Below are 58,027 nucleotides of genomic sequence, written 5' to 3'. Positions count from 1 at the left end.
CCATACCCAGCACCATGCACCCTGGCGTGGCTGTTCAGCAAATAATGAGGAAGGGGCGTCTTTTTTTGATTTGTGCCAAGGTTCTCTATGGGCTAAAGCTGGCCCTGAGCTGGTATAAAGATTTAATGAGATATAGCAAGAATGTCACTCACCCTTGTTCATAATAGGAGGAAGCTTTAAAAATATATCCCAAATCTGATGACTTTTTCTCACTACTTGGGAGCTCTAGAAGCCTCTCTGTTGGTCTCCTGCCAGTGCTGTGCTGGAGCTCATACTGACTCACAAGAGTCGACTGCGAGCAACCCAAGTGCCCATCAACAGAGGAATGGAGAAAGAAGATGTGGTACATATACACAATGGAGTACTACTCAGCCATTAAAAAGAATGAAAAGAATGCCATTTGCAGGAACATGGAGGGACCTAGAGATGATCCTACTAAGCGAAGTAAGTCAGAGAGAGAAAGACAAATATTATATGATATCACTTATATGTGGAATCTCAAAAACAGCACAAATGAACTTATTTACAAAACAGAAACAGATTCACAGACATAGAAAACAACCTTAGGGTTACCAGAGCTTCTAGCACTTTCTCTCCCACTCTCTGCCCTCTCCCCACTTCTTCCTCTCACTCCCTAGTCATCTTGCCTCTGCTTCTGGGGATCACCCACCGATGACCCCCCCGTGTTTGCCGAGACTCTTGCCTCTCACGAGGTGTTTCCGGTTCGCCTGACGAACCCTAACGGAGCCCCGTGTAGCAGGCCAAGCAATCAGCATCACGCATATCCCCAACACGAGGACCTGCTCCTGAAATTCTTACTTGAGCCGGCTGCAGGTCCCGCCGCTCGTTAATGGTGCCACCACGACTAGGACCCAGGCCTTTGGCCTCCAAATGGGGGCAAACCTCATGAAAAAGGCCTTCCGATTTGCGTTTGCATGAGGACAGCTTTATCGTGCCGTCTGGGATGCCTTCCCCAAATTTCCAGTCATCTCCTTGATCAAACTAAGCATTTTTCACAGCATCAGTTAACTCTGACAAACGATTGCTATGAGCCGGACACTGTAGGGGTTTTACATACATTATTATCCTCTTCATCCTCACCATTCTCTGAAGCTCAGAGAGGTTAACGAACTTCTCCAAGTTCACCAAGTAGACAAATGGCGGAGTTGGAATTCCAACCCAGGTTTTGAACAACACACATTGCAACCCTCTTCCTGAAGGAGATCCACCATAAGGAAAAGCAAAACAATCAAAGAGAAGGGCAGTCAGAGCTCTTCTCCATCCAATGTCTTCACTGATCAACTCTGAATGGTCCTCACCCCTCTCCTTCCTGGAACAGGGACCCTAGGGGCTCTAGGGCCGGGATCCTGAGTCCTGGGTTCTCCGTACTCACCGCCAGGCTCCTTCTTTGACTCCTCCTCCTCGAGCTCTCTTCTGGCTCCTGGGCCACGCTTTAGCCTCCTCTCTGCCCACTCAGCCCCAGACCAGCCCCCTCTTCACGTTCACGTCCTCACTCTGAAGCAGAAGCAGCCTACAGCCCTCCCTCCCGCAAGCAGACCGACAATAGCTCGTGGCTGGATAAAAGCTCTGAGTCCTGAGCCACAAGCATGATTTCGCTTTAACTTGTCATGTCCTTTCTTTCAAATGACCCCCATCCATCAATCTCTGCAGCCTACCTCTCAGCCCTCATGCACACGGCTCACCAGCTCTCTTTGGATGACATTTTCTTGGGTATCATCAGAGAGGGACTTGCTTCCCAAGCCGCTCTCAGAGCCCCCTCCCAGCCAGCCCCCAGCCTTCAGATCACAGAGTTCATTACCGAGCCCAGCTCTCAAAAACTGGACACTTAATGGAGATGGATCTGTCCCCCGGGCTGGCTCTGAAAGCAGCACACTCACTAAAGAGTTTCCTCTTGCTGTTTTTTCCAAGGTAGGGCTTGAACTGATAGAAAGGGAGAAGAAATAATCTTCTTATTATGTCTTAAAAAAATTAATACTTGCTCTAATAAAATCACCAGCTCTGAAATATGCTAGGCAGGGAGATGGAATATCTTCCATTCCTAATTAAGTTCCCATCATGAGGAGGGGGCAGAGCAGGACAGGGGATTGGAAAGGCATCAGGGCCCTAACACTTGGAAGAAACACTGTCTTACTTCATTACAAGACGTTTCCATGAGCCGTCTCTCTCTTCTCTGTTCAAGTGATTTGCATACTCCCTTGCACAAGCGTCTGAATTAATCTGGACCTTTCTCCTAGGCCAAATGGCATTTAATGCTCCTTTCGATGACCTAGGTTGCCTTATTTATTCTTCTAAATTATCTTGTCCAACTTAACCCACCCCTCTGCTACTTATCACTCCTGAGTCAGCTCCTATTAGCCCTCCATGAGGGGAATTAGTGTGTGTGAGTTTAAGGATTGGGGGAGGGGGGCAAGTAATCGGAAAAGAAGCAGCAAAGGAAGATGAGGAAGACCAGGGACTCTGCTACTATCAGATCAGACAGGAAGCAGCACCTCCTGGCAGAAAGCCGCTCTGTCCTAAGTGTGCCGGGGCTAATGCACTATTTTCTTTTGACGTGTGTTTTGCTGCTGCTAATGGACTGTTTCTTACTGAATCTTGTTTCCTGATACATTTAAAGAAACCATGAAGGAGGAGTGCTCTCACAACCCACAATTCACGTTTCCTTCCTGGAGTGTTTGTTGTCTTCTGAGGCACTCTTTCCAAGGCTCAAAAGCCCACATTCAGCCCTCACATGTACGAGGTACTGCTCTCAGCGCTAGAGAGGCACTGATCTAATTTAACTTTCGAAACTGTATAATCCTTATAGTCAGATGGTTGGGGAAAGACTGACCAGGTGTGCAGTGAACCATTTCCTTTTCATCCTGGGCACGCAGCTGGACTACATTTCCCAGCTTCCCTTGCAACTAAGTGGATGCAGCACCATGTGACCACATTCTGCCCAGTGGAATGTGGGCAGAAGGGATGTGGGTCCCTTCCTGGGCTGGCTCATAAAACTATGCAAACCTGAACACTCTCTCTCCTTTCCCCATCTTTTGACCAGATAAGGAGGATGCCGAGGACTGCAGGGTGGAGGGGGTTGAGAGAGACATAAGTTGGAGGGATTCTGAGTCCCTGAGTCACAAAGTGGAGCAGAGCTAAGCAGAACACCTGCTTTGCTGTCGTATGAATAAGACATAAACTTTTATAGTGTTAATCTAACTAAAATGTTGGATACAGCAGTTAGCCTACCCTGGCTAATACATCCCCCATTCTATAGACTGTGGAATTGATTTATGACTGAATTTCTGTGACTTCCTCAAGTTCTAATGCTATTCAGTGGCAGAGCTGGGATTCACAGGCAGATTTTCTGACTAGAACCAGTGCTTCTGCTGCTGTCCCACAGCTGCTTCATCATCGCTTCTGCCACTACTTTCAGAGAAGCAGCAAATCTGCTGAGAGAGGCGATCATCTCGTACAGATGCACTTACAGCTCATTGATGCTGTCCTAATTAGGACCTTAATGAAGATGACTCTGGGGGAAAAAGAGACGGAAAGCAGGGAAGTAATCAGAGCCACGTCCTGGGCATAATATGTGGAGAGATTCTGCAAAGTCACCTTTGAGGACCTCAAAGCAGCCTTAGCAACAGCAGGCACCAGGGTTAGCCCAGGGAGGTTGGCCACAAGGGTATTAAATGGCTGCACTGTGCTCATTTGAGAAAAAGGTAGACCATGTGTGTTCCCTGGGAGGAAGGAAGCCCCAAGCACACAAGGAAGAATCCCTGAAATGTCACCATGCATGGCCGGCACATCAACACCATCGCTCCTCTGTCTGAAATCCTTCAGTGGCTTACTTGTGGCTACAACATAGAGTCCAGCACCTTAACTGCACCCAGGGTCCACCATGACCTGCCCATTCTTACCCATCCAGCCTCAACTCCCTTCCTTAAGGACAGCACAGGTAGAGTGTGGGCAAGCACCTTATGCTCCAGCAATTTAGACTATTCTTAACTCCCACGCCTTCCAGGTCTTTGCAAACGCTCTTCCCTCTGCATGGTCCCCCGGTCCCAGCCCCAGCCCCCTTAAAGCTCAGGCCGGGTGTCCTCTCTTTCTCCAGCCTGGGGTGATGCCCCTGCTCTGTACCCCACAGCCCCCCTTTGCACACCCACATTACAGGGCTTGTCAGATTGCTGGGCAGTTGCTCACTCTTGTCTCCTACCAGACTCTGCGTGGTGCACCCCTGATCTCCCAGCTCCCTGCAGAGCACATGGAACACAGTGAGAGCTCCACAAATGCGAGGTGAGTGCAGGGGTGGATGGCTGAATAAACAGGATCCTGAAATAAATTTACTTGGCCCCATAGTAGATAGAAAAATGGCCCCTGCAAAGGTGTCCACATCCTAATCCCTGTAACCTGTAACGATGATATGTTACACGGCAAAATGGAATTAAGTGTGCTGATCAACTGACTTCAAGAAAGATGATTCTGGAGTATCCAGAGGGGCCCAATGTCATCACAAGGTCCTTTAAAGATGGCAGAACCGTCAGTGGTGCAGTGACGCAATGTGAGAAAGATTTGATCAGCCACCACTGACTTTGAAGGTGGGAGAAGCCACAGGCCCAGGAGTGCAGGCAGCCTCTAGAAGATGGAAAAGACAAAAACAAAACCAGAAAACAAAACAAACAAACAGAAAAGAAGGGATGTCCCCCTAGGACTTCCAGAGAGGAGCACAGCCTTGCTAACACCTTGATTTTAGCCCAGTGAGACCCATTTCAGACTTCCGACCTCCAGAACTGTGAGATAATATATTTATGTTGTTTTTGGCCACGTTTGTGCTAATTTGTTGCGCAAACTAGAGAAAACAAACACAGACACTTTTAAACTGCATGCAAAGTTCCAAGAGAGAAAACAGCTATTCATCCGTCCACGTTATTTGATCATCTGCTATGCACAAGGCACATGTGCTAAGATCTAGAGGGGTGCAGAGCTGAACTGAAACAAATCCTACCCGTTCGGGGAATGTGGGTGTGGGGAGGAGTGGAGTGGGTCTTGACCTGCCACTGAAAGACACCTGAAAGCATGGAAAGAGGAAGGGAGCTGAAAGTGGAAAGGAAATATCCCAGACCTGGAGCTGAGACCAGATCTCTCCTTGCCCAACACAAGCAAATGTGCAGACCGGGTCACTGCAAGATAAGGGGCTTTGCAGGCAACCGTGTAATGGGAGCTCTGCAGCACGCTGTCTGGGAACACATATGCAACTCACATGTAGTTTCCTACTTATGGGAAAGAGCTGTCCTTGGTGACAACCCTGTGGAAGATAAGGGAATGAAAATCAAGGAATGCCGAAGCCACAAGTCACTCTTGTCCAGTTCCTTCATTTAACGGGTGAAATAACAAAGGCTCAAAGGGGGAAACACCACCTTCATTCTGAAGCCTTCCTTGACTCTGGCCAAACAGGTTTAACCCTCCTCTCGTGGATGTTTCCTCAGCCCTGGGTTCAGACCTCTATGGCAGTAATCATTACAGGTGTTATAGTGTGTATGTGACTGCCACATCCCATTGTCCTGTCCATTTCTTGAAGGCAGGGTCTAAATCATATGCATTATTTTATTCCCCTTATCAGTGACTAAACATAGTAATTGAAAAATAAATGTTTGTTGAATGACTTAATGTAAGATCCCAACAGGGAAAATCAGATAAGCAGAGACTTCCCAAATCAAGTGACCAGAGATAGAAAGACATTGGTAGCAATGTTCTTCAATAAATACGTATCACTTTTGAGTCTAAAGGAAAGTTGTATTTTAACAAAAGTGATTCAAATTCATGTTTTCTGTTTGTTTCAAAGCCTATATTTTTCTATCCTGCTACCCTCTTGGAAATGCAAGCTGTAGTCCTCAGTCACTCACCGGTTGTGTGACCATGAACTGGTAAATTAATCTCTGAGAGCCTTAGTTTCTGCCTTTGTGAAGTGTGGATAATGATGCTTATTTGTTCAAGTTGTTTGGAGGATGACGAATGGCATTTGCACAGCCCCCAACGCCCAGCGCCTAGTAGATGCTCAATAAATGTCAGCTATAAAGAGCATCCTCCAAGGTGGGGAATCCCTTTGTACTCAGCTGGGAGGCGCTGACCCCATCATTACAGACCAGACCCAGCCCTGCGGGCTCTCTCCCACCACACCTGGGAGAAGAGAGCTCTTTTTTCTAACACACCTCCCTCTGCCTTCTTCCTTCTTCCTTCTCGGAGCAGCAGCCCTTATGGTGGGCTGGGCAGCTGAGGAAGTGCTCTGTTCCACCTCAAACTTGTGCCCAAAAGAGACTCACCCACACCATCGTTCCAGAGTCATCTTCTAAAGCCTGTGCTAGAAACTTCTGTCTTTCAACAGATAACTCCTCTATATCCAGATATAATGAAAAATGCTGGATTTTTTTGATAAAATATTAAATTAAAAATATCAAGCTACAACTGCATATAAAATAAGGTCCTAATTTTATAAAATGTATAAATATATTCAGACACATAGATTCAAAGAAAAAAGATGAGAAGGAAACAAGGAGAAATCTATAATTATTACTTCAAAGTGGTAAGCTGATGCAGGCCTTTGTATTTGTTTGTTTGTTTGGCTTTGCCTTTATGTGTTTTGGAAATTTTTACAATGAAAAATAGAACTTGAGTATTATTTATTCATTTGTTTCTCTATGCATTCCTGAGGGAGAAGGCAAGATAAAGGACGTTTCTGTTGGCTGCTGTGTTCCTCGCAGGCCTACACTGTCTCTCCCCCAGGGCGTGCCCCCATCTCTCCTTTGCCCTTTCATGCCGTCCAGGCAAATTCATTTTTGGCATTTTTGCTCCCGGTTCCACGTCTCTGTTCATTTGTCATCACATCCCTGGGACCATGTCAGGCTCTGGAGCAGGAAGAGTCCCCCTCTCCTCACTCGCCTCCTCCAATCCCACCTTCCTCGGGAGGCCTCCTGAGCCTGAGGCAGACCTGAGAGCCTCCTCCACCACCACCACCCCCGCCCCCTCCCCAATCCAGGTGGGCCTGCTTCCCTTTCTGCTCCAATCAAATTGATTTAACCAAGTGTCAGAGATGTAGAAGTAAAAGTTAGGACAGAAGGTGGGAAGGGTGGGGGAAATGGATGAAAACCATAAAATCCTAAAAAAACATGATTAAGTTTGCATAACCCTGGTGAATCTAGGCCACACAACTGGCAGCTACAGAGTCTCAAAAAGACACAACCAAAAGGGATTCAAATGGTCCTTTTTCTCTGACCCCTAGTAGGAGACAGGAGAACGTGTATCCAAAACAGAGGAAACAGGTGTCCCTTCCGTGAGGACACATGCTCTCCAAAGAAAAGCATTGCATTACAAGGTCCCTTCCAGACCAGAGAAAAGAAACACCCAATCTCAGGGTAAGCAGAGCCCTGTCCCAGAGCCATCCCTGCAGGGATCTTATTTACCTTGGCTTTTCTGTTCTCTAACTCACAGACTTACTTAATTAAGCACTCTCTCTCTTTGGCTATGTGTCTTTTTGTTATTATTCAATGTATTTAACTAAAATAAAACAAAAACTGTTCATCCATTTCTCCCACCCCCCCCCAACCCCTGCTTCTGACAACCACCAATTTGTACCTATGAGCCTAATTTTATATGTATTTATATATGTATGTTATATAAGTACATATAATATCATATATATATGAATTCTACATATAAGAGAGATCATACAGTATTTGCCTTTCTCTGTCTGACTTATTTCTCATAGCATAATGCCCTCAAAGTCCATCCATGTTGTCACAAATGGCAGGATTTTATTCTTTTTTATGACTGAATAATATTCAACCACATGCATGCACACACACACACACCTTATATATATATATATATATATATATATATATATATATATATATATATATATATATATATATGTACATATACGGAATTTATCCATTTCTTCTAGGTTGTCCAATTTGTCAGCATATAATTTTTCATAGTAGCCTCTTATGAACCTTTGCATTTCTGTGGTATCAGTTATAACATCTCTTTTTTCATCTCTGATTTTATTTATTTGAGTCTTCTCTCTTTCTTTTCTTGGTGAGTCTAGCTAAAGGTTTGTCAATTTTGTTTATCTTTTCAAAGAAGCAGCTCTTAGTTTCTTTGATCTTTTCTATTATCTTTTTAGTCTCTTTAGTTTCTTTGATCTTTTCTATTATCTTTTTAGTCTCTAATTCATTTATTTCTGCCCTAATCTTTGTTATTTCCTGCCTTCTACTAATTTTGGGCTTTGTTTGTTCTTCTTTTTCTAGTTCCTTGAGGTGTAAAGTTAGGTTGTTTGAGACATTTCTTGTTTCTTAAGGTAGATGTTTATCACTATGAGCTTCCCTCTTAGAACTGCTTTTGCTGCATCCCATAAATTTTGGTATGTTATATTTCCATTTTCATTTGTCTCAAGGTATTTTTTTATTTCTCTTTTGATTTCTCCTTTGAACCATTGCTTGTTCAGTAGCATGTTGTTTAATCTCCACACGTTTGTGAATTTTCCAGTTGACTTTGTGTGATTAATTTCTAGTTTCATACTGTTGTCAGAAAAAATGTTTGATGTGATTTTAATCCTCTTAAGTTGATTAAGACTTGTTTTGTGACCTAATATATGATCTATCTCAGAAAATGTTCTGTCACATGAGAAGAATATGCATTCTGTTGCTTTTGGATGGAATATTCTGTAAATATCTGTTAAGTCCATCTGGTCTGATGTGTCCTTTAAGGCTGATGTTTCCTTATCAATTTTCTGTTTTGGTGATCTATCAATTGATGTAAGTGGGGTATTAAGATCCCCTACTATTATTGTATTGCTGTCTATTTCTCCCTTTATATCTGATATTTGCTTTTTATATTTAGGTGCCTCTATGTTGGGTGCATAAATATTTACAAATATTATATCTTCTTGTTGGATTGACCCTTTTGTTATTATGTAATGCCCTTTCTTTGTCTCTTATTATAGTCTTTGTTTTAAAGTCTATTTTGTCTGATGTAAGTATAGCTACTCCAGCTTTCTTTTGGTTTCCATCTGATGTTGTTCCATAAGTCCCTTAAGCTGTTTTCTCTTTTTTTCATTCTTTTTTTCTTTTTGCTGCTCTGATTGGGTGAGTTCCGCTATCTTGTCTTCAGGTCCACCGATCCTTTCTTCTGCTTCATCTAGTCTGCTTTTGCACCCCTATAGAGTATTTATTCAGTTTAGTTATTGAGCTCTTCAACTCTGTGACTTCTATTTGGTACCTTTGTATATCTTCCATCTCTTTGCTGAAGTTCTCACTGTGTTCATCCATTCTTCTCCCCAGTTTAGTGAGAATATTCATGACCATTACTTTGAACTCTTTATCAGATAAATTACTTATTTCCATTTCATTAAGGTTTCTTTTCCCCCTGAGGTTCTATCTTGTCCTTTCATTTGGAACATATTCCTCTGTTTCTTCGTTTTGCTTCTTCTGTGTTGGTTTCTATACGGTAGATGAAACAACCACCCCTTCCAGTCTTGAAGGTGTGGTCTCATGTAAGAGATGAACATTTTCTTTCAGCCCTGCCTCAACTCCTGGTTGTCTTTTAAGCCTCTGTGCTTGTCCAAGCAGCCTATTATATTTTTAATGGCTCCCAGTAGTTGAGGGTGTGCCAAGACCTGTCAGTGTCCCAAAGGGGAGGATCTCAGTCACCACCTAGATCCAGGCTAACCGGAAGCCAGACTCTCAGGCATCAGCTTTTAAACATATGCAAATACATACCGTCTTCTGGGACCACAAGCATAAGCCCCACTGTCCAACAGGTCCAGGTGATCTGGAGGTGTCCCCTAAGCGGCAGTCACAGATATCAGGGCTCAAGATGAGTGTACAAACTCTCTTCTGGGTGATATCTGTGAGCTGCAGCAAAGCAGAGGAAGAAAGCCAAGACGGCACCCACAGCCCACATTCCTTGAGAGCAGCTCCATAGGCCTCTAAATGTGTGTCAAACCTGAAAACTGCCTTTCAGGCCAAAGGACAAGCAAATAGTCCTTCTTCATAGAAAGACTGGGGGGTGTGCCTCAGTCCACAGCCTGAGTACCCTGGGGGTGGTAACCTGCCAAGAATCATCTCTTCAATCACCACAGTCCCATGGGACTCAGGAACACAAGCCCCCTGGCCACCAGAGCCAGGCAGTCTAGGGGCGTACCCTGGGTGGCAGCTGCAAAATCCGAGATTCCAGGCACAGAAACCAGGGCACTAGATGCATGCAAAGCTCCCGTCCAGGAGACACTGGCCTCCGGAGCACAGCCGAGGGTGAGTGCAAAGATAACGTCACCCTTCGCAGTCTCAGGAAAGGTTTACAGTCAGCCCTTAGCTGTGTGTTTAATCAGAAAGCTGCCCCTCTGCCTGCAGTTATAATAATCAGCTAATAGGCCTCCAAGCTCCAGGGGGTCTGTTGCCTCTTGCTGTGCTCTGGGGGTGGCAGCTGTTTAAGAACTCTTTCTCTGTCGGTCACAGACCTGGGGGACCCAAGCGTGTAAGCCCCACTAGCCGCCAGAGCCAGGTGATGTGGAGGAGTCCCCTGGCAGCAGTCGCAAAAATCAAGGTGCCGGCCTGGGTTGTGAGCTCCTTTCTGGTGACACCGATTATTACAGTCCCTTGGCCTCCAGGGCCGGGTGATCAGGAGGTGTGCCCCAGGCAGCAGCCACAAAAATCGGGGCATGGACGTGTGCAAAAGCGTCCATCCTGGAGACACTGATGTTCGCGGATCACAGCAAAGGGAGAGCGGAAGACCGCACCCACCCATCTGCATCTTGGAGAGCGTTCCAGCAGACTCCTAGATGCGATGCTAAATTAGATGCTGGCCCCTCCAGCCAATGCTTTAATATAAGCAGGTGAGTGTTCTTCCTTTAAGTCTGGAGGCAATGGGTTGCTCTGAGCTGGGCCATGGGATGGGCAAGTCTAAGTGTGGGAGCCCTTTAAGAGCCATCTCACAGATTGCTAGTCTTGTGGGTCTCAGGACCCAAGACCCGTGGGTTTTGAAAGCCAGAGGTTTTGGGGGGCTCATGTGTCCCACATATCAGGATGCCTGATGTGGGGTCAAAACACCTCATTCCTCAGCGAGAAACTCTGGGTTCCGAGTTCCCTCCCGGCTGTGAGATGCGCACCAGGGGTGGGGTTTGCGTGAGGTTGTGTCCCAGCCTCTCCTACCTGCCTCGATATGGTTTTCTTGTTTGCCCAACGTGACGTTATCACTCAGCCAGCCTTTAGGATTTTTAAGAGGAAATGGTTCCATGTGTACCTGTAGACTCAGTGTATTCATGGAGGAGGGGAGTTCAGCGTCTTCCGGCATTGCCATCTTGAACCAGTCATGCAAGGACTTTTAATACACTGGTTTCTTTTATTCCAGTTGTAGCTTCAGAGCTGACTTGCATCTCCAGTCTAGAGGCCATTTATAAGCACAAATATCAGGAGTGAGGACAAAGTTGAAGGTATTACTTATTAGAATACGAGTACAAGAGAATCCCTGATTCAGTCTAAAGTTTTCTCTCTTTAAACTTGGGATGTTTGTCTCTCTTCTTGCTGCTATTTCAGGGGAGAGCACTGCCAAATCGAGTTTTTCCATATTTGACTCAAAGGGACTGAGGGTAGAAGTTGATCCTTGTTATAACACTGGTGCCAACAGTTGGCCTAGTAGAAGTGTTCACAGCCAGATTTTCAAATTCCAGTAACCAAGAGCCCATAATGAAAAGACTCTTACAAATCTCTCTCTCTGAGGCCTCTGGCCAAGCAAAGCAGGAACCTTTGATATCCTCTGGAGCCAAAAGGATCTAAGGATGGAGTGGAGACAGACAAGAGACCTGGCAAAGAACTCAACTGGGTACACTTATTCAAAGCATGTCTGAGGTGAAGTCTCTCCACTGCTGGGTTTGTCAGACAGCTCCAGCCTAGGGCCAGGGCAAGCTGGATTTCAGAACAGTTGCCTGTTTATTCTACCACATTGCACTCTGTTAGTGACCGGCCAGCTAGTCTATTTGCCCAAAGAGGCCCAACCCAGCCACAGCCAGCACCACCGCTCCCCCAGGGGCCTTGCCTGTTCCATTAAGAACCTCCCTTCCTTGCCTTCTGGGTGCAACTGGTCCTGGACTGCTTTTATTTTTTCAAACCTCTCTGTACATAAGCAGGATGTTTAGAAACACTCAAGACGGCCAGGGGACTGCTGTGCTGGCCATTGATTCTCACTTGGAGAGTAGTTCTGTTCAATATCAGTGAAACTGCTTCTGCCGTGGCTCTGGATATAGCCCAGGACAGCTGAAACCTCCCTCTCTCTCTCTCCCTAAGAGAACTTGGCTACAGGGAGTTCACACTGGTAGGGGTGAGGTAAAAGAGATGCCTTCACTTTTTAAGGGTGTCTCTTATTACAGTCTTAAGAAATCTTCCCTGATCCCAGAGGGTTCAAGGGAGAAGGGTGAGTCTCATAGGTGGGGACATTATTCCCTTTGGAGGGCTCTTCTCAGCCTCCTAAGGGCTGGGGTAGGATCCAAAGAAGAATCCTCTATGGAAAACAGCCTGTCCGTGATTAAAGGTCTGTTGGGCAAAGTGTTCATGAGTAAAGACCCCCTATTGGGGCTTCCCTGGTGGCGCAGTGGTTGAGAATCTGCCTGCCAATGCAGGGGACATGGGTTCGAGCCCTGGTCTGGGAAGATCCCACATGCCGCAGAGCAACTAGGCCCGTGAGCCACAATTACTGAGCCTGCGCGTCTGGAGCCAGTGCTCCGCAACAAGAGAGGCCGCGATAGTGAGAGGCCCGCGCACCGCGATGAAGAGTAGCCCCCGCTCGCCGCAACTAGAGAAAGCCCTCGCACAGAAACGAAGACCCAACACAGCCATAAATAAGTAAATAAATAAAATTTTAAAAAATACAAGGTGCTATAGAAGCACTTTAAAAAAAAAAAAAAAAAGACCCCCTATTGTTCCCTCTAGACTGAACAGAAAGATGTACAAGAGCAGGGTTGTCGTTGATCAATAGAGCCAGTGCCTGCTCCCCTGGAGCTGAGTTCATCCCAGATGCAAAGGTCCTAACATCTGAGCATGGAGATTGGAAAACCTCAGGCACATTGAGAAAGCCAGAGTCCTCCTGCAGGGAAGGGCCTAAGAGCAGAGGCGGCCACACTTAAAGGCCCCTTCTCCTGGCTCTTTCACACATTCCTGCTTGGCCAATCCCCAGGCTCAGCTATCAACATTTCACTACCTGCCATTGCCAGAGCTCCCTGAGGGCTACCCAGCACCACGGGGGCCTCCTGCAGCCGCTACTGCAGGCAAGACTAGCCCCTGCCCACCCCGCCACTTCCATCACCCTGCAAGATCTGCTGCCCTGTTAACCCTGTCCTAGGGCATGCAAGTACCACTGCTGGTACTGCTGGTACCCACACAGCCACACCCGTCCCGCAGGGTCCTCCATCACCCAAATTGGCCGTGCAGTGGCCACCCCTTTTGCCCCCCGAGTCAATTCCTTTCTGCCCCTTCAGTCTATCTTCCCTGTGCCCTAAGCCATGATGGGCAACTCCGGGAGTGCACTGTTCTAGCCCAGTGGAGCAAAGCAAGGCTCGGCAGGTAGCCAGTTCCCAGAGCAGTAGCCCTCCCAGGACCAGCGTCTGGCTCCAACTGGGGAAGGGAAGCCCTCATGAGAGTGGCAGGACCCATGGCTTAGAAAGCAGAGCATCTGTCCTAGCGCCTCTTCACAGAATCTGTGGCACCTCTGCTGCACCCGCTACAAATCTGTTCAGAAAGACTCCAGCAGGTGGTGAAGGGGTTCCATGATGGGGCTTGGGGTGGGACTTTTGGAAGAAAGGGGTTCCCCAGATTATGATGCTGGAGCTTTGTGCTACTTACAGATTCCTCTTCTTGCCACTGTCGTCGTAACCCATGGTCCTAGATCTTGACCTTTCCCCCACTGATCAGAGGAAAGTGGGGAAGTACACTTTACTCCACCTTCAGCAGAACTCTCCTGCCCTTGAGAGAAGCTCTTGATTAAAAAGTCACTGGGAACAAATTGTTGAAGATACTTATAATCGTGAGAACCACTGTGCCCCAGCAGGAGCCCTCCAAACGCTGCGTCCGGGCTGCTGTTCACGCAGCCATAGCTCTCCCGGCCAACCAACCACAGCCCAGGCACACACAGACTTGAGAAGAAAAGACCACTGGGAAACTCGTTTGTCAAAGGCAATTTTAAAAGCTTGGCAAATGTGTGACAACATGGATAGACCCGGAGGACATTATGCTAAGTGAGATAAGCCAGACACAGAAGGACAAACACCATATGATCTCATTTACATGTGGAATCTAAAAATAGTCAAATGCATAGAGGCAGAGAATAGAACGGCAGTTGCCAGGGGTCGGAGAAGGAGGAAATAGGGAAATAATGGTCAGAGGGTATAAAGTTTTAATTATGCAAGATGAATAAGTTCTGGGGATCTACTATACAGTCTAGTGCCTATAGCTTACAATTCTGTATCTTATACTTAAAATTTTCCTAAGAGGGAAAATCTTATGGTGAGTGTGCTAGTAATAATAATAATATTAATAATAATAATGGCAAAAGAAAACCTTGGGAGGTAATGGATGTCTGTAGCCTTGAAGGTAGTGATGGTTTCCCGGGTTATACTTACCCCAAACTCGTTAAATTGTGTGCATTAATTGTGTACATGTCATTCATACCTCAATGAACTGGCTTTAAAAATTTTGGCAAAAAAGAAAAAAAGAAAAAGGACCAAGTTTTTATAAGTAAATCCTGAAAGAAACTTGTTTGATTGATTGCTTAATGGAAAACCCAGGGCAATACATTGGGGGAGACCACCCTGTAGGTTCCAGCAATGTTAAGGTAGTATTCCCAGTAGTTTACCAACAGATACTATCTTTGGGATTCAGGAACAAAAACTAAAACTCTTGAGAATGTTCAGGAATTCCCCAAATCATAAGTTATTCTTTAAGTGTTTCTAAAATTAATTATACTCTTTACTCATGGATATATAAAAAGTTGTATAATAAAGAAGAAATATTAAGCTTAGTCATATTTATGAAAACTATAGTCTATAGCAAATATTCAAACACTAGCAAACATTACTGTGTATTATTTAAATAATGTAACATTCAGATCTCCTAGTGAGAGGTTAACTAGTTGACAGCACTAGTCAGAATCATACGTTGAAATTGCTCAAGACTTATTTTGCTCCCAAAATTTATTATTTCTTGGAACACCATTCCAAGATTTGTATAAAGTACACAGTGCATAAAAATGTATCAGAAATTAGTAAAATTCATTAATTATTATTTGCAACAATTACTCACCATTAGAGACAGGCAGGTCACAGACACAACATGGCTATAGCTTATGGATGACAAACTGGTTAGATCATCACTGCTTTTCTTCTCAGTGATCCTGTCCTGGTCTCAGAAACTATCACCCTTAACCTTGGACTCTATGTGCCAGTGGTTCCTGCACTCATGTTCCATTGCACTTCAATGGATTCCTTCAAATCAGTAACATCTCTATGTCACTTATAAAGCTTTAATTCTTGCAGGAGGATTATAGAGTTTTTTCTTGTTTTCCTAACTTTTCAACCGTTTTTTTTCTTGAAATTTGAAATTTGGAAAAACACAGAAATTTCCCAAGCAATGCTGGGAAAGAATTCTCACATGGAAACACTAGTCAAAATGAGCTGAAAGCCTGGTGAGGAAGGCCCACCAGCAGGGCCCCTGGAGAGGAAGTAGAGAGCTTGATGGGGGTTGCGGGGAGAAGCTGGGACTTGGGGGTTACAGCCAGCCTCAGGACAAAGCACCTGCAAAAACAAGAAAACATAAGCCCGTTTTCTGCAATTTAGCCTTGGCTAGAAACTATATTGGAAACAGAAACCACCAGCCTCATTTAGTAGTTAATGAAGAACCTTTAAAGAATGAAGAACATTGACAAGTTACTTGGAAAAGACAAGTCCTGACCTTACCGTAATGACTTGTCAGAGAACGAAGGAAAATATTGGGAATATTGACACAACCTCTTACATCAATTAAAGTGAAAACCACACCTATTTCTTATCTTGTTGTCATAAAGTTGGGTTTCTGCCTAGGGCTTTTTGTTAAGAAGGCCAAACAAAGTAACTGACAAAGGATTAAGCTCCAAGATTTATAAGCAGCTCATGCAGCTCAATAACAAAAAAACAAACAACCCAATCCAAAAATGGGCAGAAGACCTAAATAGACATTTCTCCAAAGAAGATATACAGATTGCCAACAGACACATGAAAGAATGGTCAACATCATTAATCATTAGAGAAATGCAAATCAAAACTACAATGATCTATCATCTCACACCGGTCAGAATGGCCATCATCCAAAAATCTAGAAACAATAAATGCTGGAGAGGGTGTGGAGAAAAGGGAACACTCCTGCACTGTTGGTGGGAATGTAAATTGATACAGCCACTATGGAGAACAGTATGGAGGTTCCTTAAAAAACTAAAAATAGAACTACCATACGACTCAGCAATCCCACTACTGGGCATATACACGGAGAAAACCATAATTCAAAAAGAGTCATGTACCAAAATGTTCATAGCAGCTCTATTTACAATAGCCAGGACATGGAAGCAACCTAAGTGTCCAACGACAGATGAATGGATAAAGAAGATGTGGCACATATATACAATGGAATATTACTCAGCCATAAAAAGAAACGAAATGGAGGTATCTGTAGTGAGGTGGATGGAGTTAGAGTCTGTCATACAGAGTGAAGTTAAGTCAGAAAGAGAAAAACAAATACAGTATGCTAACACATATATATGGAATCTAAGAGAAAAAAAAAAAAGGTCATGAAGAACCTAGTGGTGAGACGGGAATAAAGACACAGACCTACTAGAGAATGGACTTGAGGATATGGGGAGGGGGAGGGGTAAGATGTGACAGGGTGAGAGAGTGGCATGGACATATATACACTACCAAACGTAAAATAGATAGCTACTGGGAAGCAGCAGCATAGCACAGGGAGATCAGCTCGGTGCTTTGTGACCACCTAGAGGGGTGGGATAGGGAGGGTGGGAAGGAGGGAGACGCAAGAGGGAAGAGATATGGGAACATGTGTATATGTATAATTGATTCACTTTGTTATAAAGCAGAAACTAACACACCATTGTAAAGCAATTATACTCCAATAAAGATGTTTAAAAAAAAAAAAAGAAGAAGAAGGCCAAACACCTTTCTGGTAATATTGAGAGATTTGATTTTTATAGTTCCATGGACAGTAGACTTGAAATCTTGAGACAGGTTTGTTCCTTGAAACTACACTTATCAAAATGTTTGCAGGGAAAAAACCTGTGTTTGTTAAAATTATAACAACTTAAAGTCATGAGAAGTTGATTTATTCACCAATCCTAGTGATAATTTTCACCAGGACATTACTGGCCTAACTCTATTTCACTTAATCTCTATAAAAGGACTTTACAAGTTTCCTTAAAATTAGGAGTTAACTAAAAGCACATTTCCTATTGTAAAAATGGATTACAAGGAAAATAAAAGGACTCTATAAGAGATTAAATTTAGAACTGTTAGAATCTCAATTTGTTATGACCCAGCCCTCAGCCCTTTCTCTCTTAGGTTTTGCACAAATGAGGAAGGTGCTTGTCCTAAACAACATTGGGATGTTCGAGGCTGGTGTGGAATGTGCTTGGGGCCTGGAGAAAAGGGACCACCAGGCCCAGGATACATGACCACAGCCTCAGGCCCATCTCTCTTGAAAAAAGTGCCAGAATTCAAGAGAAGCAGCAGCTGCAATTAAGAGAGGTAAATCAGGACACCTGTCCTGTCTCTTTTTTATCTTTTATTTTTTAAAGGAACCATTTTGAGATATGTCAGAGCACACGGTTCTTTTTTTTTTTTTAATTTTATTTATTTATGGCTGTGTTGGGTCTTCGTTTCTGTGCGAGGGCTTTCTCTAGTTGCGGCGAGCGGGGGCCACTCTTCATTGCGGTGCGCGGGCCTCTCACTATCGCGGCCTCTCTTGTTGCGGAGCACAGGCTCCAGACGCGCAGGCTCAGTAGTTGTGGCTCACGGGCCTAGTTGCTCCGTGGCATGTGGGATCTTCCCAGACCAGGGCTCGAACCCGTGTCCCCTGCATTGGCAGGCTTCTCAACCACTGCGCCACCAGGGAAGCCCTGTCCTGTCTCTTTAATCTCCTTTACTCTGGGGCAGTTCCTCAGTCTGTCTTTTTTTTTTTTTTTTTTAATGACTGACGTTTATGAAGCATGAAGACCATTTATTTTGAAGAATGTCCCTCAGTTTGGGTTTAACTGATATTTCCTCAAGATTATAGATTCAGGTTCCGTATTTGGGGCAGGAATACCACAGAAGTGATGTATTCTTCTGGGATCATCATATCAGGAGGCACATGATATCCATTTTTGCTGTAACTGGTGATGTTAACACTGATCATCTTGTTAAGATGGTGTCCGCCCGGTTTCTCCACCACGAAATTATTATTTTCCCTTTGTAGTTAATGAATATCTTTGGGGGAGTTACTTTGATACTCTGTATGTCTCCTGTTTCTCATCACCCACTAGTTTTAACATCCATTGATAATTCTTGCCTGAAACCATTTTAATTATGGGGGTTGCCAAATAAATTTCTAATTCCATAATTTCTCCTACATTTATTAGTTGGCTTTCTACTATCAGAAAGAGCTTTACCTTTTTCCCCATTCATTCATTTATTCGTCCATCTATCCATCCATCCATTTGTCCAATCACTCATCGGTATGGACTCATGGATTCTTATTTTATTCTATGGCTTATAGTCTATATAATAAAATCATTGTTTAGTTTAATGCTCAAGTTGTCTTAGATTTGGCCAGTGGGAGCCCCTGGAACCTGGCTGCTGTAGTCTGTGACTTGTTCCCATCATTCTTTGAGAAGTTCCTTATTTCCCAACATGGGAAAATGTCCCAGTCCCCAAGCCCTAAAATCAGCTATTTCTCCAGGGAGCTCTAATTCCTTTTACTGGAAAATATTAAGAAACCAAGATCTGGATGCTAGATGCTAAGTGTTCTCAGAGGGTATGTGCATTCAGTTAAAATATCAAAATATAGTTAAGTTCACTTGTTTTTATTTGTGCTCCATTTTGGGTTTCCTCTAACCTTACTGGTTTTCCCGTATTTGTGTTTTGAGCATATGAAATATAACGTGGTTCTAAAAGTCTACAATTATAATTGTAGTTTGAAAAGTGTCACTCCCCTGCCACACCCCTTCTATCCTGTTCCTATACCCAGTCCTTTCCACCCTATTCCCAGCCCCCACCACCCATTAGTCACCAGTCTCATTAGTTTCTGGTTAATCATGCAGATTAACCAGAAATGAACAGATACATGTATCTTTCCCCCTCATTTCTTACCTAAAAGACCCATACTCTAGACTGTTTTTCTTCTTTCGCACTGGACATCACTCCATATCCATTCAAAACATGGTCCTCGTTCTTTTTTACAGCTGCACCCCATTGGGTGGACCACTCCCTGATGTTTGAGCATACGGTTTGTTTCCAACATTTTACAATCACAATCAATACTGCAAAGAATTATTATGTACGTAAGTATTTTCTTGTTTTTGGAGCTGTAAGTACCTAGAGGCGGAATTAGTGGCACAAATAGAAAATGCACATATAGTATCTTTAGATATTGCCAAATATCCCTCCCAAAAGGACTGTACCGGTTTGAATCCCTACCATCAAAGTATGAGATTGCCTGTTTCCCACAGCCCTGCCAACCAGAATGTGCCATCATATTTTTTAATTTTCACCAAGTTAAGTGAAAAATGATCTCAGCACAGTTTAAATTTGCATTACTCTATGAATGAGGTTAAACATTTTTTCTTTTGCTTAAAGATATTGTGTCTTTTGCTCATTTTTCTGTTGGGCACATGCTTTTCTTAAAACTTGGCTATGAATTGCATCTTCCCTTTAACATGCTGGGCAGAAGCTAGAAGTTCTACATTTGCTCAACATTTATCCTCTTCCTTAATTTTTGCACCATAAAATCTTAAATTGTGGTAACGTTTTAGTCCTTGATATGCGCGTGGTCACTGCGAAAATTTTATCAAGCTGTATATTTATGACTTGTACATTTCTTATTTGAAAAACTCTTAGCTGATTTAATTCTGCACTAAATTATCAGTGTCTTGTCTGCCTAATGCTTAAAGGAAGCCTGATGATTCCCAGAATCATACCCAAGTAACCCTGACGTGAAACGAAGAGGAAAAGGTGACCCTCTGGAGAAAGGACATACTTGAAAGGTGGACCCAACAACACAGCACACACAGCGCCATCCTACTTCCTCTCCCACCGTGATGCTCGCTCCCACCAGCCCCTAACACCTTGCCAAAGCCGGCACCCCTAGACAGATCCTCCTAACTCACCACTTACAAGAAAGGATTTATCCAGTGGGCAGCAGTAAGGACCCCTGGTCTTTAGTATTTACCTACAATACCTTCTTTGTTTCCCAACAAGTGATGCCTGTCTGTTTCAAGCCTCATTTTCTCCATAACTTTCAGGGATGGTAGAAGGAAACAGGTAATCAAGCCTATTAAATGTTATAAGCTCCTTAGAGAAAGACTTGGAAGGACTTGGATTTTTCCACCATTCTCAGGTACTAGGCAGAGTGGGATTGGTTCATTAGGTGTGTTCTCTCCTATCCTCAGCCCCTGGAGTCTCTGTTGTGGGAGAGATGGGGTAATCCAAAGAAAGCTGCTGTGAGGGGATGGATGGAGGAATTTTTTTTAAAGATTACGGGTCGATTTGCTGCACCTTTCAGGACAGTGCTGGCTGAAGTCACAGTAAACACACACACACACACCTTCTTTCTCTCCCTCTCCTCCACTTTGAGCAGAACCCATTCCTGTGGCAAGAACCCAGGCTCTCTGAGGATCACTGGGCATTGATTTGACCCCCCAGTTTCTGACAGTGTACTGGAGTGTCCACACTTGTGTGGTGCAGGTCTGGAGAACAAACATGTAGCCACCTGAAGTGTCCCTCTTTGTCTCCACACATCGTTTGGTGGTTCTGTTTAGGACGGCTCTTCCCTGGATGGAAGGAGAAAAAGTGAAGGTATTGAAGTGCCCTGGTAGAGCATCATCTCCCTGCTGTGCTCAGAGAAAAGCCCAAGGGCTCCCTCAATCCTCTGCGAGTCATCCAGTGGAGAAACGAAGCCGAGTGCTGAGTTAGATCACCCGGTGCTTTCTCTCCTAGTCCCGCCGCAAACTAACCCCAGACCCGGGAGTAAGAAGTGCTGTGCTGGGTTCCTATGTTCTCATCCGTATCTCCTGAGCTGGAAGCATCAGGTCAGCATGGCTGGCAAGACAGGATGCAGCTTGAAGAGCCGTGGCCCTTCTCCACTTGACCTCCTTTCTACGTCTTCATCCCCGAGCCAGTGAAACCCATCAGAACTCTCCCCCCTCCCACCCCCACCTCCTCAGCAAGGGATTCCGGTGGTGGGACTGAAGTGGAAGCTCTGTTCAGGACTCTCAGCCTATTTTCTCCACCTGTTTTCTCTGGGGAGGGAGGCAGTTCCTGCCTCCCCTGTTGTGGGAGCTTCACCAAGGTTTACTGCTGGAAACATTAAGGGCTTTAAACCCAAAGAGTCTGGGTTGGATCTCTGCTCCACTGTGAAGAGAGAGATGTGGGCAAATTACCTAACCTAAGTCTCAATTTCCTCATCTCTAAAATTGGTCTAGAGTTGATGTTGGGGTTAATATTTATTGAGCTCTGTGCCTGACACGGAAGATGTGCAATAGATATTAGTTCATCTCCATCCCTCCCCATCCTAACGGGGAACAGGGGAGGGAGGGCGTCCTTCTCTGTGCTCCCTTGTGCCACGTCCAACGCCCCTGACCTCTTTGCTCCTTATCTGCTCACCTTGACACTGACGGTCATGCCATGTGTCCTGTTCTGTTCTCCTAACTCTTCCCTCCCCATGCCCCTCTCCAGCCCTCTGCAGGAATCTACCTTAGTGTCTGGGTGAAGTGGTTCCCTTTGCCCTCAGAGTTCACAGCATACATGTGGACGTCTGGTGAGAAGCCCGGATCTCACTGCGCCACCTCGATGACCTGTCCCCACCTCGTGTTTGCTTAACACCAAGCAGGGCTGCAGCTCTACATCCAAATCTCTGCTCCCTCTCTGACCCCGCCTCCCTTCCTCTCATCTCTTCCAATCGCCAACGGCCTCCACCAACCCTGCTCCCCCAATCTCACCTGCCCCCGTCCCTGGCCACCCTGGACTCCCTCTGGCCACCACCTCCCACCTCCCTGGGTGCATCCATCCAGCATCCATCATTCAGGGCTGCCCTCCTATTCTTTTCTATTTTTTTTTTAACATCTTTATTGGAGTATAATTGCTCTATAACGGTGTGTTAGTTTCTGCTTTATAACAAAGTGAATCAGCTATATGTATACATTTATCCCCGGATCTCCTCCCTCTTGCATCTCCCTCCCACCCTCCCTATCCCACCCCTCTAGGTGGTCACAAAGCACTGAACTGATCTCCCTGTGCTATGCGGCTGCTTCCTACTAGCTATCTATTTTACATTTAGTAGTGTATATGTGTCCATGTCACTCTCTCACTTCGTCCCAGCTTACCCTTCCCCCTCCCCGTGTCCTCAAGTCCATTCTCTACATCTGCGTCTTTATTCCTGTCCTGCCTCTAGGTTCTTCAGAACCTTTTTTTTTTTTTAATTCCATATATATGTGTTAGCATACGGTATTTGTTTTTCTCTTTCTGACTTACTTCACTCTGCATGACAGACTCTAGGTCCATCCACCTCACTACAAATAACTCAATTTCGTTTCTTTTTATGGCTGAGTAATATTCCATTGTATATATGTGCCACATCTTCTTTATCCGTTCATCTGTCAATGGACATTTAGGTTGTTTCCATGTCCTGGCTATTGTAAATAGAGCTGCAATGAACATTGTGGTACATGACTCTTTTGGAATTATGCCCTCCTATTCTTGAACTGCCCGCATCACTCCCACCGCTCCTTTCTCTGGGCCCCATTCCCAGACCACAGAGCGCTCCTGGAGAGGGTCCACCAACTGAGTAGGCCTGGCCCCTAAAAAGTGTTTAGAGCAGTCTGGCCTCAGAACTTGGCTTACTCCTTAGGGTTACTCTTCCAAGCCTCCTTAGCACGCTTTTTCCTTCTGCCCCAGCCCTTGACCCTCACTTTCACTAAATGCCTTTGTTTTTCCCTTTGTCAAGAAGACCTTGCTTCCAGCCAATCTAGTCCCTCCCAAATGCCATGAGCAATCTCGGGGTGCTGATCAGGGGTGGTCTCAAAGGAGCTGCCCTGCCTCTGTCTCTACTATCAGCCCCCTGTGCTTGGACCCCAGCCATCCTCGATGCCAGAGAAACAAACACCCTTCCTGTCTAACATCCTTCTCTTATTTCTCCCTCTTGGCAGATTCCTTTTCTATGACTTTAAATATATCCAAATGTCCCAATATTCGAGGGGAAAAAATGTTCCTTAACTCTATCATCTTTTTCAACCAGCATTCAGTGTTTTTCTCCCTTTCAGAATCAAACTTCCCAAGCAGTGTGGCAAAAACAGTAGATAAGATTCTGTGTTTGAACCCTGGATATTTACTATGCTATGTGACCTTGGAATATTATTTGACTTCTCTGTGTTTTAGTTACTTCATAGGTAAAGTAGAGCTAATGGTAATACTTCTCATAAGATTTGAGTAAGGACTAAATTAGGTAATGTTTAACCCAATGTCTGGTACATAATATGTACTCAATAAATATTGGCAATTACAATTTATTGTGACCTTGCAGATAAAATCAATGGTCTTTTTTTTTTTTCTATTTTCTCTCCACTTCCATGTGACATGTACTTTGGCAATATTCCTTACATGTCTTCAGACTCTTCCCCTCTGGTTTCTCTTACATGTGTTCATCTGGATCTTATACATTTTTGGTTTGGTTTGTATTTAAGAGGTATGGCCTGCCACTTTTTAAAAGATTTTTTGATTCTTTTTCACTTGTACAAAAAGAATATGTGCTCATTTTTTTAGCTTAAGATAACATTGTCTATATGGCTTTTATACCCTGTTTTTGAAATTTAACATTGTATCATGTGCATTTTCCAGTGTCATTAACATTTTAGAAAACACACTTTTTGAGAATATAATTTGAATGACTATATAATATTCAGTTCAAGGGATGAACAAAAATCTCCCCTACTGTTGGACATTTAATCTTTCCTAATATTTTGCTATAACTATTAACATATTTTCTATATTAATCTTGATCTACATTCTATATTATTCCTTAAATTAAAATATTGTCTTAAAAGAGAATTAGTGCCTTAAAAGGGGGCCTAATCAATTTGGGGATTCTGGTTAGTGTCAGACCTTTCTGGAGCTGTGCCCTCCAGCACGCGTGAGTGCCCTCCCTCAGGGATCTCTTCCTGTTCACTTCTCAAACCCAACTACAAGCGGCCTCCTCCTTCTCACTACCTCTCCCAGAGATCCTCTGCTGTCACTCTATCCAAAAGACTTCTGAACAATGACTGTCACTCAAATTCTCCATTATATCAGCTTTGTCTCTCCTCTCCCCTCCGTGCTCCTCATGTGAAAGTCCAGATACCTGAAACTGGCCTTCTCTCTCCAAACAAGTCCCTTCTCAGTCACTGGCACCATCGCTCCTGTGGTTTTCAGAGGTCTGAACCTCTTCTGGTTGACTCAAAACATTAATCATGGAATTGGAAGACAACAAAGGAATTATCGAGTTTTCCCTCCCTCTCAGTTCTGGGAAACATCTTTGGTAACTTTTTAGTAGAATGATTGTGCGATTTGTGTCTACAAAGAAAGTAGAGCACAAAAGGGACCCAAGAGTCCATCAAACGTCATTTTCACATCTGAAAGAGCTGTGGTCCTAAGAGATAAGGTGGGTATGAAGAGATTAGATGGAATGAAGGGACTTCAACCTGACTTGAAGTCAGGTAATGCACCAGGAGCGACATGAGTGTCTCCCTCTTTAACTTTTGGAATTCTTGACATAGTGATGGTACAAAGGGACCCAGCCTGGACATCAGAGTGGTGGGCTGAATTCCCCTGCATGTCCTGAAGCTCCAGATCTCATACCAGCCACGACCTCCATTCTATCAGCAACTTCAACCCGCTAAGAAAGTAAGTGATCTTCCAAAATTCTCTTGGAAAGACAACCTTCAAAATATTTGGGATGTCGTCATTGTTTCTTTAGCATAAATACTATCTGGAGATTTAAGATAAAGTTGAGATGTGAAAGGAATCAAACACATAATAATTGCTAAAGATTCTGTGTACATTTACTATTTTTAAGTACTTACTATGTTTAAGAAAAACTGTCTTACAGATTAACCTTGTGATACCAATTTTAAAATGTGTAAGTAAATAAATCTGTGATTTTTATGTTGAAATTTTACTGGATTGCAAACACTTTGGAAACATTTAACAGAACTTAAGAAATCATTCAGTTTAAAGTCAAGATAATTGAAGTTCTTAAAAAAGAAAATTTAATGTATTAAATTTATAAATACAGTCTGTAATGTTTAAGGGAATTTATTAAATTGAAAAACCCCTTTAAAGTTCTCATCACAAGAGAAAAACTGTAACTGTGTGTGATGAAGAACGTTAACTAGACTTACTGTGGTGCTTATTTTGCAATATACATATAAATCATGTTATTATGCTGTGCACCTGAAGTTAATATAATGTTATATGTCCATTATATCTAAATAAAAATAAGTAAATAAGTAAATAAATCAAATACTACAGATAACTTCATACTCATAAATTTGAAGAAGTGGAACAGTTCCTCAGAAACCATAAACCACCAAACTCAATCAAGACGAAATAATCTGAATAGCCCTATATCATTTTTTTAAAATTCAACTCGTAATTTAAAAGGTTCTGAAAAAAAAAATCCAGGTCCATATGGTTTCCCTAAAGAATTCTGGCAAAAATTTAAAGATAGACTAACACCAATTAAAGACAATCTCTTCCAGAAAATCTCTTCCAGACAATGCCTCTTCCAGAAATTGGCCTCTTCTGTAATATTTGTCAACATGACTAATTTTATCAACAGAAAGAAGGAACACTTCCCAACGCACTTTATGAGACCAGTATCAACCTGATACTAAAAACGAAGACAGTATCAAAACAAAAACAAAAGAACCGCAGACCGTCATCTCTAATGAACTTAGACAAAAAAAAAAAAAAAAAACACTTCAACAAAACATTAGCACAATTGTTCACATAGGTGCCTATATATGTTTTCCTGGAGACGGTCCATAGCATTCCTCAAGGGGTTATTAGCTTTAAGTGAGCAATTACTGTTAGACTGTCCATGTCTCTTACAATGTGAACCTAAGCTAACACAGCACCAAGATGCTCAGAGATATATTCACAGACAAAGTATTACCCCCCTCTCTCCCTCAAGACATCTCATTACTGCCAACGTGGCTTAGGAATGCAGCTCCAACACATAGTTAATTCACATGTAGACGTGGTCAGCCATGTCCCTCATGCCACTGTCATGTGACTTCCGCCAGATTCCCTCCACCCTGTTCTTAGTCAGTTGATGATGATGTTAAATCAGGGCTTTTACATCAGTGCCTGTCGAATTTCATCCTAGTGCTCCAGACTCTCTGATTATCATTAATAATAAGGCTAATCACAACAGCTAATAGTATTGAATGCTTTCTATGTGCCGGGCGCCATGCTAAATACTTTACATATATTATCCCATTTAATCATCTCCACAGGCTCGTAAAGTAGAAATTATCATCTCCATTTTAGAGGTGAAGATACTAAGTCTCAGAGAGGATGAGAAAATAAAGACACAGACCTACTAGAGAGTGGACTTGAGGATATGGGGAGGGGGAAGTGTAAGCCAGGACGAAGCGAGAGAGTGGCATGGACATATATACACTACCAAACGTAAAATAGATAGCTAGTGGGAAGCAGCTGCATAGCACAGGGAGATCAGCTCGGTGCTTTGTGACCACCTAGAGGGGTGGGATAGGGAAGTTGGGAGGGAGGGAGACGCAAGAGGGAAGAGATATGGGAACATATGTATATGTATAACTGATTCACTTTGTTATAAAGCAGAAACTAACACACCATTGTAAAGCAATTATACTCCAATAAAGATGTTAAAAAAAAAAAATAGATAGCTAGTGGGAAGCAGCCACATAGCACAGGGAGATCAGCTCGGTGCTTTGTGAACTCCTAGAGGGGTGGGATGGGGAGGGTGGGAGGGAGATGCAAGAGGGCGGAGATATGGGGATGTATGTATACGTATAGCTGATTGGCTTTGTTGTACAGCAGAAACTAGCACAACATTGTAAAGCAATTATACTCCAATAAAGATGTTTAAAAAAAGAAAAAGAAAAAGGAAATAGCTAAAAGTGACTGAACTAGGATTTGAAGGCAAACTCTTAACTGTTAAGTTACAACACATTCCAATATCTTTTCCCCGCCACCCCGCCTTAGTCGACAGACTCAGTATTTCATGCCCAGACTAGAAAAATTTCTAGTCTTTTCCCTATACACTGCTACAAAATTAATCTTTCTAAAACACTACTAGATCAAATCTGAACCTCTCAGACTATATTTTAATATATCTATCTTTAAAAAAAACAACACTTGACTCACCAGTTTAAAATCCCAGTGTATGTGCAGTCTATTTTTGACTGCCTTGGAACATGGCTCTAAAGTAGGTTTCTCCCCTTTGCCAGGGTGTGTCAGACAGCAGTCATCAATGTCTGTCTCAGCAATCAGTGGTCCCACATAGACTTCCCCAGTTAGGTGGTAGTAGACATTCTGCAAGAGGACAAGGGGATTTGCCATGGAGACTCAGTGGGGATGCCCTTGACATTACAGAGGGCATAAAGACTGCTCTTGGTTCCCCTAGACACCCGGTCACCACGGGGGGACCACTGCACTTTCGTGGGTAACAAAGAGTCACCTCTACACCCTTCTCTGACCCCCCCTCATCCCCAGATGATTCTAGAAAGAAGACCGGGCATGAGGGAGGGACACTAGCCTGCTTCCTTCCATACAAAGGCTCCAATAGAATCAATTCCTGCATAGATGAAGGAGCTTATCTTTGAAAACAAAAACAACAACACAACTGAACTACAGAAGCTGTCATTATAAGTCCCAGCTAAGGGCTTGTTGTCAGGAAACCTTTCAAATTCTCAGTCTCTCACTGCCTTGCTCGGTGAGCTTGGACAAATAGGTTGTTTCTGTATCTCCATTTTTTTCTTTTCTCAAATGGAAGCTCAATCTGTCCTGCAGACCTTAAAAAGTTCCTGTGAGGGCAACATGCAAAGTAACATGATAGGCGGAAAAAGTCCCCTGGGGGCACCCTCCACGTGGTGCCAGACCTCTCCTACCCCATGGAGGGGCTTCCATTCAGCCTGTCTCTTCTCTAGCCCTCTGTTTCCTTCTCTACGGAAGGAGCCACAGGTAACATCACCTGTCCACCTTCCAGGGCATACAAGGGGCAGCGGGCGGATAGAAGGGGCGGTGGGAGGAGGGGAAAAGGAAGAGATCGGAGGTTTTTTTCAATGAAGATATGGCCTCGGAGAATGAACGTGCCAGAGTACAGCCTTTCTGCCTAGTCTCCCTGTACCTGAAACGCAATGACTGCTCACAAGAACTTGGAAGTGCTTAGGTACAAGCACGGGTTCAGGCTTCATCCTTACCCATTACCCAGGATGCTCAGCACCTGCTTCCCCATCATCTAACACCAAGTCCAAGTCCAAATCTGGCAAAGGCTAGCAGGGGGTGAGCCACAACAGACTCACTCCGCCGGGGCAGGGAAGATACCTGGGAACTGTACTGATGGCAGTAATACATGATCGGCTGTTGCCTGGAATAGCACCCTGGTCCAGGCAGACACTTTCATCCAATGGGTTTTTCATCTGAAGGAGCAAAACGCAAGGCAACACTGTTGGAAAGAGACAGAGAAGGAGGGTCCCCAAGCCTCCCCAGGCCCTGCATTTTGCCCAGTACTCTAAGGATGCCAAAGGGAGTGGGAATTTGGGATCCTGGCAGCTACTTTCTAAGCTGAAGTGAGGCTCTGCTGTGATGCCCACTTCCTGGGAACACACACCCTGTCAGAGCATCAGAGCATATATAAAGAAGGGGCTCCTACGCCTGCCGTCAGGTGGGTGAGGCCACACGCCCTGACTGGCTGAGAAACTGTGAGGGTCACAGCAAGGGCTGTGGTTTGCAAAGTAAGGAACCAGAGGCGGAGAGAAGGAGTAGATGGGGACTGGGGAGCAAGAGAGGAAGGGAAACTGAGAGGGTTCAAGTGCAAAAAGTTGAGAGAGGAGTTGGGGGTAGGTAGGGAATCGGGGAGGATGGCTTTTGGAAACCCTTGTCCAGGCAGTCATGCGATGATTCAGGTCTCATGGTCTTTTATATCCAAACATTTCAAATCTGAAATGCAATTTCATGAAACCTACTCTTCCGTAGACCGCAGTGCTGTGGATTGGTTTCAGGACTGGATAAACATTTTTCAGATACCAGTCAAAAGTTTTGCATTTCAGTTTCTTCTGGAGTGCTATTCTGGAAGAAACGTCTCCAAAATCGATTCCGGAGTTCTGCAAATAAAACACGGAACATGTATGCACCTTGCAACACCCTTGACTCCACCAAAGGGTACGGGTAATGCATGAGGGAACTGAGTGTTTCCCTGATTCCCTGTAAGATATCCTTAATCATTTATAGTTTTCCAGGGAAAGTGGAAGAGGCTTGACCCCTAGGAATATCTGCTAGTTTCAAAGGCACTTGCAAGGCCTGCGTAGTGGGGTTTACGTCTCATCGTTAGCAAGCTGATGCAGACTGCTCCTGTTTGAGAAAATATTCACACCAATCAGGCACAAAATATTCCTCATGATGTCCAGAAAAGGCTTCCAAAAGGAATATTCTGGCAGCAAGATTTGGAGGTTAAAGGAGATTTTCTAGAAGTGGTATCTGTGGCCAATCAAAGTGGAAGAATGCTTCAGCCCAGAGCCACAGCTCGGGAACAGAGACGGCATGTCATGCCGGCCTCGGGGACTAGGGCAAATGATGTGGCCTTAGCCAAGAAGGTCATCTTCGTTCACGTGCATCCAACAGGATTCCGGTGCCGGCTCCCACCATCCCACACCCCAACCGTTATGTTTATGTCCTCTTTAGACAGTGGAACCATGCCCAACCCTGCCCCACAAGGAATCCCCCAGTATAGATGATGGATGAAGGACATGGAATCTAGAAGTTTCCTTGGTTTGAATCCTATCTCTGCTCTAACGACCTTATTACCTTAAGCAACTTCCTTTCCACTCTGTGCTTCAGTTTCTTTATCTGAAAACTTAAAATAATAAAAATAAGCCTTACACCAGTGGTACGTTGTGATGAGTCATGAGTGCCTGGAACTTAGTCCTGGGACATAAATGCTAATATCATTATCCTCACCCTATCGGGACTTGACTTTAATTCTTTAGGGCTGGGATGGCACTTCTGCTTTATCCCTTCCCATTTCCCGCCGTGACCACCACCTCTTTCTCCTTCATCCACCTCTGCTTCTGTTCAAGTCCAGGACGAACCTGGAGAGGTGTGTTCCAGGCCATGTAGACCATGTCTTTGTACTCATCCATCCAGATTTCAGCCACTCTCAGGGCATTTTGCTTCAAGGGAATACTCAGGTCCAAGGAGTAGGGCTTGTGGTGTCTCTCCAGGTGGGCAACCCGGGAGCAGGGCAAGACCTTGGCTCTCCCACTGCATTGCCACACCTGCAAGAGAAGAAAAAAGCAAAATCGCCTGGGCAGGCTGGACCCGTGGCCGGAAAGTGCACAGCCTGTTGACTCAGAGACCACACTCTGGAACCACTTTTTAAAGAGTGTACATTCAGTCTTCCTACTCCCATCTCTACGCACCCCCAAACTGTTCATATAAAACCATCTTCCTTAGACGTCTACCAAACTGCTTCTCTCCTGTCACTCAGACAGCGCCAGAAATCCTACCTCCTTCAGGAAGTCCTCCTGAAGGGACCAGAGGAGGGTCCCTGCTCCTTTTTTTTTTTTTTTGGCTGCGTTGGGTCTTCGTTGCTGTGTGCGGGCTTTCTCTGGTTGCAGCGAGTGGGGGCTACTCTTCGTTGCGGTGTGCGGGCTTCTCATTGTGGTGGCTTCTCTTGTTGTGGAGCACGGGCTCTAGGCGTGTGGGCTTCAGTAGTTGTGGCACGCAGGCTCAGTAGTTGTGGCTCACGGGCTCTAGAGCGCAGGCTCAGTAGTTGTGGCGCATGGGCTTAGTTTCTCCGTGGCATGTGGGATCTTCCCGGACCAGGGCTCGAACCCTTGTCCCCTGCATTGGCAGGCGGATTCTTAACCACTGCGCCACCAGGGAAGCCCAAGGGCCCCTGCTCCTTTATCCCCAGGGAAAATGCAGAAGTCCTGAGGGACGCCATGGCCTGGGCCGGTCTCGCTGGACTTAGCTTCCCATGACTGCCCTCTGTCCTGGTGCTGGACGTAAGGCAATGTGGTGGACAGACTCTCAGGGGCCCCCATGAGGCCTGACTCCTGCCATTCACATGTCTCCCTAATCCCCTCCCCTGAGGGTGGGCTTGAAACCTCCTTCTAACCAATAGGCTGTGACAAAGAGGACAGCATGTGCACGACTACACGTGTGTCATTACGTTACATAAGCAGGTAGTGTCCGTCTTGCTGGGAGATGCACTGTCTCTCTGGCTTTGAAGAATCAGGCCACCAGAGGGAGAGGTCACACGGCAAGACACTGAGGGCAGCTCCCAACTGAGAGCCAGAAAAAGCTGAGTGCTTCCTCCGTCTGGAAGACTTGACGGAACTGAGTGCCATTAGCAACCGCACGAGCTTGGAAGCAGACCTGTCCCCGGCCAACCCTAGAGGAGAGCCCAGCCCTGGCCAACACCCTGACGGCAGCCTTACAGAAGACCCGGCTGAGCCAGGCATGGGCTCCCGACCCACAGGAACTGTGAGATGATAGATGGATCTTGCTTTGAGCCACAAAGTTTGTGACGATTTTATTACACAGCAATTGGTAACTAATCCGGGTAATTCTTGACCAAGAGATACCATGACTTATGATCTAATTATAAATATGTTTGTCATCCTGATGGATACAAACATGGTTGTCAGCCCACACAGTCTAACATGTGGCTTAAAATGTATTCTTTATGCCAGTAGATGATTGACCTGTCTAGTGATATTAGATGGATACAATCGCTCCTGTGTGTTCTCTTCATGGTTGCCCAAGTGAGTTGCATTTTCTGGGAGCTATTAGCCCATCCAGCAGCGGTTAGCAACCTACCGCACTCATGTCTGTGGGACCCCCAGAGCAACTCAGGTCCTGCTGGTTCAGTTAAACACCCAGGGGGGAGGGGGGGATGGTCAGTCCCCTTATCTGACTTTCAAATTTTTTTCACCCCTTCCTCTACTTCTGAACCCACAGCTTCCCCTCCCTCACCATCTCTACAATCCAGAATAGCAAAGTGAAAAATAGCCAGGCTTTGAAATCAAAATGACCTGTGATCAAATCCATCACTGCACACCCAGCAGCGAGGGGGGGAAACCTGCCCCCTCCCTGAGCCTCAAGGGGCTCAGCCCCAAAAGGGTTGCCAGGAGGACTAAATGGCACCATCTTCTAAGATGATAAACTTGAAGCACATCTTTTCTTCACCCTCCTCCTCCATTTCACCTCATTGGTTCCCAGCCTCATGTAGACGTTCCATCTAGCTTGTTTTCAGACTTTATTTTCTGTAGCTAAACATTTGAAAATCCCGATACAACTTTCCTTCCGTTTTCCTGAAAGAGTTTTCCAATCCACAGGCATTTAAGGGAGAAAAATGAACAGTGGGCACAAGAAACCTTAAATTCAAGTGAAAAGACAAAAGTCAGAATTGTCATTGATGAAGCAATTTTAACTCTTCTCCTAAAACAATAGGTTTCAGATTTTTCTCTCTCAATTTATTCCCACTTGCCAATTGCCCCTTCCTCTTTCTCTCTGTCTGTCTCTCTCTCGCTCTCAAACACACAGAGACACGAAGCTTCTGTTTATAGTTACAATGGCTTACTTTGTATCACAAACTATCCTGATGTTTCAGCAATTTAACCTTCACCATGTAAGTATTATGATTACCCCCATTAAAATAATGTGCCCACGTTTACCAGCTAAGAAATGACAAAGCCTGATTCTGATCTCAGACAGTGTCAAGCTCTGGTACAGTGCCAGGAATACACAGGGTGCTGGACCAGTGCTGAGGGCATCAGACTGACACTCCATCTCTATTTATACGCATTCATGCGCACCATCGCTGCGTGGCCTCTAGATGTCAGAATAAAACACCCCGTGCAGCTCTGATGTTCTCCAAGGTCTGCTACTGTTAGGAGAAATACATATCCTAACAAGTGCTTAGAGGTTTGAAAAGGCAAATGGCCACACACACAAACAAAGGAAGCTGGATATGGGTAAACCGTTTTACCAAGAAAAGGCAAAAAAATGACCCTTCCCTGACACTCCCTTTGTTTCCAGCAAAATCTATTTTTCTGAATCACAAAGTATTAAAAGAATTAGGATTTCTTGCGGAAGATGAAATGAGATGCGGAAGGGAGAGCAGAGAAAAGCGTGATGAACTCAGAAATGGTAAGAAGGGCTTTGGGTGCTAAGTTGGAGAATTGAGGTTCCAGGCAAATTCATGGGTTGCTCTGGTGGGTAGGAAAACCCAGCCACAAGGAACTTGGGTCATCCTCAGGACTTTGCTAAGTACCGTGCATAAAATAATGATTTCTGCATTTACGTTTTTTGTGCTAGAGACTAATTCTACTCCCGATGTCTACTCCCCGCCCCCTACATTTATAGTTATAGAAGGAATAACTGGGCACGTAGCCAACTAGCTGAAATCTACATTTCCCAGACTCTTTTGCACACAAGCATGTCCGTGTGACCTGTCGTGGCCAATGGGATGTAGGAGAAATACACCTTTCAGGGAGTGACCTTAAAAACAAACAGCGTGCTCTCTCTTTCCCCTCTTTTCTCTTCGTACTGATGAGAATACAGATGTGGTGCTGAGGGTAGCAGAGTCATGTGATGGAAGAGGCTTGGTTCCCATCACCCTGGAGCTGCCCTCTCAGTCCTGAACTGCTCGTGTTCAAACTGTTATAGGAAATCAATTTCTATCTTGTTCAAACCTTTGTTATTTTGGCCTCTGTCACAGAAACCAAACGAGGATTCTAATTAATATGCTTATAAATCATTTTGAATTACTTATCACGTTTGAACTGCACCATCATCCTTGGGAGGAAGATGAAACAAGGATGCTTCTCTTCATTTCACAAATGGGAAAACTGGTCAAGACCACTACGTAAAAAAATTAGTTTTCTCTGCCAAGGAATGATTGTAGCTTAAGGTAGAACCCAGAGGGGGACTCAAAGTTTATTTGTTAACATACAAATGTGGAGTCCTCATTGGGTGCTAACCGGGTACGATATATGGCTGTAGGGTCATCAGTCTCTGAAAGACCTGACTAAGCTGTAGACAGGAAATTATCTTGTTCCTCCAGAGTCCACAATGGACCAGAGGTCACCTGGCCTCAAGCACAGAATTTTTAATCGGGGGGAAGAGAAGAAAGCCATGTTATAGAAGGTCAGTCCACAGGGTGTCAGCAGGGCCAGAATTAGAACCCGTGTTCAGCATTTTTCACAGTGCAACCCTGACATCCTTACTATTATTATTATTGTCAGTAACTATTTACTGAGTGTAAAAGCCACGTGTCGCTAGCCATGCTAGGTGCCTGACGTAGCAGGTATGGCTTCAAGAGCTTGTGTGTTGCCCAGGATAACACAGACTTTCGGATGGCAGAGTAGGATTTGGACTTAAGTCTGTCTGTCTCCAATACCTGTGTACGTTTCACCACCTTAGGCTGCGCTGCGTCTTTTAAGAGTTAAGAAATAGAGTCGCAGATGTAGAGAACAAACTTATGGTTACCAAGGGGGGGAAGGGGGCGGTGGGACAAACTGGGAGATTGGGATTGACATATATACACCATTATGTATAAAATAGATAACTGATGAGAACCTACTGTTAACACAGAGAACCCTACTCACGTGATAAGGAAAGCTAAAAAAGAGTGTATATGTGTATATGTATAACTGATTCACTTTGCTGTACAGCAGAAACTAACACAACATTGTAAAGCAACTATACTCCAATAAAAATTAATAAAAAAATAAAAAGAGTTCAGCCTTAGGTTGGAAGATTACAGGATAACTAACAAGGACAGTCACAAACCCAAGGGTCAAGTTCGTTTAGAGAAGGCCTGTAGATTATACAGAAGGGGCAAAAGGCATACTATAGAAGGGATATTTTATGCATGAAAACTGTTCCAAACTGATTGTGATGAGTTGAATCTATTGGCCCCAGTTCTTTATACCTCTCTCCATGCCTTTATTGTAGACAGAAGATACTCCCCTACCCCTTGACTTTGTGCTTGGCCGTGAGACTTTTGACAAATGGGATAAGACAGAAGAAATAACATGCTAGTTCCAAACCTAGGCCTAAGAGCCACCCCATCCAAGCCCAGCTGGACCTGAAGATCTGTAAGATCTGTAATTATTGTTGCGTTAAGTCACTGAGTTTAGAACGGTTTGTTACACAGCATTTTTGTGGCAATAGTTAACTGATACACAGAGGTAATATGAACCTGCACTTGGAATTTCTCCAACTGTTTTACTTGCACCGTGAATTCCCTTATAAAGCACAACTAAATCCAGGTTCATTTGACCTGTTCATTTGAAACCATGAGAAGCTGTCAGGGGCAGAGAACAGGGATCATTGCTGAAGTGTGACGCCAGTATTGCTCCAGACACACAGGAAGTTGCTCAGAACTTGAACCGGTTTGAGGATTCCATTTAAGTACAACCCATCACTGGCTATCTGTTCTAGACTAGACTACATCTCAGCATGAACTTATGTCACCCTGTCAGCTGCTTTGGCTGTCCATACAGGGGCAGGTTGGCTCCCCACACATCTGTATCCTCTGGTCCCTCTGCCCATTCCAGTTTCTCTTTGACTGGTCTTGTAGAGAGCCGTCTGTCCCAAAGTTGGTTTATCTCAGGAGATGCTTGGAAAACGCCTGGAGTCCTCAGGGAAATAGGGACACCATCTTTCCACCCATATCACCCAGATTATACAGACCTATACCAGAAAGCTCCACTCCAGAAGTTCCACAGCCCCTCCCTAGTGACTTGGAAACATGAGAATTTGTCTGCCTCTTGAGCCAATGGCATTCATCCTCGTTCCAGGATTCCACAGATCCTACTACCTTCCTATGATTTCCCCTTCTGCTTTGTCCCATAACGAGAATGGAAATGCACCCACCCTCAGTCTGAGTTCCACGTTCTCCCCTCCATAGGTCAGCATCCCACCATCCAGAGATCCAATCTCTCCCAAGAAGAGCCTGTTGGCAGCCAGGTTGCCCACGATGGAAGGACTCCTGCAGAGCACACAGCAAGAGAGTCACTAACACCTCGACGAGGAATGGGTCAGGATGACGGTGAGGGCTAGGAAGCCCAATGATGGTTTAGCCTTCAAGATTCTCTCTTCCCAAGCTTCTTCTTATCCTGAAGGCTCTCCCCAAACCCTTAGGCTGAACTAAGTGCGTGGAGCCTTCCCTTCTCAAATTACATTGAAATGACATCTTTTTCATCTTGGTATCCCTGCTTCATAGCCTGATAAATGCTTAAAGTGGCCAAGATGTTTTCTAAACCATTATACTCTTTGCTTTATTTTGCTTGAAATTCCTTAAATAGCCAAAGTATCTGTGATTTCTTATCTGGGATCAGCTTCTTTTTTCTCTATCCCCTGTCCTTCACCCCATCTCCTCCACTCCTCCCACCCCACTCCCATGACTACCACCAAAAACAAAGGAAGCCCAGACTGCCCATTCCTGACTTCCCATGTGCTAATCAAGTTCCCTGAGCCCACAGAGACTTACTTCACAGGAGCGGTGACATCATGCAGATCAATCCAGGCCTTTGGCAGTGAATCATAGTGGCACCATCGTTCCCAATTAAACCCGTCAACTGCTAATGCGTACTTATCCAGTTTAAAGGTGTCGAAAAGGATGTTGTCAAACACAGGAGACACAACCACGGTGTGGTCTTCCTGAATCCGCGCCAAGATGGGCTCTGCCCTAAAAGAACAGTGTGTAACCCAGGATGGACGTGAGGGTAAACAGCAGAAGCAAGCAGACAAAGATGCTGCAAGCACCTTCTTCATTCAGGCTGCGCTGGGTGGTGAGCAGAACTCTCCAGAGCCCAGAGAATCTGCAGTTTTGGGGATAGCTGGGGTGGCTAGCTGCTGACCCAGGTCAAGAGCAGATTTGAAATTAGTACCCAAATATCACCCCCAAGCCATTGTGAACAGGACCATCAGTATCTGCCTGAATTTACATTAGCTCTTGGGTCTTCCTGCTTCCAAAATAATGTCTCTTTTACTATCTGATTCCCCACATTCTCCAAAGAACACAACTCTCTTCGTATCAGGTAACTTCATGGGAAAAACCTTAGGAATTACGAGAAGATAATCTCTTCATTTTACAGATAAGGATAATCTCTTCATTTTACATAAATGTCTAGTTTGGTGACGTGACTCACTGAAAGTCACAAAGTATTTGGCAAAGCCAGGGTTGGTATCCAGTTGTGCATATGCCAAGTCCATTGCTTTTTCGCTAGCACTAGACTACTTCTCCTAGCCAACCAAAAGCATCCTGTCTTTGGAGCTTCCTTTTGCTTGAGGTCTGGTGTTGACTTTCCCCACTTCCACAATATCCTGTCTTATACTCATCGTATGTACAATATCTCCCTTCTTCCCTTTCCCAGAAGGAGTCCCCTGGAGCCTTACCACCCAACGTTCACTTCAACATGAGCATCCAAGATGGCAACCACGTCAGCCGTGGCCACCTCCCTGCCGGTGTTGCGAGCAGCAGCAAGACCTTTTCTCTCGGTACGCCGTATTATTTTCAGTAGTCCTGGAGACTTCTGGTTGTAAAGCTTAATCTTCTCATCCAAGTATGCCTTTAATTCTCCTGCCAACAAAATGCACACCTATAGAACTTCTGAATGCAATAATCAATGCGGTGTAAAAATTTTATACTATTGTAGAGTAGTGGTTGGACTACCCCCAGCATAGGATGGGCAGTTGTACAGCCTTGACTGAGAAAATAGTGTTTCCCTACCCCTGCTTCTCCTCTCCCTTCCATCCTCAGGATTCATGTTCCCAATCCTAATTTTTCCATTGAAGTTAAACTATCTTAGCATAATAATACTGCTATGTGCCAGGCACTGTTACATGTGTTTTAAGAGTATTGAGAAATTCTTACAAGAATGAATGCGGGACTTCCTTGGTGGTGCAGTGGTTAAGAATCTGCCTGCCAATGCAAGGGACACGGGTTTGATCCCTGGTCCGGGAAGATCCCACATGCCACGGAGCAACTAAGCCCTTGCGTCACAACTACCGAGCCTGTGCTCTAGAGCCCATGAGCCGCAACCACTGAGCCCACACACTGCAACTACTGAAGCCCGCACGCTCAAGGGCCTGCGTGCTGCAACTACGGAAGCCCACACACCTAGAGCCCTCTTTCTGCAACAAGAGAAGCCACCACAATGAGAAGCCCGCACACCGCAATGAAGAGTAGCCCCCGCTCACCGCAACTAGAGAAAGCCCGCGCGCAGCAACAAAGACCCAACGTGGCCAAAAATAAATAAATAAAATAAATACATTTTTTTAAAAAAGAATGAATGGGACACACCTGACCTAACTAAGGTAGAGGTGCTGATGGACAGACATTGCTGAGAAAACCTAGAACTTCTTCTCCACAGCTAAACTCTCAAGATTTTCTGGAGAGTACATAAACAACTGAAATTGTTTTGTCTTTTTTAGGTATTCCTACTTGACCTACTCAAGGACCAATTGGGACAGAATACCCAGACGAATCTCCTTGCCAGCTTCTAGCTAATAAGTTTATCCCCAACATTATGCAAATAAGATTCGCTATTTCCAGATTGTTTACAGTTTCTTCTTCTCTCTCTCTCCTCTCTTTTATAAGGCCTGTGTATGCATTCAAACCATTTTTGGAACACTTGGATTAAATCGGTTGACACTTGAAATATTTGACCTGATGCAAATGAGGCTTCACATCTAGGGGGAAAAAAGGAAGGGGGTACATCTCTAACGTCGATTTGTGGCATTTCAATCTTACTACCAATGATACTGAGGTAAACAAGGAGGACTCTAGCTAAAATTTACTATGGGCAAGCCCTGGGCTGAGGACTCTACATGTATGATTTAATCCCCAAAACAGTCCTATCAGGAAGCACTATTATTTGTCCCATGTCACAGATGAGGAAATGGAGGCAAGAAGTAGCTGAGAGACAGCCCTCCAAAGTCCCATGAACAGTAAGTTTCTTTTGTGGCCTGCATGGTAGAGACGTCCAAACATTTTCCTCAGTTTAACAAAAAAAAATTTTAACACAATACATAATTCAGTGCAGGCCCAAACTGGCTGATGTTTCCATGGTTACTGAGAGAGAAGGTGATTCTTGTCCCAGTGACACCCGTCAAAGAATGACCAACAATTCCCTCTGCTGTGCCTATCCAAACAAATTATCTCTATGAATGGGTTCCCGACCCAAGTGAGCAGGATGTTATATGACAGGGTCTAGAACAGCTGAGAACCTTCTTTGGTTTCTCTTTGTATGTCCACTCTGTGTTTGTAAACTTGTTATTTTTCAGTTTCATTGCTCCACAGGAAGGACTCTTGAATTAACTCATCTATTTCCATGGAATATGGAATTATAGAACCATTGCTTTTGGGGGTTTTTTATCCACAGAAAAACAAAAGGACAAACAAAAGGATGGTCCTCTGTCTTGACGTGGGAAGATTAATGTACCCAGCACAAAATGACCCCTCAACAAATGATCCCTTTCTTTTCCCTCCATGAGAAGTCCAACTTCTTGGCCTAAACTCTAAAACCCCTTTCAGCCTGGCACAGTCCATAAATGGTCATTTTTACTACTATTCCTTGAACAAGTTGCTCACCATTTGAGCTAAAACCGTCCACTAAGATGATCTCCTTCAACAATTGAGAGGGCGTCCGGTTGATGATGCTGGTGATGGCTCTTTGTATAACAGACAGAACTTCATCCACGAATATGAGAATGACACTGAGAGACGGGAGTTGTGAAGGGTATCTCTTCTGAAGACACCTCTAAGAGATTTTTTATAACCATATTACTCTTTTTAATTACTTAAACATTACTCTCCAAAGTCCCTCTTCCCTACGTATGATGTTATAATCTATCAATCAACTCACCAACCCCCAAACTCATTAGGAAGGGGAACTCTCAGTTGCTTGTCACAGTAGCAAGAAGATTTTGTATTTGTTTGTCCAAAATTCTCTTGTTTTGGGGATAAAATTCCTTTCTTTTTGATTAACCTTCAGTAGACGTTTCCACTTGAACATTCAACGTGTCCCACAAAGAATTCCTATTCTTCCCTGTCCCCAAATTATCGTCCTTGCCAGAAGGCCTCCTTCTGCCATTGCCACCACCCTTTCTCCATGTTCTCAGACCTTCTGTCATTTTTGACACAATCCTCTCCTTCACCACTAAAGAGAGGTGGCCAACTGTCCAGAGACGTGTGCTTAACAAATTTTTTAAGTGTCAGAGTTTATATTTATTAAATGCTTTACAGTATGCTTGGCACTGACCTACTCTTCTTTTTTTAACATCTTCATCAAGACATATTTCACATACAATAAAATTCACCCATTTAAAAGTGTATGGGGGAGGGATAAATTGGAAGATTGGGATTGACACATACTACTATATATAAAATTGATAACTAATGAGGACCTACTGCATAGCACAGGGAACTCTTCTCAATACTCTTAAAGACCTATATGGGAAAATAACCTAAAAAAGAGTGGATCTATGTATATGTATAACTGCTTCACTGTGCTGGACACCTGAGACTAAGACAGCATTGTAAATCAACTATACTCCAGTAAAAATTTTGTAAAAACTCTCCAGAGGGAAAAAATAAAATAAAATAAAAATGTACAATTCATTGTTTTTAATATTCACAGAGTTGAGCAAACATCATCACTATCTAATTTTAGAACATTTTCATCACACTAAAAAGAAAGCCCATACCTATTAGCAGTCACTCTTTATTTCTCCCCAACCCCATCCCCCCTCAGCCATAGGCAATTATTAATCTACTTTCTATCTCTATAGAATTGCCTATTCTGGACTTTTCATTTAAATGGAAACATACGATATGTGGTCTTTTGTGTTCACCTAGCTTAATGTTTTCAAAGTTCATCAATGTAGCATATATCAGTACTTCATTTCTTTCTATTGTCAAATAATATTCCATTGCATGGGTATGCCACATGTTTATCCATTCATCCATTGTTGGACATTTAGGATGTTTCTACTTTTTGGCTGTTATTAATGCCACTATGAAAATTTGTGTTGGCATATGTTTTCATTTTACTAACATACACACCTAAGAGCGAAATTGCTAAGTCACGTGGTAACCCTATATTTAACAATTTGATGAACTGCTGTACGGTTTTCCAAAGTGGCTGCACCATTTTACGTTACCACCAGTAATAAATGTTGGTTTCAATTTCTCCACATCCTGGACAATATTTGTCATTACCCCATTGTGATGATAGCCTTCCCAGTAGGTGTGAAGTATTATCTCACTGTGGTTTTAATTTCCATTTCCCTAATAAGTAATGATGTGACCATCTTTCCCTGTGCTTGTTGGCTATTTGTATATCTTCTCTGGAGCAATATCTAAGGACTTTATTCATTTTTAATTTGGTTATTTGTCTTTTTATTATTAAGATGTAAGAGTTACTTGTATATTCTAGATTCAGGTACCTTATCGGATATATGGTTTGCAAATGTTTTATCCCACTCAGAGAGCTGTCTTTTCACTTTCTTCGTATTATCTGCAGCAAGAAAAAAATTTCAGTTTTGATGAAGTCCAACTTTTCAATCATCTCTTTTATCACTTAGACTTTTGGTGTCATATCTAAAAATCATTGCCTAACACCTGATCTTCAAGATTTACTCATGTTTTCTTCTCAGAGTTTTATCATTTTATCTCTTACATCTATGACCATTCTGAGTTAATATTTATGTCTGATGTGATTTAAGCACCCACTTCATCTTTTTGCATGTAGATGCCCAGTTGTCCCAACACCATTCTTTCTGCCATTAAATTGTCTTGGCATTTGTAAAGAAGAAAACTTCTTGTGTGTCTCTTTCTCTCTACTTACAGCACTATTCACAATGAAAACGTCAGTGACCAGACGTGTATGTGCGGGTTTCTGTGGCTCCCTGTTGTGTGTCTCCTGTATTACATTATTATCACGCAGAACACTTCATTTTTGACTCTTCTGGTCACCAAAGGTGTGGGAGTTTTTCCCACACCAAGCAATTCTCTGTGATACCAGCTGGGTGTCCTACAATTTCATTCAATTCTGACAGTATCTACCTGGTGATAATCAGATTCCACATGGCAAGGGCCCAGTCCGACAAGACTGCTCCCCACTTCAGATGCCAACCGCAAAGAACAGAATAAAGGATACAGTTCACCAGTCAGATGAAGGCATAAATAGAGAAGATCTGGGAGGGTCCTGACCACAGGAGCTTCTGTCCCCACAGAGCTGGGGTACATCACCCTCCCAGTGTGGATGTGCTCACCAGCCTGGAAGCTCCCTGAATCCCACACTACTGAGATTTTACGGAGGCTTCCTCATACCAGCATGATCAAATATTAATTTGATTGTTCAACCCTCTCGCCTTTCTGGAAGATGGAAGGTGAGGCTGAAAATTCCAAGCTTCTAAGCATGACTTGGTCTTTCTGGTGACCAGCCCCCATACAGGAGTTTACCCAGAGTCACCTCAATAGAACGAAAGATGCTCCTAGTATGCACCTAGGAATGCACTTAGGATGCACTTAGGAATTTACAACGGTTTCATGAGCTCTGTGCCAGGAACTGGGAACAGAGACCAATATATATTCCTATTATCTTACAATAGTATTATTATGAGGATCAAATGCAATAACGTACATAAGATGCTCAGAATGGAAGAAGTGCTCAATAAATGTTAGCTGCTATCGCTACCACCTTGGTGGTTATAGCTGTTCTTGTTGCTATAATTATCACTTGAACAATAACACCATTCACATGAGAGGAGAAAAAGAAATTGGTACATTTAAGTTTGGCCACATTGAGTCTGAACAATCTGGATTGGAGACGTGAATTTGGGAGTCATCACCGTGTACATGGTGGTTGACTTCATAAGAGCTGGATAAAATCACTCAAGTTACGTGCAGATAGACGCCTTCAGCTAAAGCCTGGGGATCATCAATATTTAAAGCAGAGGAGCCTGAGAGATGAATTTTAAATTCTTTCAAGCTCAGTGGCCATTCTTAACGTCTAGTACAGACTGGTTATATAATAAATATGCATCTAACTGAGAGTAAGAATCGGTAATTATGCTAAACTGGAAACTGATTAAAACTGTGCTCAGCTTCTCTTACCTCTAATCCACATAATCCGATCAGCTACCTTCAGATGTTTCTTCCTCCACCCGGTCTCCCACGCATCCTTTTGAATATTTTCTTGGCTACTTTCTAAATGCTTTCACAACACTTATCCACACCTCACATTCTCTTACTCACTTTATATCAAGAGAGGCAGGGGACTTTCCTGGCTGTCCAGTGTTAAGACTCCGTGTTTCCACTGCAAAGGGCACGGGTTTGATCCCTGGTTGGGGAACTAAGATGCCGCATGCCTCACAGGGCAGCCCCCCCCAAAAAAAAGAGAGAGAGAGAGAGAGGCAAAAAAATGTGGCTCCTGCAGTTCCAAGAAAAAATGAATTGGTGAATTAACTTGGCTAATACTCTGCTGTCACCATCTTGAAATTCTTAATAATTTTTAAACAAAGGGCCCCATGTTTTCATTTTGTACTGGGTCTTGCAAATTTTGTAACTGGTCCTGGCCCATGGCATTTTGGTGAACTCCTTATTAGAGGTTAACTATTGAAGCTCTGCCTTTCCATATGTTTGATTGTTTGGTTGGTATTTAATAGTTACCTAAGCTCAATAAAATTTACTGATTCCCCTGAGTCACTTTTCTCTGGTCCCTGAAAGGTAACGAGAGGACATGACAACATGAAGACTGCCAGGGCTGGCATCTTTCTGGTATCAGACAACCATCCAGAAAGCTGGGGAGACCTAATGATGACCACCACTTTGGCATCATGCTTAGCAGGCATAGAAGGTCTATCCTTATATTACCTTATAATTCTATGAGATAGCTCTGAATCACTAAATTATTTCTTTCTCAGAGAAAGTCCAAGGAGTGGTCTCCCTATAGTTTTCAAAGTGTGGTGGTACCCAGGATGCTTTAGCTCTGGAATCCATATGTCTGAGCCACACGAATTTTTTTATGGTCAGCATGAAGGAAGAGTATTTATTTGGTTTATAAGCATGAGATGTGACTCATGTTATTCAAGTATAGGTGGATACTTGAGTCGTATATAGTTTGTATCCACACTAAGACTTTCTAACAAGCAGTTTCATGAGTTAATCTCTATGGAATTAAAACTTAATGCTCCAGAATTAAGTGCAAAGCAGCTTCAATTACCCACTGATCTCAGCATATCATCTGCACACCTAAAGACCTAAATTATGAAATTGAGCTAGGTTCCAAGATAAGTAGGATAAATGCAGATATACACACCCAGGCACATCAGAGTCCAAATACTAAAAGCCAAAGATAAAATCTTGAAAGCAGCCAGAGAAAAATGACTCACCACATACAAGGGCACTCCAAAAAATATTAACAGTTGACATCTCATCAAAAACAATAAAAACAGAAGGCAGTGGGACAACATACTGAAATTGTCAAAAGAAAAAAAGACTATCAACAGAGCATCTCATATCTTTCAAATATGAAGGTGAAATAAAGACATTGGCAGATCAACAAACATTGAATTTGTTGATAGCAGACCACCTTAAAAGAAATACGATGTTCTTTTTTTTAACACTTGCTTTGTTTTTTTATTATTTTAACATTTTTTAAGCTTTTTATTTTATATTGGAGTATAGTTGATTAACAATGTGTTAGTTTCAGGTGTACAGCAAACTGATTCAGTTATACATATACACGTATCTATTCTTTTTCAAATTCTTTTCCCATTTACGTTGTTACAGAATATTGAGCAGAGCCCCCTATGCTATACAGTTGGTCCTTGTTGATTATCCATTTTAAATGTAGCAGTGTATACATGTCAATCTCAAACTCCCTAACTATCCGTTCCCCCCACCCTTCCCCCCTGGTGACCATAAGTTCGTTCTCTAAGTCTGTGAGTCTTTTGGTTAAAAGCAAGTGATCTCAGATGTTAATTCAAATACACACACACACACACACACACACACACACACACACACACACAAACAAAGAGCACCACTAAAGGTAATTGTGTAATTATAAAAGACAATATAAATGCCTATTTCTTCTCCTTTCTTCTCTTAACTAATTTTAAAAGCAACTGTATTTTTTTAAAGTGTATATAATTGTATTATTGGGGCTATAACATGTAACAGTTTACTATACTTGACAAAAGCAACACAAAAGAGGTGGATGGGAACAAAGCTGTATTGAAGTAAGGAAATAACACCAGATGGTAAATTGAATCCACAGGAATAAGTGCAGAGAATCAGACATGGTAAATAAGAAGACAAATATAACACACCATGAATTTATGCTTCTTCTCCTTTTTTCTCATCTTCTTTAACAGACATACAATTATATAATGTAATTATAACAGTATATTTTGGGGTTTGTAACATACATATATGGGATATATGTAAAAATAATAGAAAAAGGGAGGAAGAGGGAATAGAGCTATATAGGAGTAACCTTCCTATATCTCATTGGAATAAGTCTAAATAGACTCTGATAAGTTAAGATGTATGTTAACTTATCATTAAGTTAAGTTACACCAACCATTAAGAAAACAACTATAAGAATATATTGAAAAATTGTTAAAAGAATTATACTGTTACATTAGAAAATATTCACTTAATGTGAAAAACAAGCAGTAAAGGAGGAATAGAGGAAAAACACACAAGACATTAGAAAACAAAAATAGACATAAATCCAACTATATCAATAAAAACATTAATTGTGAATGAATTAAAAAACATTAATTGTGAATGAATTAAACAACACAATCAAAAGGTAGATACTGTCAGATTATATTTGGAAAAAAAAATCCAACTATATGCTGTCTTTAGGAAACACACTTTTAGATCAAAAGATACAAATAGGTTGAAAACAAAGGATATATCATGCAAACAGCAATCATAAGAAAGCTAGAGTGGTTATACTAATATCAGACAAAATAGGTGGTAAAATAAAAATGTTACTAGTTATAAAGGGAGAGATTTTGTAATGATAAAAGAATCAATCCATCAGGAAGACATAAAAATTATAAACATATATTCCTAGCAACAGAGTCCCAAAATACATGGAACAAAAACTGACAGATTGAAGGGAGTAACAGACAATTCAACAGTAATCATTGGAGTTTTCAATACCCGACTTGCAATAATAGATACAACAACTAAGCAGAAGATAAACAAGGAAATGTAAGCCTTAAACAACACTGCAAACCAACTAGATGTAACGACATCTGTACTAACACTACACAACAAAAGCAGAATACTTTCAACTGTACGTGCAACATTCTCCAGGAGAGGCTGTATGCTAGGGCATAAAATAAGCCTCAGTAAATTTAAAAAGATTAAATTCATACCAAGTGTGATTCTCTGATCACAGTGGAGTGGCATTAGAGATGAAAAAAGAAAAAAATTAGAAATTCACAAATATGTGGAAATTAAACAACACATTTATGGGAGTACCATAAACAACTATCTGCCAACAAATTAGAAAACTGAGATGAAACTGACAAATTCCTAGAAAGACATATATTATCAAAACTGACACAAAATAAACAGAAATCTGCATAGACAACTTCAAGCAAAAAGATTAAATTAGTAATCAAAAATTACCCATCAAAAAAGGTCAGGCCCAGATGGCTTCAGTGGTGAATTCTACTGAGTATTTCAAGAAGAATTAATAGAAATCCTTCACAAACTTTTCTAAAATATAAAAGAGGAGGAAACACTTCCCTACTCATTCTATGAGACAAGTCTTACCCAGATACAAAACCAGACAGAAATATCAAAAGGAAGGAAAGCTACAAACCAATGTCCCTTATGACTAGAGACACAAAAATCCTCAACAAAATACTAGTAAACCAAATCCAGCAACTGTAAAAACAATTATATGCCATGCTTAAGTGGAATTTATGCCAAGAATTTGAGGTTTGTTTGACATCCTAACATCAATTTATGTAAAACACCATGTTAATAGACAATGGACAAAACCCACATGATTATTTCAACGGACACAGAAACAGCATTTGACAAAATTTTACGCGCCTTCATGATAAAAACAAAAAGAAAAGACTAAACAAACTAGGAATAGAATGGAATTTCTCATAAAGGACATCTACAAAACCTACAGCTAACATCATACTTAATGGTGAAGTATAAAATACTTTCCCTCTATAATGAGGAACAAAACAATAATGGCCTATTGTTTCACCACTTCTATTCAACATTGTACTGGAGGTTCTAGCCAGGCAATTAGGCAAGAATATGAAATAAAAGGCATCATGTTGGAACAGAAGAAGTATTTGCAGATGACATAATCTTATGTACATATATAGAATTTATTTTAAGAAAAACCCTTGCAACTCAATAAATAAAGACAAATAAATCCATTTTTAAAAGTAGAAAGTCTCTGAACGGACATTTCTCCAAGGAAGATATACAAATGGCCCATAAACACATGAAAAGATGTTCAGCATCATTAGACAACAAGGAAATTTAAATCAAAACCACAATGATATACCACTTCACACCCACTAGGATGGCTATGATCAAAAAACAAGTAATAACAAATGTTGGTAAGGATGTGGAAAAATCAGGGCTCTCATATGTTGCTTGGAGGGAATGTAAAATGATGCAGTCACTTTGGAAAACAGTCTGGCAGTTCCTTGAAAGTTTAAATATAGAGTTATCATATGGCCCAGCAATTCTACTCCTAGAGTATAACCAAGATAAATGAAGACATATGTCCACACAAAAACTTGTACGTAAATGTTCATAGCAGCATTATTCATAATAGTCAAAAAGTGGATACAATCCATATGTCCATCAACTAGTGAATAGATGAAGAAAATGTGGTATAACTGTAAAACAAAATATTATTTTATAATAAAAGGAATGAAGTAGTGGTAAATGCTATAACATGAATGACACTTGAAAACATTATGCTACGTGCAAAAAGTCAGTCACAGAAGACCCCATATTATGAGTCCATTTATATGAAATGTCCAGAATAGGCAAATCCATAGGGACAAAAAGCAGATCAGTGCTTGCCTAGCGATGAGTTAATCATGGGCAGATGGGGAATGGCTGTTAGTGGGGGAGGGGTTTCTTTTTGAAGAGGTGAAAATGTTTTAAAATTGATTATGGTGATGAATAAACTAAAATTCATTAAATTGTACATTTTAATGAATTATATGGTATGTGAATTATATCTTCAAAAGATGTTATTTTTAAAACTTATCAAGGAAGGTAGGAGAGGCAGAAAGAGAAAAAAACAATAGGAAGGGGGAAACAGAAGGAGAGAGGGAAGATTCTTTCGGTTAAAATTAATAACAAAGAGGGATCCAAGCAGAGAATGTGGGGAAAACACCAGTGGGAAGAGTAGCGCTGTTAACTTCCCTGCAACTTGCCCAAGTTCTTTCTCTCTCAGCCTGTTTCCTCATCTGTAAAATTATGAGTTAGACCCGTCCTATCAAAATTCTCAAGAATCTGTGTTTCTCTGACATCTCTGCTCATCTCTGAGGGGCTGTAAATACTTAAATCAGTCAGTTATCTTCTCTGAGCTGCCATCATAAAATGGATTACAGCCAAGAATTCTGCTCTGTCAGCCTTCCAGAACTTTCTACGCCCTGAGCCCCTTCCCCACCAATTTCCCACTCCTCCAACCTTCTTTCCAACCCTTGACTTTTGCTACTCCCAAACCTTGTCTTCAAATTAAACTGAGGTCCCCAGGAAGCCCACCTTTGTCCTTCTTATCTGGGATCTCACGTGTCTGGGATGGTTCGATAGAGGGCCATCTGGTCACTGAGGTAAATGTTGTAACCAAACTTCCAGAAGAGGTCCTCAACCTCTTTCTGCTCAGCCTCAGAAAGGTCCCTACCTCACCGCTTGAAAAGCTTTGAGTTTGGGAAGAGAATCTTGTTGGGTTTTTGCTTAAAGGAGCCACTCGTCTAGGCTTGCACCGCATTTTGAACAGGACACTTTTCATCTTTCACCCTTGCCAGTGTGTCATCCACATCTTTTGGTTGCTTCATCGCTAGTTTCATACCTTCTTCTGCCAACGAAGAGCAGGGGAGAAAACACTTCAGCCAGTCTTTAGTTACCTGGGCATTGCTTTCTCATCCACGTTTCCTTGAAATGCTTTTCTCCCCAGATTCTAAAAATTACAAGTTCTTGCCCCAGAGGCTACGCTGGATCAAGGGAACGTGTCAGAGCCATGCTAGGCTGTCCCAACCAGGCAAGCAAGAAAACATATCTCTCCTTTCAGCTCTATCAGAACTTATCTATCTCAAGTCCCATACTTTCACGTTTCCTCTAGGAACCATGATCTGAGAAATACATTGACAATAAGCTAATATTTCTCAGAATAAAGCCCAAGAACCACTTACATCAGAATCATCTGTCACAATAATTTTTAAATGTAGTTATCCAGGCTTATCCCCAAATGAATGAAATCAGAATCTCCTTACCCAAGGGAGGCAGGAGAATCTGTTAGTCTCTCACAGGATGACCCAGCTTAGGTGAGTCTGATTCTGATATTAACTGTGTCTTCCCCCACTGTGCCATTAAATTCAGTGGCCTTGTCTCCAGATGCAAGACCCATGATACAGCTCCATCTTGGAGCCTGGACGCAGGACCACACAGCTGAGAATATCCTCAGCAGAAGGAGGAGAAACCAGTGTTACCTTCTCTGCATCTGGCTGCCGCCGCCGCTGGTCCCCGGCCAGGTTCACCTCGGTTGCCCTGGCTCTGCCGCCATCATTTCTCTCTCAGTGAGTACCTTCTGCATCACAGAACTACAGACGGGCTCCCATAAGCTCCTCTGCCCTGTCCCCCATCCCTACCCTCTGTCCTCTCCTCTGCATGATCTCATCTACCCCAAGGCCCTGTCTCTCACCTCAAGGCAATGACCACCACCAGACATACCAATCTGCAGTTCTAGAGTCAGACTGCCTAAATTTGAATCTCACATCTGCCACGTACCAGGTACATGACCTCAGGAAAGTATGTATCTTAACTTCTCCACTTCCCCATCTGTAAAATGGGACATAGCAGCACTTGTTGCCTGGATTTGGGGGGGAGAATTAAATGAGTTTGTACACATAAAGCATGTGTAACTGTGCCTGTTACGTTCGTCATCTTCATCACCATCATCATCACTTTCTTCTCAACTGATTCTTGGAGACATTTCTCATTTTGCTGTTTTCCAAGTTTCGCAAATTCCTAATCACCTTGCCCCTGCGTCTCCCGAGGCATCACTCCTATTTCTACAGATGGTACCAACCACTGGTCTCCTACCTACCCTATCCCAAAACCTCAGGTCTCCTTTAACTCTCTTTTCCCCACCTCCATCCAGTTGCCTCTTTGTGTAGGGCCTATCTCTTCAGGGTAGAATTCATCCCTTTCTTTCCGTTCTACTCCAGCTCAATTCCTTATTGACCTCACCTGGATCATTCACTCACCAAAGAGTTATTGAGCATCTACACTGGCTAGTTCCTAAGGACAGTGGCAAACAAGACAGGCTGATCCTATCTGACAACTTCTATTAACACAGAGATGTTAAAGGTCCCGGCTCCTTAGCCAGGCTGCCTTAACCCTTCGTAACTGTGTGACCCTGGCCAGGGGATTTCTCTTCTCAGTGACTTAAGTTTACCAAGTACCTTGGAGGGTTGCTGTGATAACTAGTGGAATAATACATGTAAAGTGCTTAGGACAGGGCCTGGCACACAGCAAACTTTGGCTATTATTCCATTTTCTCTAGTTTCTTTGTTTCCTCTGCCAGGGGGTCGGGAGGGTGGGAAGGGGAAGAGGTGAGGAAGGGTTTTGAGAAGAGTGGGAAACTTAAATTGCTGTGATCAGAAAGAGTGGCCGTAGGAGAGCAATTAGGAAGCAGCAGTGTAGTGGACTAGGGGAGAGATGTTGATCTAGAATGAAAATGCAGTCGGGAAGGAAGTGGAACATTTTGAGATGTGATTTGCAGGTTGGCTAGACAGGACTTGAGGACAGCTGGGAAGTGAAAGTGTAGGCATGGAAAGGGGGAGTGTCAGTGATGCCTGAGGTTTCTGGCTGTTGTGACCAGACAGGTTGATGGCGCCCTTCTCCACGGTGGAGAAGTCTGGGAAAATGAGGTGGAAACTACCTCCCAGGCCAGCAAGGAAAACAAGTTACAAGCGCTGTGCGATACGTATCATAAGAGATTTAAGCAGGATGTCATGGGTGTCCGGAGGAGAAGTACTGAACTCAACCTGGAGATGAAAGGAAATGTGTTCTACCCAGTATGATCCCTGAGCTGTATCTTGAAATGGATGTACCATATTTATATTCACACAATTTAAAAAAACGTAACATAATTGCTCATTAAAAAAATCCAACAAGAAAAACAATTGTTGTGATCAGAAATGGGAGTATCTTCAGGGACGTCCCTGGTGGTCCAGTGGTTAAGACTCCGCACTTCCACTGCAGGGGCACAGGTTCGATCCCTGGTTGGGGAACTAAGAGCCCGCATGTCACACTGCACGGCCAAAAAAAAAAAAAAGAAAGAAATGGGATTGAGAGCTGATTTGTGAAACATAGAATCGCCACAGGGCTGGGAGAGAACCGGCTGAGGCAAGTGACCACGAATTTGTAGTGGCTCCAGGCTGCTTGGTTATGGGAATTTTTCCAACAGTGCTCAGCACTTGGGTGAAGACACAGAGAAGATGGGCATTTGATTTCACATGATGCTGGGGTTGGGGGGTGGCTCTTAGGAGAGTACAACAGAACAGGTATGCACGGAGTTGTGGATATTGGCAAGAGAAGAGCTGGAGGGATGGTATTGTTATGGAGAAATTAAATGAGCTTGCGCCAGGGTCCTGAGGTTGTGATCAGGGATGGATGGCATGAGTTTGTCATTTCAGAGAAGAGTAGTTCAGGGTGATGACAAAGTCCAGAGTGCACCATGGAAGTGGGAGGTGGGAGGGAGGTAAAGGACTTTACAAAGTGGGATAAAGAACACACACATTATAAATAAATCACATTAGGATTTTTTTTTTTAACCTGTTCATTAAAACACTAGGGTTTTAAGTAACCAGTTCTTTTGTTTTCATCCGTTTTTCCCATGCTTTCACCTGCAAATTGGAGTCAAAAGAAATTTAAAATGCATGATTGCTTCCATTTATGACGCAGAATCACTTCTCTCTCCCTCAGATGAAGAGGACGTCACCTCTGCCCACATTTGTCTGCCTGCCTGACTCCTTTCCTTAGCATGAGTTCTTTCCCAGGAGACTGCTTCCTTAGCAGTTCTTTCCTTAGCAGACTGCTGGTTGCCTACTCTATCACTCTGCCAGATGTGCCCAGAGAGAGCTAAACTCAAGCACTGAGCATAGCTTAGATTCCAGATGGGAACCACCTGCCACGCCAAAGTATGACCATGATTACAGCAACATTTGAAAGAAAAACAACACCCTGTGAACAGATTCTCCAACACAAGGAACCCGTGTAATTTAGATAAATGATTGATTCTGGGGCAGAGAAAATATGAGATGAACCTGAAGCATTTTGTAGTACCAGAAAGTAAGAAAATACTCAAAAAAGGAAAGAGGAAAACTAAAACAAGAGAACCAAACAGAAATGCAAGGAAAAAGACTGGAAGGAAATATGCTGAAATGATCAGAATGGTAGCATTAAGGCAGTAGAAATGTAGACAGTTAATTTTCTTTTTCTATTTTTTAATTATCCTCTGACATGGTCCTATCAGCTTCGTAATGGAAAATATTTATAAGTTAAAGATATTTTAATGTACCAGACATGGTAGCCATCTGAAAATAGAGGCTGAGGAGAAAGAAGCAGTGAAAGAGAACTCTGAGGTTTCCAGCTGCAGCAATCGAGTGCTTGGTGGTGCCCATAATACAGGGTCTACAAAGAGGGAGAATAGATGGGGGCCGGGGATATTTAGGTCAACTAGGTATATGTTTCATTTGAAAGGCCTTTGCAAGATCAGGTATGTCCAGAGAGAAAATGGAAATTTGGCTCTGAAGCTCTAGGGCAAGATCAAGGGCAGAAAATTTGCTCAGAGGAAATTAATAACATTTTTGAGAGTAGAAATGTACTGTAATTAAACATAACAATAAAACATTTAAGCATGGGAAATTTTATGTTTATAGTGTCTTAAAACCTACTGGGGGGGGGAATGGTGATTCAATCATGAATAATGTCTATCTCTTCTTTCCCTTTGCATAAAACCTCAAGCCAGACAGTAAATATTTCAGAATGAATTACTTCTGTTGATCATAATACTGACTTTTTGGAAGGAAGCTCCTTCCCCGCCCATATTTCATCCCTAAAATTTCTGTTCATTCTATGCTTATTTGGGGATAATGTGTTCTCAAGAGATTAAACTGTATCCTTTCTTAATCGGTTACAAATATCTGTGTAATTTCAGAGGATTCATTCATCTGACAAGGAATAGGGTTGATAACAATGGCTAAAAAAAAGCTTATTTGTGGATTGTGAACATGTGTTGGAGGGAAAAAGGAAATAAATATTTTGTAAGCACCTTCTGTGGGCCAGCCAGTGTTAGGCACTGTATGTATACGATCTTATCTGGTCTTCATAACCATCCTCTGATGCAAGGATTATTAGCCCATTTCACAGATAAGGAAACTGAGAATCAGAAGGTTAAGTGATATCCACTCTGGATCAGGTTGTATTTGTTTCAGTGTTTTAATCATACTTTTTTATGCTATAGTTTTGGGGGTTAGTACGGATAATCTGCAGAGTTTTTCTTTTGCACAGATATCCATTTCCTAACGTCCTTCCTGACCTCCTGGACCGGTTGCCTATATATTTATCATTATGCTAAAGTCTATATATGATGCAGAAACAAGGGTTCCATGACAATAGTTTTTCACTTCAGCTGCTCAGCCAGGAGTGAGAATATGACATAGTAAGACCCCCCCCCCAAAAAATCATAAGGTAAGCAAAATTGTTGAGTAAGAAACCCACTTTAAAGGTGGTCTTTCCCACCAATAATAAAGAGGCTTAGACAAATCTTTTTCACCATAGCAACAGAGGAAAGAGAATCGTGCTGCAGAATTAGCATCATAAAACCTAATACATTTGTACATAATTAGGAAGAGACAATGGTGTAGTCAATAAAATTGATAAACATTTAACTTGGAGAAATGGCAGAGCCACAGAATTCTTTGCAATTATTCACCAGCCCTGAGTATCTATAAAAGAGCAGAATTGGCCCAAGGGAAAAAAATTAGCCTGGAAAATAGACCAATACAGATTGCAGAACAAAACAGCAAAAGAAGAGGGGAACTGGAATCACAACCAAAACATGAGTTTTGGGTTTTTTTTTTACCACACCTGATTGTGAGTTGCATCAGTGACCTGGTAGGGAATCTTGGCCATTACCATCAGAACTAGAGTAGACGCAATTTTTAGGCAGCCCACACTTGTCTATGCGATTCACTTTCATAAGCCTTTAAATTCAGTTCTTCAAATATTATCTGATGGATGATGATTTGAAGCACTACGTTACTTACCAGCTGCCACCTGCCAGCAACAGCTCAGTTTCTGTTTCATTTAGGCATTCCAGTGAGACTTTAAATAATTCAAGGTGAAACTATCCACTTGAAAAAAAAATTGGAAGAAGCACTTAAGAAAAGATATCCTGGAATTTCAGGCAAATGAAGGTTAGTTTGACGAGTTGAGAAAGGGGTATCTTTACCTTACATTAAATTTACTGAAGAATCAGCTGAAAATAGATGGAAAAGCACCATAATTTCTTTTTTTCTTCTTTTTTTTTTTTTTGGCTTTCTATGCAGAATCAATGTCTGCTTCCAGCTATGATGGAGTAATTGGAATCAGAGTTTCCCTCCTGCCGAGACTATAAAGCTGAACAAAGTATATGAGACACCTGTTTTCAGGCAATAGGCAGCAAATAACTGTGATCCCTGAGAGAAGGAAGCATGAGTTGAGTCTTACATTTACCCCATCTCTTGATCAGGGGACAATTTTGCAACTATGGCATAGGATGGTCGGCCCCAGGCAGAGAATGATAGCCTCCTGAGCTGAGGAGTCAGAGAGCTAAATTTGGGAGCTGCTAAAGCATCTGTAAATTTCAGTGCAGGGTACCAAAATTAAAGGAGCTACCTAGAAAGAGGATGATTTCTGAGGATTCCCTCCAGATTCCCAGACATGGGATAGGTTTAATGATCCCAGGGAGAAACTCCACAAGGTCTAGCCTAGCATAACTGCTACAGGGTTAAGACATAACAAAGATACTAGAGGTCACACAGTCGTAGCGGATACAGGAATTCTGGCTGAGTCACAATGGAGACATCTTAGTGAACACCCTGGGTATCCTGCTAAGACAATAGGAAGACCACTGCTTACATGTAAGAACCATGCCCTAGGGTAAGGGCCACTCTAAACCCACTCTAACAAAGCCCAAAAGCAAGTCTCAACAACATCAAAATAAGTTTCCAGTATATTAACAGTCGGAACAAAACTCAACACTCTTTAAAGGAAAACAATATAACAGATGCTTTACAAGGATTCATTCACAATGTCAAGGATGCTATCACGAATTACTGGACATGTGAAGAAGCAGAAAAATGTGACCCATTAAAACAGAAGTCAATAGAAACCCACCAGAAGATGACTCAGATGTGGTAATTCAAACACTAGGACTTTAAAATGGCTATTATAAAAATGTCCAAGAACTTAAAGAAAGAAATGGACATAATGAATGTAGAGATGGTGAAATCTCAAGGAAAAACTAGAAACTCTAAAAAAGAACCAAATGGGCATTCTAGAATTGAAATTTATAGTATCTGAAATTAAAGATTTACTGGGTGGACTTAATAGCAAATTGGCAACTTCAGACAAAAGGGTCATAAATTTCCAGACATATCAATAGAAATTATCCAATGTGAAGAAAAATAGAGAAAAAAATGATTTTTAAAAACCATTTTCTTGAGCTGCAATCTCTTCTTACCTTATTCATTTCCTTTCATGCATCTCTTTGGTTTCTCTCTCTTTCCTTTTAATTTCCAGCTCAGCATAGCGTTTTATGGTCTCTTTGTACACTGCTTGTTTGAACAGCTTGAGATCATCCTCCTCCACATTTGTAGGTTTTCCTTCCTTCTTTAATTGCCCTTTTTAATCTTTCACAGTGTGTTCCAGGTATTATTTTCCTGCCTAAATTACATCCAGGGCCCTCATCTTTTGTTCCTGATCCAGTAGCAACTTGTAAACATTGTCCACAGCTTCAGAAGGGCTTTGTGCTCCATCAGCATCACCCTCTTTTTTGTCAGGATGCTCCAATATGAATAACTGCCGAAACTACTTTCTTATTTCTTCATCTGTCACTTCAGGATCTATCTGAAGAACATCAGGGTTCAAGTTGAAGTAGGAGGAACCAGGACAAGTCAACCTTTCAATCTCATTTTTGGACTTCAGAACTGAATCTCTCTTCCTTATTTGTTTCACCTCACAGTAGAAGGTCATAGATACTTCCTCTGTGCTGCCCCCTCCACGCCAAGCCTGCTCACTCCTACAGCCACCATTTCCCCAACTCGGTCACCACATGACTCTTCCTCTTCTTTTCTATTATGTGCATTCGATGCTATACATTTCCCTCTCAACACTGCTTTCACTGTATCTCATAAATTCTGATGAATTATATTTTCATTTCAATTTAGTTCAAAGCTTTTTAAAATTTCTCTTGAGATTTCTTCTTTGACCCTTGTGTTATTTGGAACTATGTTGTTTAATCTCCATGTATTTAGGGATTTTCCAGCTATCTTTCTATTTTAATTCCACTGTGATCTAAGAGTATGCATTGTAAGGTTTCTAGTCTTTTAAATTTGTGAAGGTGAGTTTGATGTCCCAGAATGTGGTCTACCTGGTGAATGTTCTACCCAAGCTTGAAAAGAATGTGTATTCTGCTGTTGTTAGATGAAATATCCTATAGATGTCAATTATATCCAGTTGATTGATGGTGTTTTTGAGTTCAACTATGTACTGACTGATTGTCTGCCTGGTAGATCTGTTCAGTATATGCAGAGGGGCACCGAAGTCTGCAAGTGTAATAGTGCATTAATCTATTTGTCCTTGCAGTTCTATCAGTTTTTGCCTCATGTGGTTTGACACTCTGTTGTCAGGTGCATACACATTAAGCATTGTTATATCTTCTTGGAAGAGACCTGGTGTGGTTATGTTAATACCAGACAAGGAAGATTTCCAAACAAAGAGTATTATCAGAGATGAAGTAGAAATTTTATAACAACAAAAGGGTCAATCAGTCAGAAAGGCATAACTATCTTACATGTATGTGAACCTTAGAGTGTCAAAATACATGAAGCAAAAACTGTCATAACTAAAGATAAATAGGCAAATCTACAATC

General features: G+C 42.7%; 1 protein-coding gene and 1 pseudogene across 2 annotated transcripts; both read right to left on the bottom strand.

Moving 5' to 3' along the window:
* Positions 1 to 18,170: 18,170 nt before the first annotated feature.
* GALNT8 (polypeptide N-acetylgalactosaminyltransferase 8) lies at positions 18,171 to 50,621 on the bottom strand (the record flags this gene model as incomplete). The annotated part of the gene is given in 13 exon segments (XM_082351360.1): positions 18,171 to 21,102; positions 27,713 to 27,880; positions 28,892 to 28,929; positions 28,932 to 28,986; positions 29,533 to 29,670; positions 30,655 to 30,840; positions 36,455 to 36,569; positions 37,071 to 37,268; positions 37,979 to 38,162; positions 40,176 to 40,342; positions 49,398 to 49,510; positions 49,514 to 49,561; positions 50,613 to 50,621. Coding segments are annotated over 13 exon segments (1,722 nt in total). The 3' UTR covers positions 18,171 to 20,799.
* Positions 46,388 to 57,200, bottom strand: LOC309609659 (dnaJ homolog subfamily C member 8 pseudogene; annotated as a pseudogene). Its single transcript has one exon. The product of its transcript is annotated as a dnaJ homolog subfamily C member 8 pseudogene (transcript).
* Positions 57,201 to 58,027: the final 827 nt, after the last annotated feature.

This window comes from Balaenoptera borealis, assembly GCF_965194805.1.
Source record: "Balaenoptera borealis genome assembly, chromosome: 13".
Lineage (NCBI taxonomy): Eukaryota > Metazoa > Chordata > Mammalia > Artiodactyla > Balaenopteridae > Balaenoptera > Balaenoptera borealis.
The sequence above is the reverse complement of the archived record's forward strand: the minus strand, read 5'-3'. Positions and strand labels throughout refer to the sequence as shown.